Source organism: Ictidomys tridecemlineatus, chromosome 14 (assembly GCF_052094955.1).
Source record: "Ictidomys tridecemlineatus isolate mIctTri1 chromosome 14, mIctTri1.hap1, whole genome shotgun sequence".
In the NCBI taxonomy this organism is placed as follows: domain Eukaryota; kingdom Metazoa; phylum Chordata; class Mammalia; order Rodentia; family Sciuridae; genus Ictidomys; species Ictidomys tridecemlineatus.
This window is the reverse complement of record NC_135490.1, coordinates 12388184-12459021: the sequence shown is the minus strand read 5'-3', so window position 1 is coordinate 12459021 and position 70838 is coordinate 12388184. Positions and strand designations below refer to the sequence as shown.

The window sequence follows — 70838 nt, the reverse complement described above, 5'->3', positions numbered from 1 at the left end:
GGACCCAGGAGGTCAGGCCAGGGTTTGAGGGAGAATAGGAGCCTGAGGACAAGGGACAGGGGCGGGGCCAGGCACCCAGAAGGCTCCCCCGGCCAAAGAAGGGACAGGTCCTGGAGTGGGAGGGAAATGACTAGGAGGCCAGCCTCAGCCTCCTGGTCACACGCTGGATATAATAAGCAGTGCACTCACCTGGTCCCCCACCCCAGCCCCCACAGGCTGGGCTCTGGATCTTAAAACCTGCCTACCTGTGCCTCACATATCCCCTCCCACCGACCTGGCCAGGAAAGAGTGAGCCAGCAGCTGGACCCCAGAGGGCAGACAGTAGGTAAGTCTGTAGCCCCTGGGTCTTTACTCAGGCCCTGGCTGCTCTACCTGTCTTCCCCTTGTCATTTGGGTGCTTGGTATGACTTGAAGCTCTCTGACATCTGTCTCTTCTCAAAGGAGACGTGTGAAAGCAGGACAGGGTGGACTAAGGAGCCAGTTGTCTTACCCATCAAGGGACAGCAGCCCTCTGACTGGCCCAGCAGCCTCCTGTGGCAGGGGGCAGAGGGCTTCCACCTGCCCTGGGAGGGTCTACGGTGGCCACGTACAGGTGCAGGCTTGGGTTCCACTGTCTCCTATGAACCTAATCAGAATAGAAGGAGAAGTGGGCAGGGAGCCAAGAAAATGATTTCCACACACCCCCTCACCCCCCCCCCCACCCCAGGCTGCCCCACAGCACACTGAATTCTCATCCATCTAAAGGGCCTCCTGGCCAGGAAGGAGAACAGCAACAGCTTACAGTGTTGGAGCTGCCTTGGCACCGCACAAGGCCAGTCTATCTCCTGCCTCCCCGCCTGAAGGGCCCCCACCTGCGTCTGACTTGTACAAGGAAGACCCTGCTCTGCTGGTGCCCAGCCTTCCAGATGTTCTATACCCACTTTCCCCCATGCCGAGTGTCCCCTGACTGAATGGCCCTTCCCTTCTGGCAGTAGGATCTATTCATCCGATAGAAACTGAGCAGCGCCCCTGATCCTTTCTCTTCCTCTCCTGCCCCAATCCTGGACTTTGTCCCTCTTCCCAGTCCCACCTGACCAGAAGCTTTCGGGCTTGCACTAGGAAAGAAAGCCTTCTGGGATACCCAGGCCTCCACCCCACCCCACACTCATGTCACTTTACTGCAAAGTCCTGGTTGAGTAGAGGGCTCCTTTATTATTAAAAAGGACCTGGGAGGCTGGCCACCGAGGCTTCTTGGGGCTGTGAGTGTCCCAGCGAGGCAGGGATGGATGACTCAGACAAGGGGTTGAGGTGAGAGTTGAGCCATACTGGTGTGGGCAAAGATGGAGAAGGGCACAGGTCCTGCCCAAGTGTTAGGCTGTCTAAGAAGCGCAGCAGAAGTGAACATTTAAGGGTCTTGCTGCCCAGGTTTACAGTTATCTTGGCCCCAGGCTCAGAGTGAAGGAACTTCCTGTCTTGTCCCTCTTGCCCCACCTGGAGGGCATACTTCCTGATTTGCAGGTGTTAAGACCCCTCAGTTCCTGGGCTGGTCATGCTGGACTAACAGCCCCCTGCCTGGATGCAGGAAGACATGCCCACACTCTTAGCAGCCTGAGGGACAAGGATGGTCCTGGCCACACCTTGAGGTGGTGTTGCCTGGAGGAGGTCCTGAGGCAAGTCTCAGTCTGTCCATTCCTGCTTTTCTGCTTTCTGTCCCCCTCTGGCCATCGGCTTTATGTGGACTCTCCCTGATGACAGAAAATACGATATGATAACATCACACTGTCAGAATTTTTTAAATGTGAGAAATCAATGAAACCTTCAAGGAGTAACTTTCATTTCATGGAGAAAACTGAGAGATAAAATCATGCCTCACACGACTACAAACTAGCTCTTTGACTTTGTACACGTAGTTTCCTGCTTTTGGCCTTTTTAAGGGAAAGAGTCATTCTCACAGAATTAGAAATGTGTTCGGGTCTGAGACTGGAAGGGGCTGGAGCCTGGGAGGCTGGTCTCCTTAGGAGTCTCTTGAACCTGCTGCTTGGTGGGAATCCTCATGCTGCCTGCCTGCTTTGCACCCCTGGGTACCTCTGGAAGCTTCTATTGCTTCATTTGCCAACTGGGGATAATAATATTAATAATACTTTCTCCTTACAAGATTATTTTTGAAGTTTTCATGGGGTGGTAGTTGTAGTAGAATATTGGGCACATAGGGCTGGGGATGTAGCTCAAGTGGTAGCGCACTCGCCTGGCATGCATGCGGCCCCGCTTCGATCCTCAGCACCACATACAAACAAAGATGTTGTGTCCACCGAAAACTAAAAAAAAAATATTGGGCACATAATAAACACTGGATAAATTATAATCATTCATTAATATCATCATCGTCATCAAACTTAAGCTCCTTGATGACACCGATGCACCTGCATCACTTTATGGTCCTCCCCATATCTATTGCGATGCCTGGCCCTAGCTGGAGCTTAACATGCATTTGATAAATGAAGTGAAAGAAAGAGAGAGTACCTACAGGAATCAAATGCCGTATTGTTTTCAAAGAAAAGGGAAGGCCAGGTTAGGCAGTGTGACTTGGTGGCACAGGCTGGTCACCCTGCTTTGGCCTGGCAGGGCTCTTAATGCCTCTATGTTGTCTCTTCCCCAACCTCTGCGGCCTGGGAGGTGGCCTGTGGTCAGGACACCCGGACTCAGCCACTGGCTCTGATTCCTCCTAGCCCCCGGCTCCCTGGTCCTCAGTTCTGCTTCTGTAAAATGGAGTGATCAGAGCCAAGGTCTTGGAGGGGCCCCGCTGGGTTAGGGGCAGCAGTACATTCTCCATTTGGGGCTCTTCTTGGGGCTGCTTCCAGCCCTGGACTCTCACCTACCACTTGGGCTCCCAGAGAGTTCCCTGTGGGTGCACCTAGGAAGGAGGAGGAAGAGCATGGGTTGGGAGGAGGTTTGGGTGACTGGCTGGGAACTCTGCAGGTCAAGTGACAAGCCTCAGACAACTCAGAGGCATGCATTCAGTGGCCTCTGAGGAACCCTGAACTGTGTTTCCAAGGGCCCCCAGCAGCAGCCAGTGCCCTGCCCCTCTGCCCAGGCACCTGCACCCAGGTCATGTGTGGAACGCATCCCACCTGCTCCATGGAAACCTTCCCTTTCAGCACCAGTTCCTCCCCCTCTCCACACCCTGGGTCCCTGGGTCCCTGGGTCCCATACCAGCCCCCCGAGGCTTGCTCCTGCTTTCTCCTCTCACTGCGTACCTTGCCCCCGTGAGTGCGGGCAATATGCGAGGCATGACCGTGCCCTGCCAAGCAACACTCTGGCTGTCACAGGTCAAAGTGGACTCTCAGAATCCCTGCCCCTTCCCCCAGTCTTTCCTCCCTTTTCAGCCACTTAAAATCCATAACCTTGGGAAGGGGCTCTTGGGTGCACACCTCCCCTCTCCACCAAACACCACAGCCACTTGGGAAGGAGTGGGATTTTCCCTGAGTAGCAGAAGAGGGTGGAAATGGCTTCTAACCAGCCAGAGATGGTGCCGATGTTCTGTTGGTTCCTCATCACTGTTACCACCCAGAATCCCCTGCCACATTCATTTGAAGACCATCTAGGGTTGAATAATGCCCATTAGGCTCCCTGGTGTCCTTGAAGGCCAACTAAGCTAGGGTCATGTAGGGCTATTTTATTTTTTTGTTTGTTTGTTTGTTTGTTTGGTGCCAGGGATTGAATTCAGGGGGTCCTAACCACTGAGCCACATCTCCAGCTCTTTTTTTTTTTTTTTTTTTCAGACAGGATCTCACCAAGTTGCTTAGGGCCTTCCTAAATTGCGGAAGCTGGTCTTGAACTTGTGATCCTCTTCAGCTTCCCTAGTCCCTGGAATTACAGATGTTCCAGAGTCACTGGGATTACAAGTGTGCTTGCACCTTTATTTATTTATTTTTATTTCTAGAGAAACTTTAGCCCAGGAAGCAGGGCGAGGGAGAGAAAGGGACAGGGGACAGAAACAAAAAGGAAGAGGAGAGGGAATGAGGGAAGGAGAGGGAAGGAGAGCAGAGCTGACCAAGGTGGGAGAAGTGGGTCTTGGACAAATCTCAGACTTTGTGGAGACAGAGAGCTCTGCAGAGCCAGAAGAGTTCCCTTCTGACTGCTAACGGTCAGGGCCAAAGACCCCTCAGGGGTCACCCAGGCCAGCACCCCATTTTACTGAGTACCGTGCAGGGATGAACACTCGGTTCCCGACTCAGTTCAAGGGCTTCTACACCGTTCTCCTCTTTGCATTTGCTGGAGGTCCAGGTGCAAGAAGGCTCCAGGGAGGAACACGAGAACCCGCTCTCAGGGGGCCACATCGGAAGGTCCTGGTGAGGACCCCTGAACTCTCAGAACTGCTGTGGGAGGGGGAAAGTGGGCCAGAGAGAAGGGACCAGGGGCTTTGGGGGGCACACCTCCCCTCTCCACCAAACACCACAGCCACATGGAAACCCATGGTGAACAGTTGGGGCTTTTTATAATCTTTATTTGTTAACAGTTGAGGCTATTTTTTCCCCCCATGCTGCAAGAGATGCCAATGCTCATAAAAAAAGTTGTGAAAAAAACACATCTATTTTGGGTGATCAGCCTCCTCAAAGCCTCACACTCCCAGCTCCAGAGGGCTCAGGGGACGGGGCCTGGCCTTGCTCAGAAGGTCTGCAGCTTGCTAGAAGCTAAGAATTCTTGGGCCCAGAAGCACCGGCCATGGGTCGTGTTGTTGGCCCCTCTTGTATTTTCTTCTTGGCCTATCAAATGGGGCAGAAGCAACACCAACTGGTTTCTTTCTGCTGCCAGCCCACCTGATGTGGGCCCTGTCTTGAGAAATCCACCCCAGGAGGCGAGGGCCAGATGCGCACCATCGCTGTGTATCCCGCGTTTCCTTGGCATGCTTCTCATGGTGGCATTAGTGGCAGCACTTGTAGCTCTTCAGAGACAAAACCCAACAAGAGCTTGGCTTTCTCTACTGAATGAAGAGCCACTTGAGGCTGCAGAGAATGTTTCCTAGGGTCCTGGGCCAGCCATGGCTTCCTGGGAAGCAAGCCAAGGTAGACAGCACGGAGGGAATGGACAAAGGGTCTGCACTCCCTCTGCCAGGGGGACTGGCCAGACCAGACTGCCAGTGGATTCTGCAGGCCCAGCCGTGGGCAGCTCTGCTCACTGCACAGTGTGGCCAAAGGTCTGTTGCAAGGGTCTGAGTGGACTTGGAGATCCTAGTAAGCACTCCCACTCACGTTCCCTGTCCTGTCTCCCCTGACCTCTCCTTGGTTTTCTCAGGTGGCCCACAGGGTACTAGGGCCAAAGTGGACATGAGATTCTCACACCCTGGTGATTTAGACTGTCAGAATTCCACTGCCTAGTCTCACCCCATGCCCTCTGTGCTATCTGCTTCCACCTTGGGGACCAGTTGGCAGGGACACAAATGGGAGTTGGGTACCCCTACACCTAAAGACAGGATTTGCGAGGGGCAGCAGATTGAAATTCAGGAAGAATTAGAGGGATCCCACCACTGGAAGGGACAGTGAGAAGGTCAGCTAGCCATCTACTGTCTTCAGGGAAGTGGTACTGTTATCTCCAGGGAGAGACCAGAGAGATTAAGCTCCTGGCCCAGAGTCCTGCAGCCTGGTTCAAGGTTGATGTCAACGGAGACAATGGCTCCTCTGCTTTGTTTTGTTCCCACTCCTAGGGGCTTCTTCTTCTATTGATTTTCTCCTATCCTGTCACCACCCTGTCCCTGGGGGAATTGTTATAGGAGTCAATTATCCGCCCCACCCCCCCACCAAATATCAATACCGTGCTAACTGTGCCAGAGGTGTCCAGTGGCCTCTCTAAGCCTTTCTTGATCATTACTGATCTGCTGAAGTTCTAGAATTTCTTTGGCTCATCTGAATCCAAGACAGTGACTCTCCATTTAAGGAAACTCAAGGTGGGGTCCATTGTGGAATTAGCTTTTCTGTGTCTCTTACCATGTGTCTACTCCCACTTTTTCTTCCTCGTATCTCTCTGTGCAGTCTCCACATTAGCAGCTCTCAGCTGATACAGTGCTGAGTTCCACTGTGGGTCAGGATCTGCCCCCATGAAAAGGACCACCAATAAAATCTGGATCTTCCATGCTAGGTACCTGCATTGGAAGTCAGCTCTGGCATGAGCCTTGATGTTTACTGACCCTTTTCTATGAGAAAATGAGCCCCGAGGGGAGAGGGAGTATTTCAGTCATCTTTTTCATTGCTGCGACTAAAAGACATGAACAACTTTCAAAGAAGAAAAGTTTCAGAGGTTTCAGTCCATAGATGGCCAAGTCCATAGTTGTGGGCCCAAGATGAGGCAGACCATCATGGTAGGAGGGTGTGGCAGAGGAAAACAGCTCAGGGAGGAGAGAGGGTGGGAGAGGGAGGGAGAGAGAGTGAGAAAGAAAGAGCACTCTACTCACGGGGACAAAATATACACCCCAGAGGCACCCCCACCCCAGTGACCTACCTCCTCCAGCCACACCTACTTGCCTATAGTCACCACCAGTTAATCCATTCAAGCAGATCAATGTATTGATTAGATTAAGGATCTCATGACCCAAACAATTCACCTCTAAACTTTCTTGCATTGTCTCATGCATGGACTCTTGGGGGACACCACATATCTGTAGCATAAACAGGGACTTGTCCAAGATCACACAGCTCCTTGGGACAGAATCCAAGCCTTCTGATGGACAGCTGGCTGCTCTTTTCCAAATTATCCAACCAGTCCCGAATGTGCAAATGCCTCAAGCCTGGGACTGGCCATGGCCAAGTTCCTGCCTCTTACCTGGCCCCTTGACTCCCTTAGACAGCAGCAGTCATGCTGTTGCCATTTGGGCTGATGGACCCTTCCCTTGGGTCACTCTCAATATGCTCATTCCCTTCCTCTCCTCTGCCTCCCCCTGGTCCTGAACACAGGGAACACAGAGCCATGGAAACCCAGAGAAAAGGCTGCGACAGCTCATGGAAGATCTCTCTGAATACCATGTGAGTAGACACTTTGTGGCATTGTCCCTTCTCACCTCAATTTCCTCTCCCCAATGTTCATCTCCCATCAACCACTTATTGAAAGTCTGTTGTGTGCATGCTGAAGCACTAGGCTACAGGCACCAGAACCGCATGAGAAATAACCTTTCTCTTTTTTATGTGCCGTGCTCGGAATGGAACCCAGGGCCTCATGCATGCTAGGCAAGTGCTCTACCACTGAGCTACCCATCCCTAGCCCTGAGCATCATCTCTTCCCTAAAGAAGCTCTCAGTATTGCTAGGAAGAGAGGCACCCAATCAGAGTGCAGCATGATTGGTCTTATTAGGGGAGCACAGATAGATAAAGAGCAGGAACTCAGATTTGACCTGGGTGTTCCTGGTGAGTTTCCAGGAGGCAGCGGTATGAGGCTGAGATTTGAAAGACAAGGAAGCATTGTCCAGTGAAGAGGGTAGAGAGAAGAACTGTGTTTGCGTTGAGGAGAATGCTTGAGCAAAGGCCCAGAAGGATTCTATCTCCTCATGGGGATCAGATGGCACCCCCTAGCTTCTGGGCAGAGAAGCCGAGAGCCTCAGGCTGACCCAGCTTCGTTCCTTCACTCTGCTCAGGCTCTGCATCTTGAAATGCTCACAATTGGTTTTGAACTTTGTACCCAGAGCAGGCTGGGGATGCCACCTGCCCCAGAGTGCACATTGCTGGGGGTTGGGAGGAGCTCATAGCATAAGGTCTCTGGGGTGGGCTCCAGGAGGCATCGCAGTGCCAGGAGAGGGGTGTGGTGAAAGCAGGGTTAGTAAGTCACCTACAGAATTGATGGGGGCAGGTGCCTGGGATGAGAATGGAATATGCAAGCTGGAGGAGGAGCTGGCAGAGTGGTCCGCACAGGATGGACAGGCCCTAGGAGGGGCTATGAGAGTCCCAGGAAGAGGACAGTTGGTGGGCCTGGCCAAGAACCTGTGGCATGCCTGTTCCTGAGAACCAGGCTGGAGGCTTCCACCCCCAGACTAAGTCTCTGCTTACAGGCAGGCTCTGCCCGGCATCAGATACTTTTAGGGGCTATGTTCAAAGGGTTTATGACACTGGGAGGGGATAAATTATAGATGGCTTTGGTGGGGGCAGGAAGCTCTAGAATCAAACTTGCCTTCCAGCTGCCAGGAATCCCTCAGCTGCAGTAAGGCATGGCCCCCAGAGCAAGTAGGCCAGGCCACCCATGGCCACGCACAGGCTCACCAGTAAGGGCCCAGCTAGCAGGTGGTGTGGCAGAATAAATGGCTCCATGCTGCAACAAATGGGCAGGGAGGGCTGGTGTGTGTGTGTGTGTGTGTGTGTGTGTGTGTGTGTGTGTGTGAGAGAGAGAGAGAGAGAGAGAGAGAGAGAGAGAGAGAGAGAGAGAGAGAGAGAAGAGCAGGAGAGGCAGAGAGATAGAGAGAATATGAATGTCCAGGAACCTTACTTGGGAAAATTCCCACCCAAGCCTGCCTTGAGAAGTAACCTGCAGAAAGAAAAGCAGACTCTCAGGGCTGAGGTGGCAGGCCCAGGTGAGAGGCTGGCTACCTGCGCTATGATGGCTACTGATGAGAGCCGGGGACAGGAAGGGGCATGGAGTGGGCCACTCCTTGCATGCTGGTGAGGAAACCAGCCTTAGGTCGTGGCCCTGTTTCCCAGAGTCTGGCATTGAAGGGATGGGTAAAGACAATGAGAGCATGGTAACAGATCCTTGACCCTGGATCTGCTGTAAGGTTGTCTTGAACAGTAGGAAGGATGGAGTTGAGGGTCCAGGTAGTGCCCAGGTAGCTCTCTGGAGCTGAGAACAGGGAACATAGTAAAAGTGGGAGACCCAGGATGCTGTGGAAACCCTGAGCAATCTCATACTGGGCTTTTCTTTGGGGTGATCACTCTTTGGCACATAGAGAAAGAGGAGAAACTTTTCCATCCCAAATGTGTGGGGAAGAACATAACTGAGCACCATCTAGTTTCTTTCATAGACATGGATTAGAAGTAATATTTTTTGATTTACGGAGGGTGAGTCCTAACCAAAAGTATGAAGTAGTACTCTCAGTCACTGTCAACCTTTTCTTCAGTTCTGAGTAGATTAAGGACGGGGAATTCAGCAAATGAGTACCTGCTGTACAATGAACAGGCTAGAGTAAATATGTCATGAACACCTTCATGGGTACCTTCTGATTATATGCATTAACAGATGAGAAGCAGGCTTCAGACAATACAAACTTCATTTCTTTTTGGCAGTAAATTTCTCTTCCTAACCATAGTTTGTATAAACTAATATTAAAGTAGGTTTGCACTCTCAAGAGCACAAATTGAAGTATGATGGAGGGGGATGAGGCGGGAGGCATGCCAGTCTGGGCTTTAAAAATCTATCCAGAGGCAAATGACAAGAGTTGACTTCTGTAGTTACTTGCAGCAAGATCATCATAACAAAACCAGCCTTGAGTATGGAGGCTTCTTTCTGATGATCAGTCACTCATGATAGATGTTGTTGGAATCACTCTATTTTTACAGAGAAGTAAATCAACCGAAAGTCAACTTAGGCACTATTTCTGGCATTTTTTGGAGGTCGGAAGATACTTGTTTTGCTGGCATTTTTTGGAAGTCAGAAGATACTTGTGATCGCAAAAGGGTCAGATGGAGACTGGTGAAGAAGGACTAGGTGGAGGACTGGTGAAGAGGTACCCAACCCAGAAACTCACTATGGGCCACAGCCATCAGAGGCACAGGCTACAGCAGTGATGGTGGAGAGAGGAAGGCCCTCAAGTGCCGGGAAAGCTCAGCACAGAACTTGTTTGGAAACGAAATTGTCCCCCAGTGGGCAAGTGGTGAAGTCTTGGGTTTAAGGGGAACGACAAGGAAAACGCTCGCATTACACTCTAATTCCCTCAGGGAGATCTAAGACGTTTCCAGGGTGGGGGTGAGGGGGTGGGGTGCGGGGGAAGAAAACCCTGTGGGAGTCCAGTGAGGTGGAGAGACCCAGCCCACATCCAGTGGTGAGCCGAGACCCCCGCGTGGCTACCCTGGGGAGAGGAGAGGGGGCAGGAGGCGAGCCCGGCGCTGAGGGGCGGGGCCAAGGCGGAGCCCCTGAGCGCCCAATCCTTGTCTTTCCACGCCCCTTCCACGCCCACGCCCCCTTTCCACCAACTGTGCGCCGCGGTGGGCGGTCCTTGTCTCAGCAGCCGTTCCTGGGTGCGATTTTTTCCTCCCCCTCTTCTCCCTTTTTTGCTTTTCCCGTTTTTTTTTTTTTTTTCCTTTCCTTTTTTGTGAATGAAAAAAGGAGGTCGCGAGCGGTCCCCGGGACTGCAGCGCTAGGTGTCTCAGCGGCAGCGCCCGAGCCGCGGGCCCCGGCGCGTAGCGGCGGCGGCGGCCTCGCCCAGCTCCCTCCACTCCAGCGCACCGTCAGCAGCCTCCGCAGTCGAGCCCAGGCGGTGGCTGAGCGGCCCGGCCGCCCCAGCTTGGAACGGCCGCGCGCAGCCCGGTTCCGCGCGCCTCCATGACATTGGGCGCCCGGGGCGCAGGGAGATGCTGATCCGGAAGAAGCAGTGGCTGCAGTGCAGCGCGCGCGGCCGCTCGCGGCCCGCGGTCCGGCCTGGGCTGCTCTGTCAGAGTTTCTGATCGAACGCGAGCGGGACCCGGAGCCTGCAGCCCAGCAGCAGCGCGGCGGCTCCGGCGTCGTCCTAACTTGTACGCGCGGAGTGACCCCAGACATTTCACTAAAATGAACGTGCTTAGCAGGAAGAGATGTGTTCCTTACACTAGAAATTACCCCGTCACATGTAGTGGTGTAAGTAAATGATTAATTTCTATTATGGCCGGGTTGCAAGCAGCCTCAGCAAACGCGCCGCCTCGCCCTCCTGCTTCCTCCTGCGCCCTCTCCGGCCCTGCCTGCGCCTTCCTACCTTCCCCTGGGCTCGCTCTTCCCTGGGCTCTTGCTTGGGCTGCTGGGTTCTGAGGGACGAAAAACTAACCTTTTCCGGTGTTTTTAGGGGAAGGAAGATGACTTGTTTTGGCGTGGCGTGTCCCTCCCCTTTCCATATATATATATATATATATATATATATATATATATATATATATATATAAAATTATATTGTGTGTGTGCAGAGTAGCGTGTAAGGGATGGGGGTGGGGAGAAGGAAGCCCAGAGTGGCTGACGTGTTTCTGTTAAAAAAAAAAAAAAGAAAGAAAGAAAAAAGAAAAAAAAAACAGTGAAATTTGGGTATTTGCCTGCGGTTGTGGAGATGCTTGAGCTCTCAACTCCATTGCAGTGTGTGCAACTGAGTTCTGGCAAACTACTGGTGGATAATCTTTAGCGTTGTTAATGTTTCCACATTCTAGGCTTCAGAAGGCTTGCCGTGTGTTTAAGCTTGCATTTTCTGTTAAATGACCATGCAAGATCCCTTGGGGCCTTGCTTTCCATTGGGTCTGCACCGGAGGAATCCAACCTTCAGCCTTCCCCTTATTACAATGTCAGCGACCCCCGTGGGAGTTCCTTTAATCCACCCTCTGCTTGCTCTTCTCCAGATACTCCCTTCCTATCCATCTTCTTTGATTTTTACCTTCATTTTCAGGGTTTTCCTTCTCTTTCACGTTTTGTAAGATGCAGGATGTGGGATATTGGTTGCTAGGAGACAAGCCAGGCTCCCAGGGAGATTCTGTAGTTTCCTTGGCAACCAGACTAGGGCAGCCACAGATGAACAAACCTCCTATCAGCTGTGGGAGGGAAAGGGGGCCTTTTCTGAGCTCTGCAAAGAGTGTGTGTAGGGGTGTGGGGGTGGGAATGGGAGCCCATGAGGTTTGTAGCTAATCTGAGCACACCTTTGGCTCTAGTCTGGGCTGAGTATAAAGGACTGGGAGAACAGCTGGGTAGGAGGCTGTTTTTGGAGAGGGGGGCAGTGATCATGGGACAAAAGTTGGGGGAGCATATATCAGTGACTTTGGGATTGTCATGGGAGAGAAGTAAATGGGGATTTGTGATACACAAGGCAGAGTGGCAAGGGAACCATAGTTAATGGAAGGTAGTCAGGAGGCTCAGGAGGGGATGAGGCAATTATGAAGAAAAGTCTAGAGTCATTGGAGGAGAGTGTGCCAGAGGGAAAGGCAAAGTTGAGAAGCTCACTAGTGGGTTGTATCACCCTGCATCAGCAATGATCCAGAAAACTAGCCATGTTCTAGAGCAAAAATTATATTACCATTAGCACACTATATCCAGAACCAACTCCTTGTGTAAGGCAGGCCTGATTAGACCAAGAGTTCTGCTGGCTTAACTGGGCCAGTCTGTATCTTAAAGATGGATATAATTACATATATAGATATGCAATCTAGCATTATATAATACTATATTACATAAGAAGCCAAATACCTTCTTTCACCCAGGTTCTCTTGGCACAAATTAATCAAAATTTGGGAGACTTTCTTCCCTCACTCTCATACCCATTTTCTGGAGGGAGAGACTGATGTCCACAAAAGTGAAACTACCTTTTCTTTCCTAGATAAGCCCATGAGGTTTGCTGGTCAGGCAGTTGGGACAAGAGCGGCATGATGAGGCTGATAACAATTGGGAGGTAGTGCAAGGACATAGAGGGAAAGGTTGAAGGGGCAGTTGGGAGTGGGTGGGGAAGGAGTGTTCAGCCTGGGTGGCAATCTAGGAAGCATGGTGTCTAAACTCAGGGCCCATTATTTGTCACTCTGCTACTTGTTGGTTGGCTGTCCCCTACTTAACCCTAGAGGTGGCATAAGGTGTGCTTGAGTGTTTTAATCATAAAGTAGCTGAACTTGGATGAACACTGCTTTGCTGGGGTCCTGGTGTCATCCCCACTATCAAGATGTTCATGAATATAAGAACCAGGTGCTCCTGCATGCCTCTTCCCAGCCACTTCTGCCTCGGGACTTCATGCTGCTAGAATCTAAACTTCAGAAAGAAATTCTGTTGGCCAGCAGGTTTTTTATCTTTAGCTTAGGGCAGCTGTACATAATTTGTAGTAGGGATTCTATGTTTTCTGTTATTCACTTGATAAATAGAAACCACACCCAGATGTCTCCTCCTGGTGCCCACACATCCCCTAATTGTCTGACTTGAGACCAGGAACTGTCAAAGTGGGGTTCCCAACCTCAGCTGAAGAGAGAAGAGGGAGGAGGAAGCTGGTGGTTAGAATAATGGGCCTACAGGGGGAGGATGAGGAAGGAGGAGTGATGCAGATAGTTTCCCTGGAGACTGGGAGGGAGCTACATGGAGACCCCTTGTTGATTCAGGGTCCAGATCCTGAAAAATTCCGAGGAGGAGGAGGAGGCTGTCTCATTGAAAAGTCCTTGCTGCACTTTTTGCTTAGGTTGCTGAGCTGCATCCACTCGCGCAAATCCCAGTTGCCATCGTTACTTGGATATTTCGGTTCTGCATTCCTGCATGCTGGCATCCAGTTACAGCCCGGCAGGAATGGAGCTCTCTGCTGCTGCTGGTGGCCTGGCTTGCAGGCTAGATGGCTCAGCGGCGAGGCGCCTGGGCAGCCTCCAGGACTCCTCTGAGCCCGGCCTCTTGTAGCCTAGGGAGGATTATTCCATGTTGTTCTACCCCCCAGATGACTTTTTCTGCCCACAGGGAATGTGAGCCAGGGCCGGCCAATGAGCCCCGAGAAATCAAGCTTCCTCATAGTGCCCACCCTGCCCCTTCTCCGCTCAACCCTTCTAGGAGGGTGGTGCCATCATCGAGGGAGGCTGCCATTCAAAGCCCCTCGTATTCCTGGTAACAGCTTTTAAAGCACTGACATGACATTTTGCGTACAGAAGGGCCTTCTGTTTGTTCATTAGGCCATCCCTCTCAGGCCGGGTCCTGCTTCTTCCTGTCTACCGAACACTGAAGGAAACTGAGGCAGGCATTTCCACAGAGATTCAGACTGAAAGTCTGACCTCTGCTTCCTCCAGCAGCCCCTTCCCCTCATGGACATAAAGTGGGTTTCTCTAGGGGGGCCAGCAGTCTGGGTCTTTCAGCTTGAGAACCTTTTCCTTAGGAATGGGAAGCACTGAGAAGGCAGATCTACCCTGTCTGGGGCAGGATGTGGGATGGTTGGGGGCAGCCCAGAGAGGGGATGGAATGCCCACGGGCCATGGAGTCCATCGTTTGGGGCCATGGTTACTCCCTCTCAAAGCCGGGCCCTCAGCTGAGGGAGACACATGGGCAACATGCTGGACCCCAAGTAGAGGAGCGGAGGCCTACAGGTCTAGGCAGATGCATCCAGAAGCCTTCCTTGCCCAAAGAGGCTGACAGGAAAAAACTCTCGCATCTCCATAAAGGGGCTAGGGTTGGAAGATGTACACGAGCAGGCTGGGGTTAGAAATCCACCACCACAGAAAACCAGGGGAAAGAGGAAAGACCAGGAGAGAGCTGCCTCCCAGCCCTGATAAATCCATTAAATTTTTAAGTGGCCCTGCCCTACGGCATGCTGGGAAGGGGTGGGGACCTGGACCCAACTCTGCTTCTCTCAGCTGTTTGTTCTGTTGCTGCCACAGCCCGGGAGAAGGAGGAGGAGGAGAAGAGAAGGGGAGGAGTGAGCTCCCAGGCAGACGCTCCTCTCTCTGGGGGAGTGGGGACAAGACAGGCCCTGGGTTGGCTCCACCTTGGGATCTCTCACAGGCCTTCTCTATCCAGAAGCCCAGCTAGATGATAGTGGAGACTGGAAGGAGACAGGTGGTCATCTTGGCACTGCCCCTCTCAGCCTGAATGGGTTCCTCTCTCCTCAGGTCCCTGCAGTGCTACCTCCCGGAAGGTTGCCCACTCCCCTCTCCTTCATCAGTGCCAGTGCTCCACACCGGGACAGCTCCAGCTGAGGAGGGCTGTATGCACTGGCCCTGGTCCTCCGAGGACTGCTGTGCCAGACTGTCCTGACTACTCCTCTCCTGCTCCTCAGGTCCCAATTAATGGATTCTGACATGGATTATGAAAGACCAAACGTAGAGACCATCAAGTGCGTGGTGGTGGGGGACAACGCCGTGGGCAAGACCAGGCTCATCTGTGCCCGGGCTTGCAATGCCACCCTCACTCAATACCAGCTGCTTGCCACCCATGTGCCCACAGTGTGGGCCATCGACCAGTATCGTGTTTGCCAGGAGGTAAGGCTACAATGCCATTTGGCTGGGGGTTCACACCATGCATCTTCCTAAGTTGTGGCTTGGTGTCCCTGGAGCTCACAGGAGCCGCCTAGGGGTGGGACAGGGAGGGGGCTGGAGCAGAAGGAGCCCCTGGGGAGGGGGCTGAGGGGAGCCCAGCCTGAGGGAGGGGTCTTTGACCATTTGTGTTCTTAGTGGCTGAGCTGGAGCCTAGGACCCCAGCTTCGGCCGAGTACCATGTCTCGTGCAATCACAGCGCTACATACTGGGGAATCCTAGAACTGAGGCTTGGGAGAGGTGAGAACTGGGTTGGGAAGATCAGGGGCTCATGAATATACAATTGCAAGGAAAGCTGGGAACCAAAGGAGGGTCTCCCTTCTGTATTCATGATTCTGCCCTCTTAGGGTCTCTTTTGCTTCTGTGTGGCTTGGAGGCTGCCATGTATTGAACATGTGCAGTTATTGAGTCTTCAGAGATTTTACTTGGAGGAGCATGTTGTGCAAGGCACATAGTAGGGAGTACCAGCTCTGTCCTTCCACCCCTCGGGATGCCAGAGAATATCAGGATTAGTTGGCACCTACCCTGAGAACTGTCTCCCCTCTCCCCTCCAGGTGCTGGAACGCTCCCGAGATGTGGTAGATGACGTCAGCGTCTCCTTGCGCCTCTGGGACACCTTTGGAGACCACCATAAAGATCGCCGCTTTGCTTATGGGAGGTAGGGGAGTCCTGGGCTGCCTGTAGAGAGCCAAGTGGGAGGATTTTCCTGCTTTCCCAGAGAACTAAGCAACTCTGCTGTTGAAACTGGGAGGAAGGAGCAGAGAAACAGCATGGAAGACACTCCCAGGGGTGGGGACAGCCTGGGCTTGGAGTCCAGAGGCCTGATTTCAGTCCCAGCTCTGCCACCTACTAGCTTTGAAATGATTTTTCTCACTGTGAGATGGTAAAATGGTAATTTCTAACTCAAAAAATAGGTGCGAGGCCAAATGAGTCTTGAAGCTCTAAAATGCTCCATAATTGAAGGTGCTATTATTATGCATTGTGTGGAAGAACATAGGAACAGGTTCATAAGCCAGGTGTGGAGCCACCGGGTAGGGCGTGGAGACGGGCACACGTTTCCCTCACTCTGGGAGCAGGTGACCCCCTGCCAGCTCTCTCTGTCAATAACCTCTCTGTCCCACCCTCAGATCAGATGTGGTGGTTTTGTGCTTCTCCATTGCCAACCCCAATTCCCTCCACCATGTCAAGACCATGTGGTACCCAGAAATTAAGCACTTCTGCCCCCGAGCACCTGTCATCCTGGTGGGTTGCCAGCTGGACCTGCGCTATGCCGACCTGGAGGCTGTCAACAGGGCCAGGAGGCCCTTGGCCAGGTAGGGGTGCTGTTGCCTGAGGAGAGGAAGCGGCACAGAGGGCGCGCACATCACCCTAGCTCCCTGAGGGAATCCTATAGAGCCTTACCTCTCCCTGCATCCAGAGGAAGCGCATGTCAGAGCCACATGTGCGCTTATCCATCCATCTGTTCATCCATCAATCCGAGTGTTTATTGCACACCTTCTGTGTGAACAGCACTACGCTAAGCACTATGAGGAAAGACAGAGAGAAGGGAATATTTTCATGAAAAGAACTTATAATTTTATTGGAGATAATATAGCTGTCCCTCTGTATCCGTGGGTTCCACATGTGTGGATTCAACTAACTGTGAATGGAAAATACCCGCCCACACCACCACCAAATTGCATCTGTATTGAACATGTGCTGTTTATTTCCTTGTCATTATTCCCTCACAAAGCATTATAACAACTATTTACACAGCATTTACATAGTACTAGGTATTATAAGTAATCTAGAGATGACAAGTATAGGGGACGTGTGTGGGTTATATATAACTATCACCACATTTTATGTAAGGGACTTGAGCTTTCATGGATTTTGGTGTCCAAATGGGATCCTAGAACCAATCTCCCTTGGATACTGGGGATGACTATATATAAACAGGTTAATTGACAGGGAGTTGATATTATCACTACTTTGATCTATGGAGGTCTCTGAGGGTTGGCACAGATACAGAAGGCTTCCTAGAAGACCAAGGGATTGAAGGTGGATCTGAAGGACCTAATAGGAATTTGGCCAGACAGAGAAAAAAGAGCAGGGCAGGAGAGGGACCAATGAAATGGACCCTGAGCAGAGTCCCTCCAGCCTGGGGAACAAGAGACAGGCTCCCTCCACCACTAACATGCTTGGTTTCTCCTCTTGAAAATGCCAGGCCCATCAAGCCCAATGAGATCCTTCCTCCGGAGAAAGGCCGGGAGGTGGCTAAGGAGCTGGGTATCCCTTATTATGAGACCAGCGTGGTGGCTCAGTTTGGCATCAAGGACGTCTTTGACAATGCCATTCGTGCTGCGCTCATCTCCCGCCGCCACCTGCAGTTCTGGAAGTCCCACCTCCGCAATGTGCAGCGGCCTCTGCTGCAGGCACCCTTCCTGCCCCCCAAGCCCCCGCCCCCCATCATCGTGGTGCCCGACCCCCCCTCCAGCAGTGAGGAGTGCCCCGCCCACCTCCTGGAGGACCCGCTCTGCGCGGACGTCATCCTGGTGCTGCAGGAGCGGGTGCGCATCTTTGCCCACAAGATCTACCTCTCCACCTCCTCCTCTAAGTTCTACGACCTGTTTCTCATGGACCTGAGCGAGGGGGAGCTGGGGGGCCCCTCGGGGCCAGGGGGGGCTCGCCCAGAGGACCACCGGGGCCACCCTGATCAACACCACCACCATCACCACCACCACCACGGGCGGGACTTTCTGCTTCGGGCAGCCAGCTTTGATGTGTGTGAGAGCGTGGACGAGGCTGGGGGCTCTGGTCCTGCCGGCCTGCGGGCTTCAACCAGTGACGGGATCTTAAGGGGCAATGGAACAGGGTACCTGCCCGGCAGGGGTCGTGTGCTATCTTCCTGGAGCCGAGCTTTTGTGAGCATCCAGGAAGAGATGGCAGAGGATCCTCTGACATACAAATCCCGGCTGATGGTGGTGGTGAAGATGGACAACTCCATCCAGCCAGGGCCCTTCCGAGCAGTTCTCAAGTACCTGTACACTGGGGAGCTGGGTGAGAACGAGCGGGACCTCATGCACATTGCCCACATTGCTGAGCTGCTGGAGGTCTTCGATCTGCGCATGATGGTGGCCAACATCCTCAACAATGAGGCCTTCATGAACCAGGAGATCACCAAGGCCTTCCATGTTCGCCGCACCAACCGAATTAAGGAGTGCTTGGCCAAAGGCACCTTTTCAGGTATGGATCATGCTTAGAAGGCAGGAGCTCTACCTTCTGACAGCTTTCTGAGGGGTGTCTGGGTTGGTTCCTTTAACATTCTGATTTGGTTTCAGAGCCTGATGCCCTGGAGAAGGGGCTACCCTGCTCTTAAAGATGAAAGTTTGGTTGTTAGTTCTCCTGTCTTGTAGCTTCAGAAAGAAGCTGGATAGTTGGGGATCAGTGACTACTGATTGGGGGTTGGTTATCTCACATTCACACTGTTATCTTTTGTGTTGTCTCTTCTCCCCAACAGACGTGACCTTCATCCTGGATGACGGCACCATCAGTGCCCACAAGCCCCTGTTGATTTCCAGCTGTGACTGGATGGCTGCCATGTTTGGGGGGCCGTTTGTGGAGAGTTCCACCAGGGAGGTGAGGCTGAGGATGGGAAAGGGAGGGAAGGAGGGAGACATAGGTGCCATTTGCCTAGGAGGCACCAGGAGTTCATGGTATTTTGTTTAGCATTTACTGTGCTAAGCACAGAGTGATGAGCCCAAGAGAAGTTTTATGAGATGGTTGCTGTAGCCAAGGATTTGCAGTGTTCCAGGAGAGGGATTTACAGTAACATCATAATATCTTGGAAAGCATTTCCATACATTATCTTCACATTGAGCAGCATTCCTGCATCAAATGTGTGGCCCTAGGAAGTGTGTGACTTGCACACACTTGTGAGTAGAAAGGACGGCTCAGGACTGGCTCTTTACACTTCACTCTGTTGCCTCCCTGGGACACATGAAACAAGTAGAAAAAAAAAAATCAATGTGTTCCAAACTGAAGTCACTAGTGTCTTCAAAGCTAGGTTTTATTCTTATTGAGCTCTGGTGAGATCAACAGATCAGGAGAGACTGCCATTGAAGAGCTAATCTGTTACTCACAGATACCAGTGCAGGGAGGACCATGCACACCAGGGGATCAGCCCTGGAAGCACCAGGGTGGTCAGGAAGTGGAGGGTTTCTGTGGGAAGGAATAGTTGAAGCAGGTTAAGCAGATTTAGGTTTGCTAACTTGAACAAGTCCACTGGCTCAGGGGCAGGGGGAAATGTCTTAGCTGTCTAGTGCCTGGTTCTGGGGTGATTTGGACAGAGGAATGAGGCCTGGAGTGTAAGGGCCCTGGGCAGAGAAGGTGGTGGGGTATGGGCTCTGGATTGGGTGGTCTGCGATATAATAAAAAGACACGCTTGCCAGCAACTTCTTTACTGTCTCTAGGAATTGGTTCATCTTGGGAGGCACAGGCTTGTCATCAAAACACCTCTCTACCTGTTCTTTTCGGATTATAGAAAGGCACCTTTCTTTCTTCACCTGTCCTTTTCAGATTCTTCTTCCTTCCCAAGCACTAGACTGGAAGCTGGAGGTAGAAAGGGTCTATGCAGGTGTCCTTAGAGTTGCTCCGAGTCTGCTGACTATTTTTCATCTTCCTGGCCCAGCTGACTGGCCCAGGCCTCAGCCCTTCATGCTCCCCATCACCTCTGAGTCCCGGAACAATAATACCCTCACTTCACCTTGTGGTTAATAAGCTTCCATTTTGTACAGAGGCATTTTTAAAAGACCCTCTCCTTGCAGTTCCCAGCTGGTGTGAAATCGCTTTTGAGTGCAGGGACTAGGTCTTTGACTTCTGCCAGCTACCCTGCCCCCACCCCAGGCCTGTCTCTTAGCAAGTGCTCGCCAAGTACTTGAAGGAAAAACTGAACGAAGAGCAATTCAGCATCACATCCTGCAGTCCAGAATATGAGCTTCCAAAGATTTCCGGGAAACCATGCACTTATGAGGCTAAGTGGAGGGCTGAGATGTGAGCCACTGCGAAGTGGGAGAAGGGTTAGGATGTGCAAAGTGTGGGCCAAGGATTCGCTGAAGCCCCAGGGGCCCACCTGCCCTGGGCACTTCTCAGTACTATAGACACCAGCTTTAAAGCTCTGTCCAATTCCCAGTGTGCCCAGACTCGCATCTGATGAGAAAGCAGTTTTTGTTGCAGTGCTTCTCTGAAGAGATCCCGGAGGCCCAAAGCAGGAGCTTTGAGCAGCCAGAGAAACCAGCTGGTGTTCCCTTTGCTCATTCTGTATCCCACTTGGACAGCTCCCTGCAGGCATGTGGAGGGTGGGGTGTAGTTGACTGAAATGACTCCTTCCAGCATCTTCCAAGCCAGTGTGGTTTCAGAAGGATGCCACTGAGAATCTAAGTCTCTTTAAAAGATGTCCATTCACTGGTGCTCTCAGCAAACTGGGGACCAGCAGTGGGCCCAGACCTTTTGGGACCGTGGTCTCCTAAGCATGTGTAAGTATAGCACAGAGAAGGCTTCCTGCCCCCGGGAGACCAGCCCTGTGGACCAGGGCTTCTTGGCTTCTCAGGACTGAGCTGCTCTTTCCATGCACGAGGCCTCATCGTCCCTGTCCTCCTCCTTCCCCCAGGTGGTGTTCCCTTACACGAGCAAGAGCTGCATGAGGGCGGTGCTGGAGTACCTCTACACGGGCATGTTCACCTCCAGTCCGGACCTGGACGACATGAAGCTCATCATCCTGGCCAACCGCCTCTGCCTGCCGCACCTGGTTGCCCTCACAGGTAACTAACTGGAGCGCTCAGGGACCGCCCTGGGGGGAGGCCAAGAAGACCCCAGGGATGATGTGTCTTCTGTCCTCTCTTTCCCCCTGGGGACAGGCTGAAGTGCCAAGGGAAGAAGCTCCCTGGAATGAGACCTGCGGGTGGTAGAGTTTCGGATGAGGGTGTAGAGGAGAGGAAGTGTGTGAGACACATGTTCCATAGGGTCACCTCAGAGCTCGGCCCAGAGGTCTCCAGCATGTGACAGTGCGTCACATTCTTAGCTTGGCTTCCCTCAAGCAGCCTAAGGTTGATAAAGCATAGAACAGGCTCCACCTGTGCTTTTCCTTCTTATCTGCTTCCTCCTTCCCTTTCTTCTTATTTTCTTTTTTCTCCTCTTCCTTGACCTTCAACTTCACTTTTCCTTCCTTCTTCCAGAAACAGAAAACAAGTGTTGACCTTCCATTCCTAATTCCTTAAAAAGACTGTGAGAGCTGGGTGTGGTGACGCATGCCTATAATCCCAGCAGTTTGGGAGGCTGAGGCAGGAGGATCGTGAGTTCAAAGCCAGCCTCAGCAAATTAGCAAGGCCCTGTGTCTACATAATATATAAAAAAGGGGCTGGGGCTCAGTGGTTAAGTACTCCTGGGTTCAATCTCTGGTACCCAAAATAAAAAGACTGTGAGAGCCAGAGCTCAGCATTTAGAATGGGCCCATCCCAGAGCTGTGTTGAGGAGAGAACTGGGCTTTGGGAGGTTGAGTAGTGGGCAGCCTGGGTCAAGGGTCTGAGGGAGATAAAAGGTGCTACTGGAGTGAAGGGAGTCTGGGGCCAAAGACCCAGGCAGACAGACAGCTTCTGCTGATATTGGAGTTGGTATCTGTGTGTTGTTGGATTGGAGGAATAAATACATAATAGAATAAATACATAATTTTAAAAAATGTTAAACCGCAGTGCTGGCATTGAGGTCAAGTTTAATATTCCTGCGCAGGTCATGAGGGCCAGAGACAATACCTTCAGATATTGAGCTGGGCTTCAGGCAAGAAACGGCCAGTGTCAGAACTGCTGGAACTGTGGGAGGGTGATCAAGATTGGGGCACAGACAGGAGAATAAAAGCAATCCCATGACAAGAAAGGAATGATAATATACAACTTGATCAGAGGAAGAAGGCAGAAATCATGGATCAAAATCAGAGTATTAAGAGCTAATCCTGCAGTGGGGCCCAGGGGCCCCAGCTGGGGGGCAGAAGGGACTTTAGGGTAGGGAGTAAGAAAGGTGTCCCAAGATTACAGCCACAACAGTATGTCATTCACTGCTGCCCATGAAAAACAGCGTGGTCTTCCCAGAGCACCTAAAATTCCAAATTCTTGGGTGTGGTAAAATTCTACTTTTAAAAGATGATCTCCAAAGAAATGACCCCAAGGAAAAATAAACTATAGAAAGATATTTCTATAATTTAATTTCATTAGGGCATTCAATTGAAAGCGAGTCAAAGAAGTACCTACCCTTGGTTAAGCCCACATCGGTGATTTTCCCATGGCAGCCATTGAAAAGGTTAAACTGGTACCACCAGAGACAGGAAAAATTGTGCTCTATGTGTGTAATATGAATTGAATTGTGTTCTGCCGTCAAATATAACAAGTTAGAATAAATACATAATTTAAAAAAATGTTAAACCACGAACTGCCTGGAACCTCACGATGCCATTGAAAAGCTTTTCTCTGGAAATGTTCCATACACACAAGAACACAGATACAAAAATGTATACATCTACCTCGTTAAGGATTATTGGGAGATGCAGGATTCAGAATTTTGTATTATTGGTGATGCTCTAAGTTTTGTGAGATATTCTGTGAAGTTTTTTTTAATATAAAACTTGTTGTCAAATATAAGACAAATATATAAGCTTCATGAAGCATATGTTCATAATATTTTACCACTTCATAACTTTTAAGTCAACTTATGCCCCCTTCTTTTTCATTTATTAAGACATTAGTTACACAAAATTTATCTTATGTTCTTTTTTTTATGTTCATTTTAATGAGTCATTATAAAGCAGAATGTCTTTCTAATCATGATGCCTGTCAGGGGCTGGAACCAGCCACACAAAAAGTGTCCACCTGTCCTGCCCCATCACAGGTGCCCCCCTCCTCCCCAGAAGAACCCACACTGTTTTTTATGGGACTTTTCTATGAACTCACTTCTTTACCCTCCTTTGTAATTTGGTTATTCAAGTACACTTTCTTAGATACTATAGCATGATTTTTAAAAAAATATCTTTTAAGTAGCTTTTAATCAATATGTACCTTGTCCGTTAAAAAAATTCTTTTCCTCTGAAATTTATTTTTTGAAAGAAAACAAACAAACAAACACTGGTTTTTGTTCCTATAGAGTTTTCCAAGATCTATATTTTTGCTGATTGCATTTTTATAGTGTAATTTAACATAGTCCTCTGTCCATCATATTGCCTGTAAACTGCTAATTGAACCTAGAGGCTAGATCAGCCACATAATTTTATTTTTATAAGACTGCTTTATAGCCTTATAAAAATAGGTTGTTTTTCTCCGTGAAGAGGGAAGGATTGTCTCTTCTCTCTTTTTGTCCTCTTAGTAGCCGTTGAGTATCATTGCCTGGATCTATGAAGTTATTGTTGCAATACAGTAATATTCCAATGTGTTCATTCCTTCTTCCCTTATCTTTTGGAAGACTTCTAAATGGAGAGAAACTGTCCCTCACCTACTGTTTGGTTACTTAGTATACAGTTCATATAGGAAAGACAGGCAGGTTCTTGATTCTTCCTTTTTATTTCCTAAATTTTGAGATAATCAGTTTCCTATCCTCCTTGAGAGAATGACCAATTAATTTGAGTGTTTTAAAGTATTCTTATGAAATTTTGGATTTGGATGCACTTGATTGGTTTTAATTCATTGCAATTATCCTTATTGAAGCTTAAATAATGTATTTTTAGCCAGTAGGAGTCTCTTTGAGTTGGCTTCAGAGTCTCTGAGATTTCTTGCTTTCTGGAGTGATAGTGTAGGGGCCTCTTGTATAGTTCATGCCCCAGACCAACCATTTCCTCTTCTTCTTTTTTTTTGGGGGGGGGGGGGTACCAGGGATTAAACCCAGGGCCACTTAACCTTAATCACTGAACCACATCCCCGGTCCTTTTTTGTATTTTGTTTAGAGACAGGGTCTCACTGAGTTGCTTTGAGCCTTGCTGAGTTGCTTAGGCCTCATTAAGTTGCTGAGGCTGGTTTTGAATTCACAACCTTCCTGCCTCAGCCTTCTGAGCCCCTGGGATTACAGGTGTGAGCCACTGCACCTGGACAACCATTTCTTTAAGAAGTTCAGGTTTCTTTTAGTTGGAAATGGAAATGGTGTTTCTGTGCATGAGGATGCTCATTGCTACAGGAGTGGTTATTGTTTCCAGGTCTTTTCCATGAATGGAGTTGGGAAATGTATTTATCTGTGTGTGTGTGTATGTGTGCGCATGTGTGTGTGTGCATGTGTGTGTGTGCATGTGTGTGTGTGTGCATGTGTGTGCGTGCATGTGTATGTTGCTGGGGATCAAACCCAGGGCCTCGCATATAATAAACAGGTGCTGTATCATTGAGTTACATCTCCAGTTCTTTTTAAATTTAATTTGAGACAAGGTCTTGCTAAGTTGCCCAGGCTTTTCGTGAACCTGTGATCCTCCTGCCTCAGCCTCCAAAGTTGTTGGGATTATGGGCATGCACTGAGCCTGGCTAAACCATAGTTCTAAATCAAAGTTCTCAGCCTTTTTCTGTTTTCAACAAACATGATGCTTCCTTTCCTGTCTGTATCAGCGGCTAATTCTATCGGAGAATTTCACCGGGTATACATTAGACTATGTGGTGGGACATATATAGTTTGAAAAATCCTCTTAGTGATTTTAGATCCTCTGTCACCCCACCGAGAAGTCTTGCCCTCATCCCAGTTTCCCCTGCTGGGAGCGGATGTAAGTCACCTGTGGCCTTTCCTGGCCTGTTGGGACTTGCCCTTGGCCCTGATCTCTTTTTGCCCTGCAGTGAGCCCCTATAAGTAGTGCAGGTCCTTACGTGTGGCTCTTTAGCTGATTGCTGACTGTGTGTGTCACAGAGCAGTACACAGTGACGGGGCTGATGGAAGCAACTCAGATGATGGTGGACATCGATGGGGACGTCCTTGTGTTCTTGGAACTGGCTCAGGTATTGTGGCAGGGGAAGAATCCACCACAGTCTCAACTCTGGGACTGGGCGGGTGGTAGGTAGGAAGGGAGCTGTTGTCAGACTGGACTTCTCATTGGGTGGACCTCATTTTATCCTCCATGACAAAAGCTAGAGAACTCCCAGACACCCCCAGAGGAAAGCTGGCCACGGAAAGAAGGGACTAGGCCGCCACAGGGCAGCGAGGGAATCTAGGCTCAGTCATTGAGGACTCTTTCTTTAAAACTAACTGCCCACCTCCTTAATTCCACACAAGCAAGCAAAATCTCCCATGCTAGCCCCCACAATGCCAGAAATTCAGCCACCAAAGTTTATCTTATGAAGTCAGAGCTCAGCTAACGCAAGGTCTGCTCTCAGGGTTGCCCGTCTTGGTGGAGGACTACCCCGGTGCAGACTTTCGCTGCTGATGGGGCAAGGGCCGGGGAGGGCAGATGCAGTAGGAAGCACCCCTAGGGCCATGGATATCTGTAGGGTGGACACCAGGGGCAGGACCATGGCGAGGTGGAATTGGTCAAGTCAAGCATCCTCTTCCTCCAGTCCAGGTGGGCTCTGGAGGTGGGGTCCACACTGCATCAGTGCTGCAGCTCTGAAGGAGACTGTGGCATCTCAGGACAGACCCGCTTGTGTTCCCTCCACAGTTCCACTGTGCGTACCAGTTGGCCGACTGGTGTCTCCACCACATCTGCACCAACTACAACAACGTGTGCCGCAAGTTCCCCCGAGACATGAAGGCTATGTCCCCAGGTGAGCATCCAGAGCCAGCACCAGCAGCACCTGCTGCTCCCTACTTGTGTCGAAGCGCCCTCAGCTTGGGTCCACAGCTCACACTTATCCCCAGGAACCCAAAGGAGGCTGAGATCTTTGGGCCTCACTTGACCTTGGACATGGGAGCAGCCTGCAGAGGTGTCTCTGGCCATGCAGAGAGGACCCTGGGAAAAGCACTGTCCTGGAGTGGGTGGGGAACTCAGGACCTCACTCTACCTCTCTGGGCTTCTGTTTCTCAAAGGTTTGAAGAGGTCATTGGACCAGAGTTGGTAGTTTTCAGACTCTTTTGGATATACACCACAATAAAAATTATGTTTGATATCATGACCAGTATACACATAGAAAAGCATGTAAAAGACAAAAAATGCTGCACACGACCCACTAAGTTGATTTCCCAACTTAGGAACGGGCACGATCCACAGCGTGGACCACCCAGATCTAAATATCCCTTGCAGTCGCCTGCAGTTCTGTTTCTTCTTAATGATTTTCTTAGGTCCAAGAGCCTAACCCAGAATCCACGGGCTCCAGGGAGAGTCTGCCACTCAGCGTTCCTGGGTCTTCACCAGGCTCCGTCCACTAGGCTCTGACCCTCTTCCCACTGCAGGGTTGTCGCTGCACCCGACCAGTCCCCAGCTCTGTTTTCTCCTGTTTTCACATTTGTCACAACCATTCTGGCATTTTCTTTCTCAAGCCTTGCATCACTCCCTTGACCCCACTCCTTTCACACCCTCCAGAATAACCTGTGTCCTGCTGCTGCTCTTCCTCCTGATTCCCCCCAGAACCTTGACTGCAGGGCCCCCTCACCCCTCAACCTTGCAGAGTCCCTTCCTGCTGGAGGCTGTTCTCCTCCCCCTCCTCCCTCATCTTGGTCTTTCCTGTTTTTCTTCCCAACTTACGGGGCCCCTGACTTACTTTTTTTTTTTTTTTTTTTTTGAGTGACCGTGGTGTGAAAGCAATGCACATTGAATAGAAACTCAGCTTTCCATTTTGAATTTGGCTTTTTCCTGCTGCGATGCTGGTCAGTGGCAGCCACTGCAGCTCCCAGTCATCCATGCAACTGGGAAGGGAAATGACCACCATCCTGTGGTGCCCGGGGCTGCTAAGCGTCGTGCTAAGCGTCGTAGGGAAGGGGGATCAAGAACATTTCCGGCTCATGATATTTCCCACTTACTGTGGGCTGATTGGGCTCCTCCCCAGAAGTGCCTTTCCCAGGCCGACTGTGACATCTCCCCTTTTCACCTCCTTCAGCGGCTCTGTGCAGGAGACCATGGGGTCCTGGACCACAGGTCAAGGTGTACTTGGTGCTGGCTTGGAGGCAGGTCAAGGGACGGTGGACCTTCTTGCCCCTGTTCTCCTAACCAAGCCCCATGCATTCTGTTCTAGAGAACCAAGAGTACTTCGAGAAGCACCGGTGGCCCCCGGTGTGGTACCTGAAGGAGGAGGACCACTATCAGAGGGCGCGGAAGGAGCGGGAGAAGGAGGACTATCTGCACCTGAAGCGGCAGCCCAAGCGGCGGTGGCTGTTCTGGAACAGTCCCTCCTCACCGTCCTCCTCTGCAGCCAACTCATCCTCCCCATCGTCATCCTCGGCTGTGGTCTGAGATGCTGCCACCCTCTTCTGACCCTGCTGCTGTTGTCCCCATTTGCCCTTGTCCCTCTGCTCTTCTGCATCACCCCTGCCACCCACCAGGGACAAGGGGACCCACCTCACCAGGACCCTAAGGGCAGAGCTGTTCTCACCAGCCAACATAGCTCAGCCAGAGAGGAGCCAGGCCCTGCTGGCAGGTCCCCAGTTCCAAGGCAAGACAGGAGACACCTTCCGGGAGGCAGGAAGCAGGGGAAGAGCCAAGAGCTCTGGCGTTTTCTCCCTGGGGTCAAGAACCCTAGAGTCAAGGGGAAAGCCTCCCAGCACAAGGGCTTGCCTGCGTGTCTGGGTCTCTGCTCTGGCTGGGGAGGCAGCCCCCTTCCCAGAGAGCAGCCAGGGTCCTGCTCCATGGGCCACATCTTCCCAACAGACTAGATGGTTGCAAATGTTTTGTGGGATTTCCACATGAAGCCTACTCAGATCCTCACTGGAGAAGTCAGGGTAGAAATTAAGCCTTCAGAGCTCAACTCAAGGCTTCTACATCCTGGGCTGCAGCTGCAAGAGGCCACACATGGAAAAGCTGGCATTCTGCATCCCTCCCAGGTTGCAGGCAATGAGGCCTGATTTGTGGGTGGCAGAGGTAGCTCAGAGCTCCAGGCCTGGAGGCAGTGCCCCTTCTGTACTCCTCAGATGGAAACCAAAGGAAACAACTGGATTGGGAGAGGAGGGAGGAGTGGGGTCTGTGTGCAGCAATCCCATGCTCCTCTGGGCCCCTTCCCCTGCCTCTTGGGTAGTACTGCTTTTTATGGGGGTGGGGCAAAATTAGCAAAAAAAACCCACAACAAACCCCAAACAAACAAGAACCAACTCAAAAGGAATTCACCACCAACAAAAAAACACTAGCCTCTATTTCCCCAAAGAATGGAAATGAGAAAAAGACCCTATATAGCTTACATTTTTATAAAGCCAAACAGAGGCCCCATGGCTAGGAGATGGAGGCTCAGTATACCTTCAACTCTGATGCCTTTTGGGAAGGGCTCCTTGCCTGCTGTGGCTGAGATGTCCTGGGTCTGCCCAACAGCCCTCGGGGCAGCCCGGCTCCTGGGCTGCTGCTTGCTGGTGACTGAGGTTGTGAGGATTGAGGGGAGGGCTTTGGCCTCAGGACGTAGCCGTATTGGACCCTGCCTTTGCCCATCTCGAGGATGTAGACTGCCCTCACCTCTGAGGGTGATCCCGCAGGATGCTTATGGATTCTGTGTTTGGCGGACTTAGGACAAGGGTCAATGTCAACAAAAGACACAGTTGGAGAACAACAGTCCCATGTAATGAAGGATCATGGGACATAAAGCCCTACCTAGTGCTGGTTTAGGATGAAGGGAGGATTGAACAGAAGGAAAAGCAAGGTTCATCTAGAAAGGAAGGATGAGACTGGGGATTAAAACAGCTTGTGGCCCCTACACCCTTTTTAATGCTATGAGGTGGGTCCTGATGAGGAATTGCAGAGCCAGGAGGCAGTGAGTTGAGAGCTACGGCGTCCCCTGAGAAAGATGCTTCAGGGAGAGGGACTGGCTAGGTCCCAGGGACCTGGGGTGAGGCAGTTAGGTCTGGGATAGAGCAAACCCAGAAACCCAGGCAATCCTGCAATGATTGTGCGGTGCCAAGACCTAGAGCTCTGAGGTTAGTCCTTGTCGAGACGAGAGGCCCAGGTAGGGGCAGGTCTAGAGTGGGGTGAACCCATGGTGTCTGAGCCTTACCTTCCAAAGTTGTGACTGCCTCCCTCCAGTCCTCCTGGTTAGCTGGCTGGAAGCCAGTCGTGTGCTGCCCTCTGCTGGCTATCCAACCTCCCTGCACCCCAGCTCTGCCCACAGCTTCAAGGGTGAGGCTGAGGTGGGGGAAGGGGGCATCCAGAAGAGGACCTGTGCAGCCTCGGCAGCATCCTTGTGGCAGGGGAACAGAGATGGGGACACATGTCCTGAGATCTAGGTGAGAGGGAGAGCTCAGTTCTAAAGAGGAGGGGGCAATGGGTCTCCCAGGTGCTTGCAGGGCTGAGGAACCTAGAGCCAGAGAGGAAAGGCCATTGGGGAAAGTGAAGGCCGAGAAGGAGTAGAGGGCAGCCCACAGGAGAGTGGCCACAGAATTCCCTCAGCACCCAGGGCCAGCTCACCCCTCAGGGACCCGCCACCCTTGACCCTCAGCTCTCTTAGGGCCGCTCTGCCCCACACAGAGCCCTGCAGCCCAGAGAAACCACCTTGGGAGGCTGTGGGTGCGCCAGATCAGAGCAGATGTCCCTGTCCCCAGAGGGAAGGGCAGGTGGGGGGAAGGAGGAGGTGCTGAATTTCAGCCCCCCAGGAACCGCCCCTCTGGATCCCAGGGAGGCAGTAGAAAACACCCCCCCCCACACACACACACAGGGTGAGCCCAGAGAATAAAGGGGAGAAAGCAGGACACGGGTTACATGGGGGCAAGACATTTCCCCAGACTCGGGTCCCTCAGAGCTGGTTCAGAGACGGAGAGGATGGGGGCAAAAAACAAAAACCACACCTCTTTTTATATAAGGTTTCATATTTAATTTGGTCATGAATTCATAAATACATGAGTATTTTGTACCTGACGGCCTTCCTGTGTCGCTCCGTGTCACCACTCGTTTTCAACCCCTCGCTTCCCAGGAAGCACTTGCTCAAGAGCCTGCCTGCATTTGAACTTGGTGCACACCACACAACCAGCCGCGGGAGGAGCTCACGTCTCCTGCACAGGCCGCTTACATGCAACAATAAGCAGGCCCAACACGGATGAGGCTAACTTCCTGCGGTGGGACCCGGGAAGTCCTCTGAGAAAGGTGCCGGGAGCTGAGCCTCACTGGCTTCCTCTCAGGAGGACAAGAGTCCACCAAAGCAGCAGCAAAGGCTAACGTCCAGAAAGCAGCCGGGGAGCAGCTTGGGGGACCTGAAAGGGGGGAGGAGGGGTATGGGAAGATGAAAGGGTCCCCTCTCCTAAAGATGCACAGAGGCCACGTTCTTTAAAAATATTTTTTATTCTTTTTAGTTATACATATTATTCACACATGGAGTACGACTTCCCATGCTTGTGGTCGTACATGATGTGGGTTACATTGGTTGTGTGTCCATATTTGAATGTAGGAAAGTTGTGTCTCATTGAGCTGTCTTTCCTACTCCCTTCCCTGTACTCCCCTCTGCCTAATCCAGTGAACTCATATTTCCCACCACAACCGCAGAGCTGCTTCTTGTGAGTTACCATCTGCATAATATTTGGTCTTTGGTTTTGGGGGATTGGATTATTTCACTTAACATGGTAGTCTCCAGTTCCATCCATTTACTGGCAAATGCCACAATTTTGTTCTTTTGTGGCTGAGTAATATTCCATTGTGTATACATACATATGTACACTTTCTTTAGCTATTCATCTGTTGAAGGGCAGCTAGGTTGATTCCATAGCTTAGCTATTGTGAATTGAGCTACTTATAAACACTGATGTGGCCATGTCACTGTAGTACACTGATTTAAGTCCTTTGGGTATAAACCAAGGAGTCAGATAACTGGGTCAAATGGTGGTTCCATTTCTAGTGTTTTGAGGACTCAGAGGCCACATCTTTTCCCTTTTTTGGGGTGAAGGTACCTGGGATTGAACTCAGGGGCACTCGACCACTGAGCCACATCCCCAGCCCTATTTCGTATTTTATTTAGAGACAGAGTCTCACTGAGGTGCTTAGCACCTCCCTTTGGCTGAGGCTGGCTTTGGATGTGCAATCCTCTCCCTGAATCCAGAACTCCAAAGTAGCAGGCCAAGGGGGACAGCAGGGGTCTAATATACAATTGAATACACAGCTTAACATAACCATTGTCTCAATGGCTTGCTGGCATCACCTCTCAACCACTCTGTTCTGGCAAAAATGCCATGCGTCATTCCCACTCAGCTATTGCTCTCAGCAAGTCATACCAGCCCTGAAATGAGAAAACATCCAATGCCTTGACCTGAGAACTATCATCTCCATGAAATGTCCTTCTGTGACTGGAATGCTCTGGAGAAGGTTTTGCTGGAAGGTAGTCTCCAATAGTTAATGAGGAATTAAATATAGAGGAGAAAGCCAGGACAAAATGCCCAAAGCCATTTTAGGTCTTTCTATATCAGAACTTAAGAATCTGTGTTTCTAAGTTGAATGTCATATCCAGAAGCCCTCTGTGCATATAGAGGGCTTGGGTTCTCAAGTACAACTCCGTACCCCAAAATGCAGCTCTGGGGCTCAGATTCACAAGTAAGAGGTACCATGTAGTCTAGTAAGCAAATATTTCACATTCACATCCTATTGTTCTTTTCTGAGACCAAGGCAGACATCAAGGACAAAGGTCCCTGCCCAGGTCAGGATCTCAGAAGAATATAGTTATTGCTACATCTTCTGTAAATAAAGAACTATTCACACACTTACAGAAGTGTCATATTTAAAGTTTGGAGATGATCAGTGGTAGAGCTCTTGACTAGCATGTGCAAGGCCCCGAGTTTGATCCCCAACACCAACAGAAAATAAATAAGTTTATAAGTTTAAAAGACTGGGTTAAACACTGAAGAGTCATTAAATCAAAGTGCATATTAGGAAGAAGAATTCTTGTCAAACACTTACATTATAACATACAAAATTACAAAAACACAAAAATAAAGGAAGTTAATGTAAACACGTAAACATAGTTACAAGGAAAAATTAAGATGTATTAGAATAAAAAAGTGCCACCTTAAAAAAAAAAAAAAGAGCCATATATCTTAATGGTACGGCTCTCCCCCAGCTGCCAAGCTATGCAGCCAGCCTACTGGTCCCAGCCGAGGAGCAGATGTGGAGCAACCAAGTGTGTCTGAGCGCGGTTGGCAAGCGCTGCCTGCGGCCCATGGAGTGGCCCCCATAGGCAGGACAGAAAGCCAGTACCCAGGCAAGCCAAGGCACACCGACCTGTCAACCTTCAGAGGCCAGGCCTGGGCACAGAACAGACACCTGCTGCAGCCCCACACTAGGCTGGAAGTGGGGCAGACTTGAAAGAAAGTTGGAACTCAAGAATTAGCAATGGCTTTAGTAGTTTTCAAGTCCTATAGCAGCAAACCAAGTGCTGTGTATAAACCCATAGACTAGCACACTCAGCAGGAGAAAGCCTACTATTAGGGGCCCTCTTATACTGCAGGAGGTCCCTTCCTGTGCTTCAATACATCTTTCTGTTATACACAATCTTGGTCTATGGGTTTCATTCTTCAAATGCACAAGAATTAAGAAAGTGCTCCAGATCTTGTCATGTGGAAGTTTGGTTATTTCCTACTTTCTTGTGTTCAAGTGTTTTTTTTGAGGGGAGAAAAGACAAAGGAGGGAACATTTGCCTTTCTAAAGAAGTGACCTTGCAGGATCTGCTCCATCTTCCTGATAGATAAATTTTCCGGAATTCACCATGTAGTCCTCGATTTTCTCCCTTGCATTTCTCTCGCCAATTGTTTCCAAGGCATCCAGCACGGTGTTGATGGAGGCACTGTGCCCCATTTTGTTGAGCCATTTTACCATCATCTCATACAAGCAATCTTCCGGGTTCCCTATTCTATCTTTGATCATAAGAATTTCATTATCTGTAAGGTCCAGCACCCGCATGAGTTTATCCCAGGATTTATAGGGTACAACATTCTGATGGCAACTGAAGAACTGCCGAATGGCTAGATAGGAGGAACATGAAGGACACGCACATTAGAAGCAGTTCACCAAGGGCAGAGGATCCTAAATCAGGTCCAGAACTCAAGTGTGGAAACTAATGAGCTCTCTAAGCCTAGGAACCTGTTGCTCCCACATCCCTATCTGCTTCCATGAACACTGCCTGGTCCCACCTCACCCAACACACTGGGGGAGAGCAGAGAATACTGCTCTAAGTGGTGCGCAGTTATTATGCAGTAGGAAAGTGACGTGTGATATGGGCCAGAGTAGCCACATCTGCCTCTATGGAAGGAGCAGGGCCTAGCGGTGCAGGGCTTCTGCCTGACTCCCACACTGCCACTGGGCAATGCTGGATGGAGGCAAACAGACTCAAGGAACACGTGAACCTGTAAACCCATCAGCTGCACCCAGCTCACGGGCTGTGAAGGATTAAACGAGACTTGTGTGAAATGCATGGCCCAGCATGGCCTGAGAAACGGAAGGGACAGGAGCTGATATTTTCTAATAGCCTCTTTTAAGAAGTAAAAGGAAATAAATGAAATTCATTTTGATAAGACATTGTACTTAATTCGATATTTATAAAATTGTATCATTCCATCATATAATCGACATTCAGTCTTTGAAATCCAGATTGTAGTTTATACTACAGCCCATCAAACAGGGCCTGGCCACAGGTCAGGTGTGCAATAGCCTTCAGGAGGACCTGGGGGATGATGAACTACAAGCAAGGAGGGAGGATGGTGGGCGGGTATAGAAAGATGCAAATGATGAGAGGGACCGGGTGGGCCCCCATGGGAGAAGCAGAGCCAGAAGGAGATTCGTGGATCCTAAAGCCCAGTGACAGCAGCATAGGACCCCCTGCATCCAGCATCAACAGCCCTGGGGAAGCCCTACCAGCCACAGGGACAGCAGTTAAAACCCTGATCCTATTTCCTGGGCACCTGTTCATCATCTCACATGAAATACTTACTCTTAATGGTGTCAGTTCCCTCTACTGGAACCAGTGGCCTCCTTCTCATCGGAGACCTCTCTGTTTCTGCAGGTCTCTGGAACAAAGGGGAGATGCCCTATCAGAGTCAGGGACCTCTGACAACCAGCCAGTCTGGAGACCTGGGCCACCTCCCTTATCCCTTCCAGGTCTCTGTGGAGATTGGCAATAAACTTGCCACCTGGAGCCACGTACGCACAGGCTGTGTGCATGCTCACCTGAAGTGTTCCATTCCAAGCATCACTCCACCAAGAGGGAATGCTCGCTGCCCCACCCAGAGCTTCCCTTCTGGTCCATTCCCTCCCACCTCCATCAGGAGGAAGTGGCCTTCTCAGAGGCCTTTTATTCTCTTATTTTTGCAGTACTGGGGACTGAACCCAGCATCTCAAGCATCCCCAGCCCATTTTTTTCTTTTAAAGAGAGAGAGAGAGAGAATTTTTTAATCTTCATTTTTTAGTTTTCGGCGGACACAACATCTTTGTTGGTATGTGGTGCTGGGGATCAAACCCGGGCCGCACGCATGCCAGGCGAGCGCGCCACCGCTTGAACCACATCCCCAGCCTCGCATCCCCAGCCCTCTTTAAAAATTTTTTTCTTTTCTTTTGGTACTGAGGATTGAACCCAGGGTCATTCTACCAGTGCACTATGTCCTCAGCCCTTTTTAGTTTTTACTTTGAGACAGGGTCTCACTGCCCAGGTTGGCCTCAAACTTGTGATCCTCCTGTCTCAGCCTTCCGAGTGGTTGGAATGACAGGTGAGCCCCTCCACACGTGGCTCTTACAGAATTTTTATGAGACTCAGTAGAAGCCTGTATATGAAGGCACTGCCATCCAAAGCCGTGGTTGGTTTCGAGAATGTGAAGGTGTTCTGATCAATAACAATGAAGGAAATGAAAGCATGACACAATCACCACAAAGGCTGGCAGGCACTTGGTAAGACTGAACACCAGTTCTGAGGTTTTAAAACAGCTTGGAATCCAAAGATGCATTTCTCTGTGAAATGAGCCACTGTCATTCACAGGGGTGGCACTTGAGATGCAACAGGTGCTTTGCTAAGCAGTTTTCCTCCCTTCCTCCCCCCTGACTATTTTTTCTCACTCTTCTTTGTAATTGTGCTGGGGATGGAACCCAGGGCTTCTAGGCAAGCTCCCTCGCCCTTCCCGGCATTGCTGCCCACTGTGCTCAACAGTTCTGGCTCCACAGCAGGCGGGAAGACAGAAACGCAGAGCAGGAGTCTCGGAATGGAGCAGGAAAATGAATCACTGTTTACGTATGTTTGAATATGTAAAAAACCCTGAAGTTTATAAAGGATTGAAAGAGCAACAGAAGTCAGAATGAATGGCTAAAAATGTAGTGAAACAATACATTAGAAAACGCCACGAAAAGATATCCAATTTATAAAGTTTATAAAACACTTAAGTACGAAGAAAGCAGCACTGTCAAGAAATAGAAATGATTTATTTGTAGAAAAAGACAGATCTTAATTTAGCTGGAAGAAAAACAATTGTCTTGAAATGCTGACTTCTGTGATAAGAAAAATATTGAATACTGACAAAATTTCAATTCGTCCTAGATTAAATTTTCATACATAAAGTAAACTGGAACAGAAATTCCAATTAGGGGCTGAGGATGTAGTTCAGTGGTTAAAAGCCTTTGTCTAGCATGCGTGAGGACCAGAGTTCTATCCTCAGCATCAGTAAAAAAAAAAAAAAATTCAATTATTTTTGAAATAGAGAAGATCTTATGAATGAATTCTAAATTTTATCTGGAACAAATTTTAAGTTTTAAAAAAACGAAGAAAAAGTTCTTTTGTTTATTATTAAAACAAAAAATTTCAATGTGTGAAAGAATATTGCATATAATATGTGATCTTTCAATAAATGTCGATAAACTTCTGCATAAAGACTTGGAGAAAGAATCACAAGGAATTATCTCTCATAGTTATCTTGGGGCCTGGGGGAAATGAAAGAAGCTCTTATTTGTTGAGATCCTTTCCATACTGTTTAAATTTTCTCACTTTGAATATGTATTTATATCTTTCTGAAAATATCAAGGTATTTAATCAAGTTGGAGGGATTATTGACCTTTTTAGGTTGTTTTGTTTTCTTTTGTTTTGGTATGGGGGACTGAACTCAGGGGCACTCGACCACTGAGCCATAGCTATGCCCAGCCCAATTTTGTATTTTATTAGAGACAGGGTCTCACTGAGTTGCTTAGCGCCTCACCATGGCTGAGGTTGGCTTTGAACTCGAGATGCTCCTGCCTCAGCCTCCTGAGCTGCTGGGATTACAGTCGCCTGGTCAATCATTGATCTTTTTAATGAATATTTTTATTTATTGCTTTCTCATTGTTAAAGGGAAACTGGGTATTGATGCAAGAATGAAACAGGAATAGCCTGGGAGAAAGGACATCACTGTCAATATCAACATTTGAGTTGTGATTCAGGGGGTCCCAAGAGCAGAGGGATGTGGGAGACTCGGGGTTTAACTGAGGCCAGAAGAGTTAGATAGTGACTTAGAGCAATCGAGCAGCACCACACTTCTTATGGTACTGCAAGAGAAACTCCACTTGGACTATACTGTAATGTCCAAAAAGGAAATTCTTGAAAAAAAATTTCTTCCCAGGAAATGGGAGGGTTTCTTCTTATGTTGAGCAAGGGGCTGGGGATATAGCTCAGTTGGTAGAGTGCTTGCCTTGCATGCACAAGGCTCTGGGTTCAATCCCCTAAACTTCTTAAGCTGATGAGCAAAAACAAAGTTAATGTATCTAGCAATTTCACTAGTTATAAATGAAAACGTCTACACATGAAAATTTCACACCAAATGAAAGGATAAGAAATTAGGCCTCTATTATCCACATGGGAAAAAATGTACGGGCGGGGGAATACATCTTCTTACAAAGATCCTAGGACAAAACGCTGTTGGTGAATCAAAAATAACCAAAACGAAGGCTGGGGCTGTAGCTCAGCACTTGCCTTGCATGCATGGGGCCCTGGGTTCGATCCTCAGCACCACATAAAGAATAAATAAATAAAGACATTGTATCCATCTACAAGTAAAAAAATAAGTACTTGATGACAAGTACTCAGCCTTGGTTCGATCCTCAACCCATACCACAGTGCTCCATCTGTGCCTGTTGGCTCCAGGCTCTGGGGATGCAGCCTGAGCATGACAGAGATCCAGATGAAGTGTCAGAGTGTTCCAGAGTGGCTCAGTCAACTCGTGAATCAGGTGCAGCCCCACCTAGACAGTCCCTTTCCTCCCTCAGTCTCCACTTCCCCTCAGGATGACACCCACTCTCCCCGTCTACAGCCTGGCACAGCCTGTCCCCACTCACCAGCAGACTTGTTTCCTCCTCTGGGAACTCTTCAGTGACACGGGTCACCAGCTGTTGTCCATTCCTTGGCTGCTCAGAGTCCAGGGTGGATGGTGAGTTCGTGCTGGCTAGGATCTCATTGTGGTCATTGTCCTGAGCTTCACGCTCCCTTGGGACAGAGACCTTGGGAAGACAAAGACACCACTCAGGAGCCCACACCTAGGACTCCCTACCAGGTCCTCACCCCCTCTCAGTGGGGTCACCCCAGGTGGGCACAGGCTCAGACATCCATGATCTGTTGCTGCCACCAAGGTCCTAGGGTTGTGCCAAGGAGAATGACAAAGTCCTAAGTGACCCCACCCCCAGGGGCAAGGTCATGGCAGAGGGTGTCCCAGGCAGCAGGAAGGACAGGGTAGCAGTATGGTCCACGGGCCAAGAGGGAGCTCATAATGGCCGTTTGCCCCTGATAGTTGGCCCAGAGTTCCAGGCCACTTTAGAGAGCAAGGGCAGCATCACAGGACACACAGGGATGGCCCTTCCCAGGCTGTGCTGCTCAGTGACTCCAAGCACAGGGGAGACCACTCACTGTGTCCATGTGCTGAGAGTCTTGTCCATGGCCTGGAAGAGAAAGGGATCCTCTTAGCGCATGGGCAGGGGCCTCACCCACCTCCCTGAGGGCAGTGCTGGGCGGTCTGGGCTGGGGACCTGGACACAGCACAGGGGAGAAATGGGGAGACATGTTCACAGTCTGCCTGGCTCTGCCCTGCCCACAGCTGTCTAGCCCCTGAGCACTTGTCACCCTAACTTGTTCCTAGTCAAAGAGATCACACTTCTGCCTGGTGGGCACTGCCACCTGGACCAGGCTGAGAGATGAGGTGCCGGTCAGCCCCTAGACAGGGACTCGTGGGATCCTGGTGATCACGAGGTGCCATGAGGTGGGAGATGACAGGGTCACAGTTTTGGGATTTGGGGAGGGCATTTCTGTGTGTGGGAACGGAGCAGGATGGGGGGCAGGGTGCTCGGATGCCCACCCCCAGCCAACACTTACTTGGAAAGATGTTCTTTATACAAGTGAATATCTTGTTCCTCCTTAAAAACCTCCACGTAATGCAAAGCAGAAGAATGACGACAGCACCCACAGGCAGAAACACACCCAGCAGGACATATGTGACTGTGCCGTCTGAGGAGGGATGGACATAGGCAGGAGTGCTGCCATTGGCTGTCACTGGCTCTGCAGAAGCCGGGCTTTCCCTGATGGCCTTGGTACCTGATTCTTTGTGGACACATTTGCGGTCACTCCAGGGGACACAGGGACTCTCCTCCACCATCTCACCGTGGCAGCTGGGTGCAGAGAGAGGAAACAACAGGAAGATGTGAGGGAAGGCTGGCCAGACAGCATGAAGGAGGGAGCCACCCTCTCTGCCTAATGTCCCTGAGAAGGTGTTAAAGAAAGGACAGGCTCCTTGTATCTCCAGGGACCCCCAACCCCTAACTCTCCCCTGAGTCTGGGAAAGGACCTGAGCACATCCCTTTCCATCCCTCCGAATCCCAGCTCTGAGTGGAGGTGCAGCCTTAGGGGCCTTCTCTGCAGCGTGCTGCTGCATGGCCTGGCTACTGAGCAAGGTGGGATCTCACTCTGGGGCAATGGCAGGAGCCCAGGCAGCCACAGCTGAGCCTAGCCTCCTGCTAACCTTTAACACAACTAAGCTTCCTCGGACCTTCCTGTCTGACCTTCTTACCAAGCATAGCAAACACCCAGCATGAGAGAAGAGTAAATTAACTATGGGCCCAGAGAGCCCCAAATAGGAACAAGACGTGTTATTGAAGGGCCAGGAGTCTAGGGTGAGGCCGGCAGAAGTGGCTTGGGCCTTCTTGGGAGCCTCAAGGGCACCACACACACCACCGTAACATGCCTCTTCTGGGCTGTGGGAGCTTTTGTCTTCATGGGCTTCTGATGCACAAAAATTGATTGAAAATGACATTTTTGTTACTGACTTGGGATATAAATGAACAGAAGCCTGGCTGAATTCCACCCATTCTTCTGTTTCCAAAAAGAATTCAAGCATATCCTGGGGCCCTCAAAAGGACTATGGGCCCTGAATCATGGCCTCCTGCGGCCAGTGAACAAGTCCTGGGAGAAAAGGATGGGTGGGAAGGGACCACTGCGAGCGCAGGTGGGAGGACGTGCAGAAGGACCAGAAAGGGACACTGAAGGCTCAGGAAACTCCCAAGGGACACCTGAGGGGTTGGGGGGCTCCGAGGGGCCGGAAGAGAAAGGGGTACTAAAATAGTCAGGTCTTCCACGGCTTCCCTTGAGCTGCTGGGAGCTCCCAGCTCCAGTATCTCACCGGTCCGAGCACGTTCGGCAGAACTCAGGGGAGTTTTGATCCTGGAAGGTGCCTGGTTTACACTGGCACTCTGCATCTCTGGTGGTGGTGCACGGACCCTTCTGTTCTTTATCTGGAAATGAAGGAAGAGCTTTGGGGATGAATTTCCCGGGGTACTCCTCCGTCCTTCTCCACATGAGCACCCCCCCGCCCCAGTCAGCCCGGTCCTGCAGCAACAGAGTACCAGGCATAAAGATGCTGTCACCTGTATTTGGAGTCACATAGAAGAATACAGTTTATTATTTAATGCATCAAATTTTAGATCCCAAGGTCAGGTGCAAGGAAGGGGCCTTGGGATGTGGAGGCTAGAGCATCGTGCCCCTGTCAGGAAGTCAGAGCACAGGATGGAGAACCTGGCTCAGGACTAGGACAAAATCCAACCTTTTCCATCAGTCACTTATGTTCTTGGGCTACAGACCTAAACGTTTCAGTAGATCCAAGAAGTGGAGACCAGAATGTGTGTTGGAGTTTATGTGGAAGGTTAACATATGGGAGGCCTGAGGTCAGGAAGGGTCTAACTCATGGGAAGAGAAAGTAATCCACACCGAGAAGAAGTGAAGGAGCCTGAGGGTGGGACAGAACACAGCATGATCCCTCACAGCCGGAGGCTGACTACAGGGCAGAGGGGAGGCTCAGAGAGGCCTCTCTCCACTCCACTCTGTCCTGCATCTCTGACTTCCGTTCCTCCTCTGCCCTCCCCTGTATGTTCAGAAGGATCTTGGTCAAAAACAAAGCAGGTGGTGACCTGAAATCTGTCAGTGGACCCCCAAATCCCGAGCACAGGACAGGAGACTCGGAGCAGACCCAGAACTGAATCAGGCGTTTCTCCTGAATGCATGAGGCTCTCTAGGAGAGATGTTCTCCATCTACCACTTGGAATCCTTGAATCTGTCCTTCAACATCCTTTTCAAATGTGCCCTGGTCTATGGAGTCTAGTGTCCTTATCTTTATTGTAGCTGGAGTCACCTGCTCAGTCCTCTTAGGACACCTCCAGGGAAATGTCCTCTCATAGCCAGCCCCAGTGCACTCTGTACCTGTCCTGTCCCAGGGCAGATGTTCAGCAAGTGTTTGCCACGTTTACAAATCAAGGGACAGTGTCAGCAGTAGCAACTGCCCCAAAATGCTTCTGAGGGGGTGAAGGAGCCCCTCCACAGGGAGCAGATTAATCTCCTACTCCTCCCTCCCTACTGCTGTTTTAAATGACTACCTCCTAAAGCGGCATGCATTATATGTTAAATTTCCATTTTTAAAAAATTGTGTTTCATCGAATCAAAGATGATCGTGGGGCAGGGCAGAAAGAAGACCAAGTTGGGCTGGAATTGAGGTTTCTGAGTCCACGTGGAATCCGAGTCCCAGCCCACCACCCTCCCTGGGCCCGCTTGCTGTGTACCGTTTCTACAGACGCTGCAGGGGATGCAGGAAGAGAGGTTGTTGGAATGGTTGGTGTAGTCCACACCCTCCTGGCACATCTCGCAAGCCCCAGTCTCAGTTCGGTAATAGCCTGGAGAGAAAAGCCCGTGAATGAATTTCCATGCAGCTGGCAGTGGGGAGAGGAATTCCCTCTCCAACAGGAGACTCTAAACAGGGACAGCCACTCTACCTGATCTGGCTCAGCTCATCCTTTCTGTACCTACTATACAACTTAGCCCAGCACCCCACAGAAGCCCAATACAAGGCACACAAGAAATCCTGACTTAGAGTATCCACAGTAAAAAGTAAAGAGTCCAATGAATTATAATCAGTATATAATAGTGAGATAGTTTATTATTTTTTTAAATACCAAGCCTTCAAAATCTAGGGTTGTTTTTTTTGTTTTTTTTTGGTCACATCATAGGATCACCTAGTATTCCACTTTAAGAGACTGAAAAAGGAAGCACAATAAAGGTGAAGAAAGTGAGAAGGCAGGGAAATAATACAGATAGAGCAGAAATGCACTAAATAGAGATGAGAAAAACAATGGAGAACATCAATCAGACCAGGGCTGGGATGCGCTCAGCAGCAGAGCGCCTGCCTAACAGGTGTGCGGCCCTGAGTTCGATCCCCAGCCCACCAGCCAGTAAGGGAAGAAAGAAATTAATGCAATCAAAAGCTGGTTCTCTGAACATAGTTGACTAAGGCACTAACGGGAAGAGACTGAAAATATGAGAATTTGAAAAAAGTATTAAGTATGCTGTAAACCCCGGTACATCCCAAATTGGGTAACTTTGGGACAACTTGTTAGAAAAACAAACTACTGAAACCAACTCAAGGAAGAGGTGGACAACCCAGCGAGTGCTTGGCGGACTTCTGCTACTGCCTGGATCCTTAGGCTCCGCTACGCTGCAGTAGGTGGCCAACTGTGTCTGTGTCCCAGCGACAGGCATCGGCTTGCATTAGCAGGCTGACGGTGCCTGGAGCCAGCAGCATGCAGGGCAGCCGCCCATCCCACACACTGTCCCACACACTGGGGCCAAGGGGGCTGAGGAGGCTGTGGCCATCGCCACAGGAGCCAGGCGGGCACACCTCCTGCAGTGTGAGCGACATGGAGCGTGGCTGTCCTGCGACTGTAGGACAGCGGCTCAGCGATCACTGCCAAGGCGGCGACAAAGGATGAAGATGAGCAGAAAGAATCTGAGGAAAAGGAGGTTGATGACAGCAGACTCAGAGTTCAGGCAGTGCCAACAGGTGAAAGGGAAGACCGTGACCTTGACAAGAGATTCGAATGGTAACCGGGAGGAAGATGCCAGTCGGGGCCAGAGAGGAGAATCTTCAGTCGATGGAATAAAACTGCCCCGGACAAGCACCCGGCTGCTTGGTTACCAAAGTCCGGGAACCAGCAGAGCCTGGTGGTGTGGGTGGCTAACCACAGGACCCTGGAGATTGATAGGCGTGCATCAGATCCCCAGGAAGGGAGGGAAACGGAGAAGACCTTTCAAGCAGCAAGACACAAAAACAGAGGCAGGGAAGAGGTTTCAAAAAGCCAGGCCCTTAGACTTCAGCTAGCAAACCAGTTGGGAAGGCAGCCACACCCCAAAGCTATCTGTTCTTGCTACTTGATTATTCAACACTGTGCTAGTGGTTCTCATCAGGGCAATTAGGCAAGGAAAAGAAATAAATGTCATCCAGATTGAAAAGGAAATAAAAGCCGTGTTTACTAATGACACCATCTTATAGGCAGAAAACCCTAAGGAATGGATGGAAAGAACCTTACACATATGTAAGTTCAGCAAGGTTATAAAATACTAGATCAACACACAAAAAATCAACTGTATTGTTGTATGCTCACAATATGGCCAATCCCAAAATAAGACTAAGAAAAATTCCATTCACAATAGTATCAACAAGTATTAAGTAGTTAGGAATAAATTTAATAAAATAAATGCAAAGTTTATTGTCTAAAAAATTTTTAAAAAATTGCTGAGAAATTAAAGAAGATCTAAAATAAATGGGAAAACATACCATGTTCATGGATTGAAAGACTTAACAACAATGTTAAGATGACAATACTCTCCAAACTGGGCTACAGACTCAGCGCAATCCCTATAGAAAGTCAGCTGACTTCTTTATAGAGATTGTGAAGGTGATTCCAAAATTCATATGGAATCTCAAGGAACCCAGTATAGCCAAAATAATCCTGGAAAAGGAAAGCAGAGTAGGAAGAATCACACTTTGATTTTAAAACATACTACAAGTTGGTACTGGCAAAAGGATAGACACAAACAAATGGAAAAGAACGGAGAATCCAAGAATAAACTCACACATTCACATTGAACTGATTTTCAACAAGGATGCCAAGACTGTTCAATGGGAAAGAACAGTCTTTTAAAAAAAAAATTGTGCTGGGACAACTGCATCTGGAATAGCCACATACAAGAGGAAGAAGTTGAATCCTTACCTGGCACTACATACGGTAATTATCTCAAAGTGAATAAAATACCTAAATGTAAGAGCAAAGCCTACTAAACTAAACAAGCAGAAAACCTGGGGATAAAATCTTCATAACCCTGGATGTTGCAAAGGATCAATAAATACTTAAACAACCTAGCAAGATCCTGTTTCAAAATAAAAGATAAAAAGGGCTGGTGATGCAGCTTAGTGGTTAAGTGCTGCTGGGTTCAGTCCCTGTTACAAAAAAAATAAAAAAATAAAATTACAGTTCAATCTTAGAATGTACCTGCAGGACACCATCCTTCTGAAAGTCTCAACTCCATTTTCCTCAGGTCATCTGGTGAATAGGCTCTAGCACCAGTGGCTGGCTCAAGTAGGACCTATGGGGACAAAGCAGGAACTAGCATGAGTGGCTTCCAGATTTCACCCATCGTAAGATCTATCTCACATTCCTCCCTCCACCCCAGCTTCCAAAACCAAACACAATTTGGATCTTCCTCCCAGTTATAAAACTCTCAGCCATTTGATTATATCTATGCCTCTTAGGGCTAGACAAGTGATACACACTTGAAAAACCCCTTTATTCTTTCACTTATTAAAAAACACTGTTTACTCAGATATGGAAAAGTACAGGAAAGTTTTTACAAGAATAAAATCACATTCCCTCCATCAGAAATTGCAACCTCTACTCTATTGTCTTAATGGGAATATTTTGTCTCCCTCTTGGTCTCTCTCATGGACACAAATACACTTTTTAAAAATTGTAGTCAAATAAACATAAAATTTACCATCTTAATCATTTAAGTGTACAGTTATTCGTGCTAGACACATTCAAACTTTGGTGTAACCAATATCCAGAACTTCTTTCATTCTGATAAATGGAAAGTATGTGTCTATGGAACCACTGCCCATTCCCCATCCCTCCACCCTGGCAACCACCATTCTACTCAGTTTCTGTGAATTTGAGTAATCTAGGTACCTCATATAAGTGGAATCATACTGAATTTATTTTTTCATGACTGGCTTATATCACTTAGCAAACTATCCTCATGGTCCACTCACATTGTACCATACACTAAAATTTCCTTTCTGTGTATATGCATTTTGTTTATCCACCCATCTATTAATGGATAAGTGGGTTGATCCTACCTCTGGCTATTGTGAATAAAACTCATGGACATAACATGTATAAAAACTCCTTAAGACTGTTTTCAATCCTTTTGCTAAGGGCTGGGGATGTGGCTGAATGGTAGAGCATTTGCCTGGCATGTTTGAGGCTCTAGATTTGATTCCTAGCTTTGCAAAAACCAAATCAAACAATTCTTTTGGATCTATACCCAGAAGTGGAATTGCTAATCACATGGCAGTCCTATCTTTAATTATTCAAGAAACTGTCCTCCTGTTTTTCATAGTGTCTGCATCACTTTATACATTCACCAAAAGGGCACAAAAGTTCCAATTTCTCCACATCCTCACCAAAATCTGTTATTCATGTTTTGACAGACCATCTCTTTGTGGTTTCAATTTGTATTTCCCTAACAATTCGTGGTATTAAACATCTATTTTCGTGCTTGTTGGATATTTGTATATCTTCTTTGGATAAATTTCTTATTCATACTCTTTGCTTATTTTTGAATTGTACTGTTTGTTTATTTTATTGCTACGTTACAGGTGTTTTTTATAAAACAAACTCTGGATATTGACCTTTTATCTCATTTCTCCCATTCTGTAGGTTGTTTTTCTCCATCAAATGTGTCCTTTTTCTTTGAGGCAAAGAAGTTTTTTTGTTTTTGTTTTTTGATGTAGTCCAATTTATCAAGTTTTACTTGTTGTCCGTGTTTTTGATGTTATACTTTAAAAAAATCATTGTCAAGTCCAATATAGTGAAGCTTTTCCCTTGTTTTCTTCCAAAAGTTTTATAATCTTAGCTCTTACATTTAGGTCCTTAACCAACTTTGAGTTGACTTTCATCTATGGTGTAAGGTAAAAGGCAATATCTCATGAAAAGACTGTCCTTTCCACCATCTGTTGGTCTTGGCACCCTTGTTGAGAATCACGTGACCAAATGTTGGAGGGTTTATTTCTGAGCTCTCTATTCTATCCCATTGGTCTGTCTCTTCTTTACTTTGGTACTTCAATGTTCTGAGAACTGTAGCTTTGTAAAATTTTTGGAAATCAATTAGTTTGAGGCTTCTAATTTTGTTCTAAAATGAACTGGGAAGGATTTCCTCCTCTCCACAAACTTCTTGGAAGAATCTGAAAAGGATTTATAGTGCTTATTTAAATGTTTGGTAGAATTCACGAGGGAAGCCACCTGGTCCTGAGATTTTCTTTGTTAGAAGGCATTGGCTCCCTGATTGAATCTCCTCGTTAGCTGTAATACTGTTGAAAACCTCTAGTTCTTCACAATTCAGTCTTGGTGTGTTTCCAAGAATTTATCCATTTTTCTCTATGTGATCTAATATGTTGAAGTACACCTACTCAGAGCATTCTCTCTGAGTCCTATTGATTTCTGAAAATTCACCTATATTTCTCATTTTCATTTATGATTTTGGTTATTTAGGTCTTAAAGTTTTGTCCCTTTTGTGAATCTTCTTATTTAATTTAATTTATTTATTATTATTACTAGTATAGTAGTAGATGTTCTGGGGATTGAACCCAGGGGTGCTCTATCACTGAGCCATGTCCCCAGCCTTTTAACTTTTTTATTTTGAGACAGGGCCTCAAACGTGAGATCTTCCTGCCCCAGCCTCCAGAGTCACTGGGATTACAAGAGTGTGCCACCAAGCATCACTTGCAGATCTTTTTAAATAACCAAATTTTGGTTTCACTGATTTTTCTCCACTCTTTTCTACTCTTTATTTTTTTTAAAAAAAAAACTCTGCTCTAAATCTTTACTCCTCACACTTCAGATAGAGCCCTAATATCCAGAGTATACAAAGAACTCAAAAAATTAAACAATAAGAAAACAAATAACCCAATCAACAAATGGGCCAAGGACCTGAACAGACACTTCTCAGAGGAGGACATATAATCAATCAACAAGTACATGAAAAAATGCTCACCATCTCTAGCAGTCAGAGAAATGCAAATCAAAACCACCCTAAGATACCATCTCACTCCAGTAAGATTGGCAGCCATTATGAAGTCAAACAACAACTAGTGCTGGTGAGGATGTGGGGAAAAGGGTACTCTTGTACATTGCTGGTGGGACTGCAAATTGGTGTGGCCAATTTGGAAAGCAGTATGGAGATTTCTTGGAAAGCTGGGAATGGAACCACCATTTGACCCAGCTATTCCCCTTCTTGGTCTATTCCCTAAAGACCTAAAAAGAGCATACTACAGGGACACTGCTACATCGATGTTCATAGCAGCACAATTCACAATAGCAAGAATGTGGAACCAACCTAGATGCCCTTCAATAGACGAATGGATAAAAAAAAAATGTGGCATTTATACACAATGGAGTATTACTCTGCATTAAAAAATAACAAAATCATGGAATTTTCAGGGAAATGGATGGCATCAGAGCAGATTATGCTAAATGAAGCTAGCCAATCCCTAAAACACAAATGCCAAATGTCTTCTTTGATATAAGGAGAGTAACTAAGAACAGAGTAGGGAGGAAGAGCATGAGAAGAAGATTAACATTAAACAGGGACGAGAGGTGGGAGGGAAAGGGAGAGAGAAGGGAAATTGCATGGAAATGGAAGGAGACTCTCAGGGTTATACAAAATTACATACAAGAGGAAGTGAGGGGAAAGGGGAAAAAAAACAAGGGGGAAAAATGAATTACAGTAGATGGGGTAGAGAGAGAAGATGGAGGGGAGGGGAGGGGAGGGGGGATAGTAGAGGATAGGCAGCAGAATACAACAGACACTAGGATGGCAATATGTAACTCAGTGGATGTGTAACCGATGTGATTCTGCAATCTGTATACGGGGTAAAAATGGGAGTTCATAACCCACTTGAATCAAAGAGTGAAATATGATATGTCAAGAACTATGTAATGTTTTGAACAAGAACAATAAAAATTTTAAAAACCCCAGCATACTACAGGGACTCAGCCACATTAATGTTTATTGCAGCACAATTCACAGTAGCTAAACTGTTGGACTAACCTAGATGCCCTTCAGTGGATGAATGGATAAAGAAAATGTGGTGTATATACACAATGGAATATTACTCAGCAATGAAAGAGAATAAAATCATGGCATTTGCAGGTAAAAAAAAAATCTCTGCTCTAATTTTTATTATATACTACCTTTGCTAGCTTTGTGTTTAGTTTTCACAAAAAGATGTAGCTTATTATATGTGCAATACATCAAATTGAGGAAGTTCCCCTTTGTTCTAAATAAAATGAGAATTTTTTATTATGAATGTGTGTTAAGCTTTATCAAACAATTTACATGTTCATACAGGGTTTTTTCCTTCACATTGTTAATATCATGACTAATATTGATTTTCAAATGGTAATCAAACCATATTCTTGAAATAAACCCCATTTGTTCAGAGTACATTATTTTCTTTAAAAGTTTCTAGACTCAATTGTCTGTCTTTTACATCCATATTTATAATGGATGTTGATTAGAGTTTTGTTTTTTTTTGTAATATCCTTGTCAGATATTACAAATATATATGGGCATTATATAAAAATGATGATGTTATATAACAATGATGATAAATTGCCTCCTTCTATCTTTTCTCAATTTGTTTAAGATTAGTGATATTTTTTCCATAATATTTACAGAATTACCAGTGAAGTGATTATCAGCCCCCAATTTTCATTATTTTCGGCTTTTAAATAATTAATTTAAATTCATAAATAGGTATAAGATAATTCAGATTATCTTTACATTTGCGGCTATTTTGTGAAGTGTATTTTTCTAGGAATTTTTCCATATCATCCAACTTGTTGGATTTATTGTCAGTAATTCAGAAGCTCTCTGTTTTTTCCTTTTAATGGTGGCAGAGTTTGTAATATCCCATCGTTAATTCTTAACATTAGTATTTTATGCTCCTTGCTGTTGTTTCTCTTTCTTTCCTTCAGACAGGGTCTTGCTATGTTACCCAGGTGGTCTCAAACTCCTGGGCTCAAGTGATCCTTGTGAGTTAACTTCCCGAGCAGCTGGCATTACAGGCTCTTGACACTAACATGCCTGGCTTGTTTTTTAATTCTGAATTGTATTAATTTTATTTTATTAATTTTTTAAATATATAATTATTTTTTAATATCTTTATTTTTAAAAAATTTTTATGTGGTGTTGAGGATTGAACCCAGCACCCCACACATGCCAGGTGAGTGCCCTACCACTTGAGCCACATCCCCAGCCCATTTTATTAGTTTTTTCATCATCCCAGGGATCCAGCTTCTGGTTTGTCACTACCTTTTATTGTTCATGTTTCATTCCATTAACTTATTTTATATATACATATATATATATATATATATACACACACACACACATATACTATATATATACATACACATATATGTATGTATATATTTACTATATACAAATGTATATATGTGTATTTATTTATTTAGTTGTAGATGGACACAATACATTTATTTTATTTATTTATTTTTATGTGGGGCTGAGGATCAAACCCAGGGCCTCTCATGTGCTAGGTGAGCACTCTGCCACTGAGATCCAGCCCCCATTAATTTCCTCTTATTACTTCCTTATTAGTTCAAAAAAGATATACAGGTATGTCCCAATGAATCCTACAACTATGTGTAATTTTAATGTACCAATAAAAACAAGAAAAAAAGAATGAATTTTCAGTGGATATTTTGTATGCTATATATCAAGTGGTTGATAATGTTCAGATTTGTTGTTATTTACCACATTTTCATCTGCTAATTCTATCAATTCCTGAGAAAGGGCTGATATGATCTGCCTTTAATCATGCAGACCTTTTCCCTTCACATATGTTTACGATCTATTATTAGCACACGTGAATTTACTATTATCATGACTTCAATGAATTGTTCTTTTTTTTCTTGTACTTGGGATTATTGAATCCCTGTGTGCTTAACCGCGGAGCAACATCCCCAGCCCTTTTTATTTTTAATTTTGAGACAGAGTCTGGCTACATGGCTGAGGCTGGCTTTGAACTCGCGGTCCTTCTGCATCAGCCTCCCAAGCCACTGGGATTATAGGCATGTGCTACTGTGCCTGGTTGATGTTCTTAACACCACAAATGGTGCTCCCCGCCCCCCAACTCTGGTAATATCAAGCAAAAACTTGACAACTGCCTCCTGGGGCCCTGGAACCTGGGCCGATTCTCAGCATTCGACTCAGCTGCCTTAGAGCAGGCACCCTGGGGTCCAGGTTATTCATTCATTGAGAGAGAGCCTGGGGACCACACCGTGCAAGAAACTGGAGTGCCAATGACACGAACTGGCACCTCCTTTTCTCAGGACACCTCTGGTTCACAGGGCACTGAGACACAGACCTAATAACCTCAAAGTCAACTAAGGCGAAAGGTGCCTACCAGGACTGCTCCAGTAAGTGACAATACCATCTGAGGGACACTGGGTCATACAAAGAAAAATCAAAGTCATGGAGGAGAGGAGTGAAAAGTAGTACTGTGGCAGCTCTTTGGTTTGTGGCTGCCTCTGATGGTGACACACTGAAAGTGTGGCCAGAGATTTGATTAGGGGGTGGATGAGTCAGTCCATAGACGTGGGTCTTGCGTGTTTATGTCAGGGTGTGAGTCGGGCAGGGTGGGGAGCTTGCTTGTGGTGATGAGTCACCTTAGGCTCCATTTCCTGACTCAGGAACGCCACTTTCCCTCCAAAGCAGCCTGTTTGTCTGAAGCTGAACAGTTCTAACTTCAGCTTAAGACTTCTTGTCAAGGTCTTCCTGTGGTCCAAAGTCTGCTTCCTAAGTTTGTTGGCTTGTTTGGTATTTTGTAGAATAACACCCCTGGATGACGTACTGAGCCATCTGGCTCATAGCCCAGAGCCAGACATGGAATAGCTCCATGGTTCTGGAGAAGCCCCTTCCCTCCTCTAGACATGTTTCTCTTTCTTGAAATAAGAGGGACCCTGTGCAGCTGAGTGTGGGCTTCCTAGATGGCCACCGAATACACCCCTGGGGACTCAATCAATGGTGGGGCTGCAGCTGAGGCTCAGCCACCCCTGCTCTCTCCTCACCAAATGAACTTTGCTGTTTCAAGCTGCTCAGGTGAAATGAGGATGGCAAGGGTTCCCACGCAATCTGGGTTAACATATGTAAAGGTGCTGAGGACAAAGCCTGGCACACGGCAAGTGCGTGTTTACATATTCGGGTTTGTAGTCTTATCACACACAATGTTGATTTTAATTCAGCCACAACCTCAGCCCACGAATACCACAGCAGGTCTCACCAGGCATCCAAGCCTCTTTAGAGGAGGCCAGATGAGGGGGGTTGGGCCTCTTAGGCATTATTAGTCATTTAGGTTTCCAGAATCATATTTTTCAATGGGCTTCCATGAAAAATGACTCCCAAAGAGTCTGATCCCCACCCTGCCCCCATGTCCAGGCTGTCCCAAGAATGGAGCTCACCACCTACTTGCTGGGAGAACTGGACCTCCACCACCACCCAGGACACACCACTGAGTACAGAGATGGTCTCAGCTACCCAAGCACCAGCTCCAGGCTGCAGCACAGGGAGGGGATCTTGCCAGCCCTGCAGCCCCTGCTGAGGAACCACAGATAGGAGGTCCCCATAAATTGTCCACACTGTTGTTCAGAAATTCCTGCCTTGGCTCACAGAGCCAACATCCATGTATCAGTGCGAGCAGGTACAGCCACTGACAGGTGGACAATATGTGCCCTGTGGCGATTCAGCTCCAAAGTGCCGACACTATCTCTGAGGAAGTGACCTGTCCTCCCACACAATTTCATGCAGTGACCCAGGTCACTGCAGCTCACAGACGGCTGTAGTGGACTTGTGTTCTTACCATCTGACACAAGAGAAAGTTGGGACCACACTCAGGTCACAGGCCTGCAGAGGAAGAGCAGCCCACCATCTCTGGCCTTTGACAGCAGGCCTCTAACACTACCCAGTGTGTGGGCCTGTGAGATGCCAAAACTTCCCAATTCCTACTTTGATCAAGAGGGACCTATGTGGAAGGTCCAGGCACAGGCAATGGACAATCCCAGCATTTACAGGGTGAGGACCCAACCTCAGAACCAAGCTCTGTGCCAGACCTCCTCTGATGAAATCCCTCTGGCAGTTCAGGGCAAGGTCTGTGTCCATGTATAGGCAGAAACTAGCCTCGGGCACCAAGGTTTCAAGTACAGGGCTGGAATTCTGGGCTCTCTTGCTGCCTCATCTGGGGTCTCCTGCTCATCTACTACTCTGGAAAATACCCTCAAGCTTTGAAAATCTCTAATAGCGCTGCAGCATCAAAAACACAATGCTGTGGCGTATCACTTTTTACCTTTTAGATTAGCAAAGAGTTAACGTTTCTATATCCATTGTGGCAAGGGTGTAGGGACAGAGGAAAGTTTGTATATTCTAGGTGCGAGTAACAAATTGGTAGAACCTTCTTTTGAAGGGGAATATAGCAATATCTGAACAAATTCTAAAGTTGTTAACCAGTTGGCCCAAGAATTCCATTCCTAAGGAGTTACCCAAGTAGATGGCGCACACGGATATATGTACCTGTGGTACATACCAGGGCATATACTACAATACTGCTCGATTTGGCAAAAACAAAACCAAGATGTAATCTGAACAGCTACCTATAGGATAGAAGATTAAGATAATCCATGGTTCACGTGTAAAATACTGACCTGTTGTTAAAAAAAAAAGGTGCAGGTACGCATATAAAACGTCTCTTGTAATTTAGTATTAGCTTCATAATTGTAAAAACCTCTACCTGATGGAAGAAAGACTGACTTATGGAAGGATGAGAGGGCCGTTTGGGATGCCAGAAGGCCTGTCTCACATTTTCAAAACCATCAAATTCAGACTTTTGGCCCTGATGTCTACATTCAGCTGGATACACACTGACCTGACAAAAATAAGCCAGTCATGGAGAAGCATTAAATGTGGATCCCACAATAAGTGTTGCTTAAAAAACAAAAACCAAAAAATGTGGATCCCACCTAATATAAACTGATATTCAAAAAATGAATCTCCTAATTATTCTGAGATGGTGAAAAAATGCTATTTCCTGGATTAGGAGTGAATTTGTTACATGAAAACATTAAAAACGCCATGATACTTGCAAGGTCATTGCTATGATTCAGACTTGGTTGAGGATGTCCCCGGGATGGTGGTGGTAGGAGTGGGTGGGGCCAGAGGCGGGGCCTAGTGGGATGATATTGGGTCATTACCGGCCTTGGCCAAGAAAGAATCAAGGCAGTTCTTAGTGCCCAGGAGGTGGTTGATATAAACACATGGTCCTGTCTTGTCCGGTCATCTCTCCCTCTCCCGCCCTAAAGCCACCAATCAGTAGGACCTTCACGGGAGCTGGGGCTGGTGCTTGAACTTCCACAAGAGTGAGCTAAATAAACTAACTTCCTTCTATGAACCAGTCCTAAGTAGTATTTGATGAAGCAATGGAAAACGGAATAATACAAGTGGGGTTTTTTTTGTTTGTATGTTTAAGTTTTGAGCTTTTCCCCCCTAACATACAAGTAACCTGGAAAAGTGTAATTAGCGGGAGCTTCCAGCAACCTAGAAAGCATGGCGCCCCACCCTCAACCGCGTCACCCCGTCCCCGCCCGCCTTTCCCTCCTTCACAGGAAATCACGGTCCCCCAATAGGTTCCAGTGGTAACTTTGTAACTTGGTATCCTGCCTTCGGGCGTCCTCCCCCAGTGAGGAGAGGCAGGCCAGGCGCGGAGGGAAGGTAGCGCACGAGGACGGACGTGCGTGAAGGAAAAGCAAAAAAGTCCCTGGCTGCCTTCCAGGTGGAACTCGCCGTGTCCGTTTTGAAATGCCCCCAAAGTGTCCCCAACCCGTGGAGAGGCGCGCGGGGCACCATCTCTCCTCCCCCCCCGTCCCGGATGGGTCCTGTGGGCCCGGGACCGGGACTTTCCCTTTCCCGCCGCCGCCCCGGGCGCGTCCTGCCCGGGCATGCCAGGAGACCAGCGACCGGGGCCTGGCACCCCCGCCACGACCCCCAGGCCTCCTGCCGCCCGGGCGCACGTGTCCTCCGAGAACCGAAGCCGGAACTCACCCACAGCACACAGACGAGAGTCCAGGTCCGGACCCGGAGTCCAGGTGTGGCTTCCAGGGCTCGGCTCGGGCCGGGGGCGCGCACTCGCGGGGCCGCGGGGCCGCCTAGCGCGCTCCCCCCGTGGACCATGGTATTAGAGGGACTCTTGGGCTCCGTCCCGGGGCTACGATTGAGAGTTGGCTGCAGAATCTTCCGCGATTTTCGTCCACATGGAAATGTCGCCCCGTCTGGCTGCGCGCGCTGCCACCTGCCTTCGGTCCCGCGTCCGCGCTCTTCTAGGCGCTTCTGGCAACTGCTGGAAGGCACGTCGCTCGAGTCTCGGGTCGCCTTTCCACGCCCCCAAGCTCCGCCCAGGTAGCCGAGGAGTCAGCCTGTGAAGTCTACCACTGAGCATATCCCCAGTCCTTTTTTAAAAAACTTTTTAAAAAACATATGTTTTATTTTGAGGGCTGGGGTTGTGGCTCAGCAGTAGAGTGCTTGCCTAGCACATGCGGGGCCCTGGGTTCGATCCTCAGCACCATATAAAAATAAATAAGCAAAAGGTATTGTGTCCAATCACAACTAAAAAATAAAATATATATATATTTTTAAAAAAACATATGTTTTATTTTGAGACAGGGTCTCTCTAAGTTGCCCAGGCTACCCTGGAAATTTAGATCCTGCTGCCCCAGCCTCCCAAGTTGCTGGGAATACAGGCATGTGCACTATGCACAGCTGGCAATACTTTAAGAATATATTTTTTTGTCTAAATTCATGATATTGAATCTAGATTTATCATTTTCTCCACTATTTTATATCATCTACATTTTATATCATCGTTCCTATGAATTCACAAAAAAATGTTTTATGTACCGAACTTCCTCTTTACCATGGACTGTAATGTTCCTGGGTAGCATTTTTTTGTTGTTGTTGTTTATCTTTCTTGGGGGAGAGGGAGTTTCCAAGTTTCTCAAATCTGTGAGTTGATGTTTTTCACTGCATTTGAAAAAATACCACTTTTTTTTTTTTTACCCTTCCCCTTTTTTAGCCACTTCTTGGTGTCCATTTCCACATGGAACGCATATTTTTCTGTAGGTCACTGAGATACTTTTCCTTCATTTCTTTCAGTTCTTTTCTCCTTTCGATTTAAAAAAAAAACAACAACAAAACAAAACTCTCTTCCAGCTCACTTTCTTCTGCTATGTTTAATTTCTCTTATGATCATCCAAGTGAATTTTTCATATCAGATAGTGGATTTGGGGGTTCTAAAATGCCCATTTGGTTCCTGTTTTACATCATATATATGTTGAAATAGTCCATTTTGCCTTCATGTTGACTGGGTTTTTTTGTTTGTTTGTTTGTTTGTTTGTTTTGCAGAACCCAACACAACACTGAGTTGCTTAGCACCTTGCTTTTGCCCAACATATATTTTAAAAACTCCTTCCAAGTGATTCTCTTGTGAATCAGCATTAAGAACCACTGGAAGGTAGAGACTTTACATCGAAGGAAGACATATTTGACCAGGAAAAGAGCAGACAGTGTGTATTAGTCCCTTGCTTACAATACTTTTTTTAAGAATTTATTGATCATTGATTATGTACCAATCATAATGTCTACAAAGGTTAAAATAAGTAGAACCTGCTCCAAGAAACTTGCACTTCTGTAGGGAAACAGTAAAAACGGTTATAATAAAATGTAATATTGACTGGGTATATTAAGATGTTCATATCCCTATGAGCTTGTATTTTGCTTCAGTGGAAAAAACATGCTTAGAATAATCAGGAAAAAGGAACTAGAGGAGAAGAGAAAGGAAGAAAATCAGGAGGGGCTAGGGTTGCAGCTCAGTGGTAGAGTGCTTGCCTAGCAGGTGTGAGGCCCTGGGTTCAATTCTCAGCACCACATATAAATGAATAAAATAAAGGTCCATTGACAACTAAAAATATATTTAAAAATTACTCAGGAGAATTTCTCAGACTTTATTTACAAAGACAACAGGAGAGATGACATAGACCACAGTAGAAATTTTACCCTCAACACCTACAGCTACGCAAACAATAAACATACCTTCCAAGCCAGATGAACATAAAACCTCGTGCAAAAGTTCTCCTTAGCTCAGGTCCTTTACCCAGTTCATTTTTTCAACAAAATTATGTAAAAATAGTAAAGACACATGGGCTCTCTCTCATCCAGCTAGGAGGTCCACGGAACAGGGTAGAGGATAGCACAGCGTGGCTGCAGAGTCGCTAATCAAGACTTCCGGAGACCAAGCAGGAAGCAAGTCTGATTTTATTGCGCAGTTACCATGTACATATACTCAGGCAGTAGCTGAGCAGACAACAGGCAGCCACCAATGCAGTTTCTGCTAACGGTCCTTGTATCAAGAAATCGAGGTTCAGGCAGTGGAGCAACCACAGGACTGCAACACATGGCCTCACACCCAGGGCTGTGCCTATGAGTAAGTGGCCTGCTGCTCACATGCTCAAATGGAACCACCATTTGACCCAGGTATCCCATTTTTAGGTTTATACCCAAAGGACTTCAAATCCTTACATATTACAGTGACGAGGCCACATCCATGTTTAAAGCAAAATCAACTCACAATTGCTAAACTGTGGAGCCAAACTTGGTGCCCTGCAACAGATGAATGGATAAAGAAAATGTGGTATACATACAAAATGGAATATTACTCAGTCTTAAAGAAGAATGAAATTATGACATTTTCAGGCAAATGGAGACTATCGTGCTAAGTGAAATAAGCCAATCCCCAAAATCCAAAGGTTAAATGTTTTCTCTGATCTGTGGATGCTAACTCACAATAAGGGTGGTGGTGAGGGAGGCGTGGGAAGAATAGAGTTACTTTAGATTAGGTAGAGGGGAGTGAAGGGAAGGGAAGTATATGGGGGTAGGAACATAGTAGAATGAATCAGACATCATTATCCTATGTACATGTATGACTATACAACCAGTGGAATTCTACATCATGTACAATCAGAAAAATGAGAAATCATACTCCATTTATGTATGATACATCATGGTGCATTCTGCTGTCATGTAAACTAATTAAAACAAAATTTAAAAAAAAAGAACAGTGGAAGGGCTGTGGTTGTGGCTCAGAGGTAAAGTGCTCGACTAGCATGCATGAGGCACTGGGTTTGATCCTCAGCAGCATATAAAATATAATAAAGATATTGTGTCCACCTATAACTAAAAAATAGATATTAAAAAAAGAACAGTGGAACAATTTTAGAAGGAGTAACATGTAATGGATACCTCGGAAGGAAAAAATGGTGTGTGCGTTGGGGGCGTAACAGAAGCAAAATCAATGATCAACAGCAGCTTGCAGATCTATGAAATTGAGCAAATAGCAAACAAGAGGGGAAACCCGCCCCATAAACCACACGTGGACATTCCTCAAGCTGCACATAAACAAAGAAAAAGAAAATCATGAAAGAAGACAGAGGTGTGCAAGGCCCTGAGCTAGATTCCCCTCTCCCCTCTGGGGGGTGGGCGGGGGATGGAAATTGAGAGAAAAACCATCTTGCTGCATAAAGCAAAGAAAAGAAGAACATTGTGCTTCTATTGAGGAAAGTATGCAAGCAGGAGGAAGGCTAAGTGAAAGGATGAAGGTCTAGAAGAAAAAAAAATCTACCAACTTAGAATTCAGTATCCAGGAAAAAGATGAAACAGATGTGAACAAGAAATAAAGACTCTCTTAGGGGGAAAAAAAAGAGAGAGAGAAAGAATTTGTGGCCCGTAGACCTGCCTTGCAAGAAATGTTTTTGAAAATTTCTTCAGAAGAAGGAAAATGGCGTACGTCAAAAACTCAGATCTATAAAGGAAAAATAAGAGCACAGAAGGAATAAGTGAAAGTCAAATAAAGTTCTTTAGTTTATTTATTCTTTGTTTTTTGGGTGAGGGGACTGTGGACTGGGCATTGAACCCAGGGGTGCTTTACCACTGAGCTACATCCCAAGCCCTTTCTATGGTTTTCTTTTGAGATAGGGTCTTGCTGAATCTCTGTGGGGCTTGATAAGTTGTTCAGGCTGGTCTCAGGCTTGGGACCCTCCTGCCTCGGCCTCCTGAGTCACTGGGATTACAGGTGAGCACCACCATGCCTGGCTATTTTATTTATTCTTGCTTGATCTAACAGATAAAGTTTTGTTCGAAGTAATAATAGCAATTATTAATTAATTAATTAGTTAGTAATTACTTAATCTAGTAATCATAACTTGTTGGTAACTGCAACGAATGACAGCAATGTCATAAGGAATAGAGGGAAGAATTGAGACCACACTGTTTTAAGTTACTTCTACTATTCATGAAGATGTGTAGCTGGGGGTATAGCTCGGTTGGTAAAGTGCTTGCCTCAAATGCACAAGGACCTGGGTTCAATCCCCAGCAGCACCACACACACACATACACACACAAAGGCCAAAATAGAAACCCAAAATCAAAAACAAAGATCAAAGGAAACAAACAAGACAGTAAAAATCATGGTAGACAATTAACTGTATCAACAATTATAGTACAACAATGATATAAATCACCTTTTAAAAGATGAATATTCTCAGAGCAAATAAACAAACAAAACTCAACTACATGGTGTTTCAGAAAAAAATCCAATCGATTTAGGCAAACATTGATTAAAAGCAGATGGATTGAGAAAGATACACTATGTTAACCCTAACCCTGCACACAAATAATGATGTCTGGAATAACCATTCTAGACAGGTGGAATAGCTATGTTAATTTCAGACAAAGCAGACTTTAGAGTTGGGAGATTTATCAGAGATGAAAAGGAGCAATATATAACAACAAGAAGGTTAATTTTCCAGAAAGACATCAAAATTCCTTATGTGTATGCACAGCACAAGACTGACAAGATGTAGGAGGCAGAATCTGATAGAACTGCAAAGAGAAATAGAAGAATCCAGTAGAATCCAATATTATAGATGGAGATTTCAACAGCCATCTATTGATAATGAAAAGACCCAGCTTGTAGAAAATCAGTGAGGACACAGTTGAACTCCACACCATCTATTAGCTGGGTCTAATTGACATTCATAGAATATTTCATCCAACAACCAAAGAATACATGTTATTGTGAGGCTCCCTTGGAATATTCATCAAGATAGACCATGTTCTGGGCCAGGAAACACATATGTACATTATGTAAAGGATATAAATCATACCAAGTATACTCTCAGACACCAATGGAATTAAACTACAAATGTACAAAAGAAAGATAAAGGGAAAGCCCTAAAATGCTTGGAGAATAAACAACACACTTCTAAATATCATATAGATCAATGAAGAAAATTGAAAAATTAAAAGAAAAAATTTGAAAACCTACAGCTAACCTAAGCTAGATGCTTTCACACTAAAATCAGGAACAACACAAGAGTGTCCACTCACACCATTCCTAGTCAATTTGATCCTAGAAGTTAATGCATACACACTGAGAAGGCAAAAATAAAAATTTCTGGTTACAGATGACAGGATTGCCTATGTAAAAAAAAGAGCCATAGAATTATCATCATTATTAACAACAAAAATTTCTTAGAACCAATAGTCAATTATAACAAGGTTTCAGAATACAATGTTTATACACAAACTCCAATAATTTTCTTATATATGAGCAATGAACAAGTGGAACTTGAATTAAAAACATACCATTATCATTTTCTGCCAAAAATAAAATATGAATACTTAGGCACAAACTAACAAAATATGCACATGATTTAGAAAGTAAATCTGATCTAAAATCTAATAAAAGTCAAAATAAGTGGAGAGATAGTCCATATACATGGAGATGAAGACTCAATATTATCAAGCTGTGAGTTCTTCCCAATTTCATTTATACATTCCATGCAATTTCACAATGCAGAGAATGAAAAGACAAGTTATAGACTGAGAAACTTGGCTAAATTCTGATCTGATAAGGAACTGGAATCCCAAATATACAAGGGACTCTTAAAATTAAACAATAAAGAAATGAAAAACCCAACTTAAAAATGGGCCAAAGATATGAACAGACACTTCAGGTATTTTGTCAGAGCAATAAAGAGCTCACTGACACAACCTATTATTGCAAAACTTTTCAGCACAATAGTAGTAAACTGCTCCATCAGGATCAAGAGGGATTTATTGCTGGAATGCAGGGATAGTTCGACAGATGAAGATTAATCAGTGTAATGAACACATTACAGAATGAAAGGCAAAACACACATTATCATCCTTGCCTCCATTAATGCAGAAAAATCATTTAACAAAATTCAACAAACTAGGAATAGAAGAAAATGACCTCAATATAATAAAGCCATACGTGAAAATTACAGTTGACATATTTAAGAATAAAATGCTAAAGAATTTTGTTATCTGAGGAACAAGACATGAAGTGATACTATGTCATTTCTATTCAAACTAGTATAGACAGTTTTAGCCAGAGCAATTAGACAGAGAAATAAAGTCATTCAAATTAGAAAGGAAAAATAAAATTATCTCTGCTGTTGATGACTTAATCTTATGTGTAGAAAATTCCAAAGATGCTGCAAAAATAATTAGAATGAATAAACAAATTCAGAGCATTGCAGAAAAATAAGTCAACATATAAAATTGATTTTTCCTGTACACTATCAATAAACAACCCAAAAAGAGAATTAAGAAAGCAATTCTATTTATAATACCAGAAATAAACCACAGCAGGGAGACAAAAGACCTGTACAGGTAAAACTAAAAATAAATGAAAGAAAACGTTAGTGAATGAAAAGGTCTTCCATATTCATGGATTATACGACTCAGTATTGCTAGAATGTCAGGACTACTGATGTGTTTTACTCATCTACTCCACTGATATCTTTATGATTTCTGATCCCTACCTGCTCTCCCTTATTTTGCTCTAGCTTTCACATATGAGAGAAAACACTGAATTTCTGAGTCTGGCTTATGTCCATTTACTAGAAAATGCCATAATTTCATTCTTCTTTATGACTGAGCAAAACTCCACTATGGGATAAGAGACAAAAGGGTTGTGAAATTTGAGAGGAGATTCATTTACCTGTTTCCTCATGTTTTCAGAGATCTTATACAAACACTGAGATGGATTCCCCTTCCTCTTTCATACACAAGTCCTTTCATGTGTAGTTATCTATCTCATCCTGGGTCTTCTCTCTGTTTTTGATGTGTGAGTAGATATCCATAAGGGAACCTGATGTCCCTCTCTGATTATTCCCTCTTGGGTTTTTTCTCTGCCCAAGTCCATGTGTTGAAGTATTGTTAGATTGTGTGTGGCATTAGATTTGTTGTTACTTGGCTGAGTTGAGGATATTTTTCAGTATCAGAGTCTCTACTCTGTGAACTTAAAATGTCCCAGTAACTTTCTAGCCCCTCTTAGGGGAAGCAGAGAGCCAGCGATGGTACTAATGTTGGCAACAGCTGTACAACTTTAAGACAAATGTTCAAAGTCTACTGGGATGTCTATAGCACTAATTGCCACCTATATATAGAAAAGGTGGGGTCAGCATTTAACATCAGCACCAACAGTAAAAACAAACAAACAAAAAAAAAAAACAAACAAACTGTGGACTAGATCAGGCATTAAGCAGCAGGTATCTACTACATCATCCACTGTATTATTAATCACAACAACACGAATTGGTAGGAATTACATAAACTATATTATTCTATTAGTGGGATTATGGTTTCTTTTCTTTTTTTTTAAATTTTAATATTTATTTTTTAGCTTTCGGCAGACACAACATCTTTGTTTGTATGTGGTGCTGAGGATTGAACCCAGGCCCCACGCAAGGCGAGCGCACTATGGCTTGAGGCACATCCCCAGCCCCTTATGGTTTCTTAAGTGAAGAGAAAATAGGGCAGGAAGGCAAGAGAGAGCTTGAAATATTTAGAGATGTGAACAGAGGAGAGGCAGGAGAGAGGTAGAAGGTGATGACTATAAAGAAGGAGAAATAAAAATGTGACTAAAAGTAATTAAAAATGAAAGAGAAGAAGAGAGAATAGGAAAACTTGGTAATTAGTGGTGGAAGAGAGTGAAGAAGAGGCAATAAGGACAAACCTAAGGTACAAACAAGCAGATGTAAGACTTGAACAACTCAAACTCACGCATAATTATACTCCAGCTAAGTCAAACCAAGGCTAAATAATAAACAGATCCCATGGCAGGAGAAAGCAATTGAAGTGAAAGTTAAATTATATGAATATGTATATTTTGCAGAATGAAAAAAAGTGAAAATAAAAAAATTATTTTTGAACAATTTTAAAGGGCACAAATATGAAAAAATAGGGGGAATATGGGGAAAAAAAGAAAAAAACTCTTAATTATGAATAAAGGGCTCGTTTCCACTGAGGTGGTCAGAACTGTTGGCAGAGATGGACTTTCGTTGTTTATATTTATTTTCGGGCTCTGACCCTTGGGTCAAGGACAGCGTTTGCTAAGTTTCGATCTTGTGGATTAGCTCTCAGTAGCTCTCCCAGTGGAGGGTGGATTGACCCTTAAATGCTGGCAAACTGCCTTCTTGGAACGGGAGTGGTGAGGCGTCCCAAACTGGAAGCTCCAGTGGCTGGGGTTTAGTCTTGACTCCTCTTTGGAACTCCGTCGGGGCCTCTCTAGATGTGAGCCTTGACCTCTACTGCTGGAGAGGTGCCTCTCGGCAGGACCTCTGCATTTCAGGGGCCTCCGGTAAAACGCACTTTTAGGGCCCAGGAACTAAACGTCCCGGGTTTCACATTCACACGACGCCTATGAATGGCCGGTGTCAGCCCCGGGGTGCGGACGCTCCGCGCGGCCTTTACGCATCTCCCCATAGCTCTCATGGGGCTCCAGCAGCTGGGAGCTTTCTCCCTGGAATCCAGAGCCCTATGCTCCAGGCACAGTGTTCTTGGGGCCTTCAACCACTCTGGTGCAGGCACACAGGGGACCAGGTCAGGTGACAGCTGGGTTAGGAGTCCTCTCTCTCCGCTGGCCTGGCCGCCCTGTACCGTGCTTATAAGTGGTTCCTGCGCCCACGACTCCAATTCCCGCTCCACTACCTGTCCCTGGTGAGCACTTGGGTCATTTTTTACTCCACCACTTCCTCTACCAACTTCTCACAGCTTCCCCAAGCCCATCGACCCCCATCTGCTGTCCTCTGTCTCTGCCTGAGCTCCCCCTCCCTTCTGCAGAGGCGACTGTCGCCACTGTCAGTCAAGCTGGTGCGTCTGTGATGGATTATTTTCTTATTATGTTCTCAGTTTCTGCCTCTCTCTATCTCTGTGGTTTCTTTTCAGCCAGCGTTGAAGAGTCACCCACCTCAATGAGTCTCCACTTTTGAGGCCGGTGCTAAGGAAGGGCCTCCCCCACTCGAATGGGCCACTTTTTTCTCCCTGAGTTTTACTTTTAAGTCTTCTGAGAAAAAAATATCCTTAAAGCTGTTCTCAAGAGAAAATAATCAAAGCATGAAATCTGTTGCTTTCTAAAAGCACAGAAACGACACCTTTACAGGTGCAGAGGCCTCCTTCCCTGTTTGCGGAGTGTCTGGTCGAGTGCGCATGCTCAGCTTTTCTCATCTCTTCAAGCTTTGAAGCCTCTACAGAAAATCCTGTTTATGGCTTACACCGCAGATCATGAGAGCACTTTTCCTCCTGAAGCTGTGGGTTTCTGGCATTTCAGCTCAGACTAAACTCTGCAAAGCAAAGCAAAGCTAGCTGCCTTCATGCAATATATGAATCAAAAATGTCATGGGGAAATGCTTCTGATCGACTCCAGGGCTGCAGATGCCCACGAGCTTCCTGTTTCCCAATCCAAAAGAAAGAACATGAGGGTTTGGGATGTTTTATTACTCACACACTGTGTTGGTGGCAGCAGGCCAGAATACAATGGAGAGCTGCCCCATATCTCCAAGCAGGAGGAATATATATAGGATAGGCTGCAGGCCCATTGCACAGCTGGAGTTCTTCAGATGGTTTTTGTTTTAAATTTTATTCTTTCTTTTTAGTTACACATGACAGTAGAATGCATTTTGACATATTATACATAGTGGAGTATAACTTCCCATTCTTGTGGTTGTACATGATGCCGAGTGACACTGGCTGTGTATTCATATATGAACATAGGGAATGACCCACGCATTTGACTGTCTTTCCTAATCCCACCCCCCCCCTTTTCTTTCATTGCCCTTTGTCTAATCCAGTGAACTTCTGTTCTTCCCTCCCCCACCTGCTTATTGTGAGTCAGCATCCGCATATGAGAGAACGTTTGGCCTTTGTTTTTTGGGGATTGGCTTTTTTCACTCAGCATGATAGTCTCCAGTTCCATCCATTTACTGGCAAATAGGTAATTTCATTCTTCTGTATGGCTGAGTAGTATTCCATTGTGTACATATGCCACATTTTCTTTATCCACTCATCTGTTGAAGGGCAACTAGATTGTTATTGTGAATTGAGCTGCTATAAACATTGATGTGGCCATGTCACTACAGTATGCTGATTTTTAAGTCCTTTGGGTATATCCTGAGGAGTGGGATAACTGGGTCAAATGGTGGTTCCATTCCAAGTTTTCTGAGGAATTTTCATACTGCATTGCAGAGTGGTTGAACCATTTGCAGTCCCACTAGTGGTGTATGAGTGTACCTTATTTCCTACATCCTCACCAACATTTATTGTCACTTGCGTTCTTGATAATTATTATTCTGAATGGAGTGAGATGGAATCTCAGTGTAGTTTTAACTTGCGTTTTTCCAGTTGTTAGAGATGTTGAACATTTTTTCATGTATTTGTGGACCATTGTATTTCTTCTTCTGTGAAGTGCCTGTTCAGTTACTTTGCCCGAATTTTGATTGGGTTATTTGGTTTTTTGGCATTAAGCTGTTTTAAGTTCTTTATATGTTCTGGAGATGAATGCTTTATCTGAAATGAAGGTAGAAAGATTTTTCTCCCATTCTGTAGGCCCTTTCTTCATTTCTTTATTGATTGTTTCTTTTGCTGTGAAGAAGCTTTTTAGGTTAATACTATCCCATTTGTTGATTCTTGATTTTACTTGTGCTTTAGGAGTCATGTTGAGGAATTTGGTTTCTAAGCCAAGATTTGGGCCTACATTTTTTCCTAGTAGGCACAGGGTCTCTGGTCTAATGCCTAGGTCCTTGATCCACTTTGAGTTGAGTTTGATGCAGGGTGAGAGAGAAGGGTTTAATTTCATTTTGCTACATATGGATTTCCCAGACCCATTTGTTGAAGAGGCTATCACTTCTCCAAGGTATGTTTATGGCGCCTTTGTCTAGTATGAGATAATTGTATTTGTGTGGGTTTGTCTCTGTGTCTTCTATTCTGTACCGTCGGTCTTCATATCTGTTTTGGTGCCAATTCCATGCCGTTTTGTTACTATAGCTCTGTAGTATAATTTAAGGTCTGGTATTGTGATGGTTCACTTTTCTCACTTAGGATTGCTTTGTCTATTCTGGGCCTCTTATTTTTCCAAATGAATTTCATCACTGTCTTTTCAATTTCTATGAAGAATGTCATTGGACTTTTAATAGGAATTGCATTAAATCTGTATAGTGCTTTTGGTAGTATGGCGATTTTGACAATATTAAATCTGCCTATACCAGAACATGGGAGATTTTTCCATCTTCTAAGGTTTTCTTCCGTTTCTTTCTTTATTGACTTCTGTAGTTCTTGTTATAGAAGTCTTCCACCTCTTTTGTTAGATTGGTTCCCAAGTATTTTATTTTTTTCAAGGGTTTTATGAATGGGATAGTTTTCCTAATTTCTCTTTTAGTTGATTTATCACTAATGTATAGGAACATAATTGATTTATGGGTGTTATTTTTATATCCAGCTATTTTTCTGAATTCATCTATGAGTTCTAGAAGTTTCCTGGTGGAGTTTTTAGGGTCTTCTAAATAGACAATCATTTCATGGGCAAAAAGGGATAGTTTGAATTCTTCTTTTCCTGTTCTTATACCTTTAATTTCTTTCTGGTGTCTAATTGCTCTGACTAGAGTTTCAAGGACTAGAATATAGGTGGTGGAGAAGGGCATCCCTCTCTTGTTCCAGTTTTTAGAGGGAATGCTTTCCATTTTCCTCCATTTAGAATGATATTGACCTTGGGTTTAGCATATATAACTTCTACAATGTTGAGGTATATTCCTACCCATCCCTAGGTTTTGCTGGTGTTTTGAACATGAATGATGCTGTATTTTGTCAAATGCTTTTTCTGCATCTATTGAGATAATCATGTGATTCTTGTCTTTAAGTCTGTTGATGTGATAAATTACTTTTATTGATTTTTGGATATTGAACCAACTTTGCATCCCTGGGATGAACCCCACTTGATTGTGGTGCACTATGTCTTTAATATGTTTTTGAATGTGATTTGCCAGTATTTTATTTTTGCATCTATATTCATGTGAGATATTGGTCTGAAGTTGTATTTCCTTGATGTGTCTTTGCCTGGTTTGGTGATACTAGCTTCATAGAATGAGTTTGTGTTCCTGCCTTTTCTGTTTCATGGAATGATTTGAGAAGGATTGGTGTCAGTTCTTTTTTGAGGGTCTAGAAGAACTCAGCTGAGAATCTGTCTGGTCCTGGGCTTTTTCCTTTGTTACAGGGCTTTTGGTGCCATCTTTAATTTCTTTGCTTGAAATTGATCTGTTTGAATTTTCTATGCTCTCCTGATTCAATTTGGGTAGGTCATATGTTTCTACTGGAAATTTGTTGATGTCTTCAAGATTTTCTATTTTATTAACGTATAAATTTTTAAATAGTTTCTGATTATCATCTGTATTTTAGTAGTGTCCATCATGATATTTTCTTTTTCATCATGAATTTTAGTAATTTGAGTTATTTCTCTCTTTCTCTTCATTAGCTTGGCTAAGGGTTTATCAATTTTATTTATTTTTTTTCAAAGAAACCATCTTTTTGTCAATTTGGGGGTTTGTTTTTTTTTGTTTCAGTTTCATTTATTTCAGCTTTTATTTTGATTATTTCTTGTCTTCTACTACTTTTGGTGTTGGTTTGCTTTTCTTTTTCTAGGGCTTTGAAATATAATGTTAGGTTATTTATTTGGTGACTTTCTATTCTTTTAATGAATGAGCTCAATGCAAAGAACTTTCCTCTTAGAACTGTCACAGAGATTTTGATATTTTGTATTGTTATTCTCATTTACCTCTAAGCATTTTTTTAAAAATTTCACCCTGGTTTCTTCCATTATCCATTGGCCATTCATTCATATTATGTAGTCTCCAGGTATTAAAGTAGCTTCTACTTTTAATTTAATCATTGATTTCTAATTTCATTCCATTATGATCTGATTGAATACAAGATATTATCTCTACTTTTAGTATTTCTAAGAGTTGCTTTGGGGCCTAAGACATTATATATTTTGAAGAAGTCTCCATGTGCTGCTGAAAAGAAAGTATTCTCAGTCTTTGTTAGATGAAATATTCTATATGTCTGTTAAGTCTAAATTATTAATTATGCTTTTTAGTTCTATAGCTTCTTTATTTAGTTTTTGTTTGGAGGATCTATCCAGTGGTGACAGAAATGTGTTAAAGTCACCCATTATTATTGTGTTGTGATCTATTTGATTCTTGAAATTGAGAAGGGTTTGTTTGACGTACATAGGTGCTCCACTGTTTGGGGCATTAATATTTTACAATTCTTACGTCTTGTTGATGTATAACTTCCTTTGATAGTTTTCACTTTTATTTTTCATTTCTTCTCCATAAAATATTTTATTGAATACGTTCTGTAGTGCAGGTTTTCTAGTTGTGAATTCTTTTAACTTTTGTTTATCATTGAAGGTTTGTATTTCATCATCGACTCTGAACCCTTATTTTGCTGGGTATAGGATTCTTTGTTCGCATCCATTTTCTTTCAGAGCGTTGTATATGTTATTTCAGACCTCTTAGCTTTCAGGGTCTGAGTTGAGAAATTAGCTGAGATCTGATTACATATAGGTTTTCCCCTATATGTAATCTGATATTTTTATCTCACAGCCTTTAAAATTCCATCCTTATTCTGTATGTTAGGCATTTTCATTATAATGTGCCTTGGTGTGGGTCTGTTGTAATTTTGTATATTTATGGTCCTGTAAGCCTCAGTATCTGTTTTTCCATTTCATTCTTTAGGTTTAGGAAATTTTCTGTTATGATTTCATTGAAAAGACTGTCCATTCTTTGGTTTGTATCTCCAAGCCTTCATCTGTCCCAACAAATCTTAAATTTGATCTTTTTAGGTAATCCCATATTTTTGGGGAGTTCTGTTCATAGTCTTAACATTTTTTTATCCATGGTCATCTTTATTTTCATTATTATAGCTGGGTATGGTGGAGCACACTCCTAATCCCAGCGGCTCAGGAGACTGAGGCAGGAGGATCACGAATTCAAAGCCAGCCTCAGCAAAAGTGAGGGGCTAAGCAACTCAGTGAGACCCTGTCTCTAAATAAAATACAAAATAGGGCTGTGGATGTGGCTCAGTGGTTGAGAGCCCCTGAGTTCAATCCCCAGTAAAAAGATTATATACATTTTGTCCTCATTGCCTAAAACTCTGTATTCCACATGATCTATTCTGTTGGTGATGCTTTCCATTGGATTTCTAATTTGGTTTATTGAGTCTTTCATCTTGAGGATTTCGGTTTGATTTTCTTTTCAGAATCTCTATATCTTTATTGAAGTGTATTTCCTGTATTTTCTCTCTGATTTCACTCCTTACATAGTCCTCTACTCACAGATTAGTTTAACTATGTACATTTTAAACTCCTTATCTGACATTTCTTTGTGGTGTCAATGGATTCTGTTATTGAAGTATCTTGGCTTGTTTGGGGCGATTTGTTCCCTTGCTTTTTCATGTTGTTTGTGTGTCTACCCCATATAAAAATGTGGATATGAGGCAGTAGAGTTTCCACCCTGTAGACTTATAATGTCCCTGAAGGTTTCCAGTTCCTCACCATTCAGGGAGAGACAAATAATAACAATAACCAATGCAGACAATTACAGCATTAAGCCAAATAGTTCCTGTTATGACATCTACAATACCATCACGATAAATAGAAATGATATGATCAGTTATTGCCTACAATAAAAATAGTAATTGCAAAAGTGTTTGCAATTTCAAAAGGTGGACAGAGAAAGAACAGAAATGATGTTGAATGTGATGATTGTGAGGGAGGAGGAGAGAAGAAAAAGTAAAAAATTAAAGGAAGAATGAAACAAAGAGCAAAAGAGATTGACTGTTAGCAGAAGAAAAGGAAAAACAGATAAGTGAGAGAAAAAATATGTAAATATATATGAAGTAAAATTTTAAAAATAAAAATAAAAGTATTCAAAACAAAACTGAAATATAATAATCAAACATCCTGGTCTCAAAAAACTGATGCATGAAAAAGTACTGGTTTCCAAAATGCTAGAAATAAGAAAAAAAAATACAAATAAGTATAAATGTTCATGAACCTTTAAGGTCGCAATTAAACAGAAAAGAAAAACAGGAAAAAAAAATCTCAATGAAAACTTAAAGCATTGTTTATGTTGGAGCTCAAAAGTTTCTCAACTTCCCTTCTCAGTTAGGTGTGGTTTCCTGGAGTGTGGTGCTTGCTCCACCCTCAGGTGTGAGAGAGGCAATCCCATAGGTGGAACTCCTGGATGGGGGGTGGTCAGGCTTTGATGGGCTCCAGGCTCTTTGCTGAATGCCTGATGGTCTGGAGATTTTAAATCAGTGCACCTCCTGAGCCCAGAAATTGCAGGCCCATGCTGGATCTCCCCTGGGTTCCACTCATATAATGGAGGATCCAATCCTTAGTCTACTTCCTCATCTGTGGACCCCACATTTCCTGGTCTTGGGTTTAGTGTCCAAACTCAAACTCTCCCACCCCTGACCTTTTAAGTTCCCAGCCAGGGGGTCTCTCCCAGCTGGCCCGACAAGCAGCCAGATTGGAGGGGGTGGGGTAGAGCCAGGTGGGTTTCCACAACCAGTTTTCCCCTTTGTGAACCTTTCTCCCTGTGAGATTTTCTCCTGGTCGCACAGTCTCTGTCATGCAGCGTGGGTTTGTCAGGCCTGCATTTCAGGCCAGACTCAGGTGTGCCAGGAATCGACTCCCTCAGCTGCTGGTGCCTGCACCACAACTGCAAATTGGTTTCTTCCTCTGTGCCCCGCACACTGCCAGGACAGAGTCACCTTCTTTCCCATACAAGAATATTGAACAGCCCGTATTTCAGTTTAGTTGGGTAAGTGTCATTGAGCTCTAAACTCCCGTTACCCAGACATGCCCGGGCCTCCTAAAAATAAGGGCTCCTTTAATTCCCTTATCCCTTCACTTTGCTCATGTAGGGACCACTCTGGGTGTGGCAGCAGCTGTGGTGCTGGGGATTTCTTCCCTTTTTTGGGGGGCGGGGGGGGGGCAGAGGATCCAACCTCCTGAGTCCCTGATCTGCTTTGAGAGCCCAGTATGAAATTCAGTAAAGTCCCCCTCTCCTTTTGTTTTGTTTTTTTTTTGTTGTTGTTGTTGTTTTTCACCCACCCACCTTGCTGAGACACTGTCTGTTTGCTTTCTTGGTTTCACACCACTGAGCAGCCAGGAAAGTGACCTGCTCTTTTCCACCATCTTGGAAAAAACCCTCTTCAGATGTTCTAGTGAGTACTTTTTTTTTTTTTTTAAACTTTAAAACCAACATCACTCTGTTTTGATCCTCACCTAAAGCTTGGAGATAAGGGAAGTAGAGAGCTTCCTCTGTTTTCTTCCTTCTTAAAGTCTTCAGAAAACTTTTTAATCACAATGCAAGCTTTCCTAGGCATCCATTAGCATTTATCCCAACAGTTTCCCCAAGCAGAATTTGGGTTTTTTTGGGGGGTGGGGTGGTATTGGAGATTGAACCCAAGGGCACTTTACTATCAAGGTAAATCCTCAGCACTTCTTTTTTTTTTTTTTTTTTTTTTTGAGGCA

General features: G+C 46.1%; 2 protein-coding genes across 5 annotated transcripts; one reads left to right on the top strand and one right to left on the bottom strand.

The window, feature by feature from the left end:
* The first annotated feature begins 10165 nt into the window (after nt 1-10165).
* Nucleotides 10166-30111, top strand: Rhobtb2 (Rho related BTB domain containing 2). The gene is made up of 10 exons (XM_005329322.5): nt 10166-10779; nt 14897-15098; nt 15707-15810; nt 16280-16465; nt 17359-18377; nt 18652-18770; nt 20800-20950; nt 25044-25132; nt 25789-25894; nt 27299-30111. The coding sequence occupies exons 2-10, from the start codon at nt 14907-14909 to the stop codon at nt 27514-27516; spliced, it is 2184 nt and encodes a 727-aa protein (XP_005329379.1). The 5' UTR covers nt 10166-10779; nt 14897-14906; the 3' UTR covers nt 27517-30111.
* A 401-nt stretch (nt 30112-30512) lies between these two features.
* On the bottom strand, nt 30513-54225 carry LOC101959922 (tumor necrosis factor receptor superfamily member 10A). Of its 4 annotated transcripts, XM_040292917.2 has the most exons (10): nt 53930-54223; nt 44032-44125; nt 41269-41379; nt 39840-39951; nt 38759-38832; nt 38540-38671; nt 38078-38196; nt 37513-37674; nt 34160-34235; nt 30513-33194 (listed from the first exon to the last, which is right to left on the bottom strand). In XM_040292917.2, the coding sequence occupies exons 1-10, from the start codon at nt 54056-54058 to the stop codon at nt 32875-32877; spliced, it is 1329 nt and encodes a 442-aa protein (XP_040148851.1). In that variant the 5' UTR covers nt 54059-54223; the 3' UTR covers nt 30513-32874. The 4 variants fall into 4 exon arrangements, with proteins under 4 accessions (XP_040148851.1, XP_040148850.1, XP_013215803.1 ...); XM_040292916.2 differs by having other exon boundaries at nt 38540-38832; XM_013360349.4 differs by having other exon boundaries at nt 38078-38109; nt 38540-38832; nt 53930-54221.
* Nucleotides 54226-70838: the final 16613 nt, after the last annotated feature.

Bases quoted from the DNA above. Each gene is read 5' to 3' on its own strand.
- Rhobtb2 (XM_005329322.5), top strand. From the start codon at position 14,907: ATGGATTCTGACATGGATTATGAAAGACCAAACGTAGAGACCATCAAG. The intron at 15,099-15,706 runs GTAAGGCTACAA...TCTCCCCTCCAG, and splicing joins AGTATCGTGTTTGCCAGGAG to GTGCTGGAACGCTCCCGAGA. The intron at 18,378-18,651 runs GTATGGATCATG...TCTCCCCAACAG, and splicing joins GGCCAAAGGCACCTTTTCAG to ACGTGACCTTCATCCTGGAT.
- LOC101959922 (XM_040292916.2), bottom strand. From the start codon at position 54,058: ATGGTCCACGGGGGGAGCGCGCTAGGCGGCCCCGCGGCCCCGCGAGTG. The intron at 38,833-39,839 runs GTGAGATACTGG...CTCTGCACCCAG, and splicing joins TGCCGAACGTGCTCGGACCG to CTGCCACGGTGAGATGGTGG. The intron at 33,195-34,159 runs GTAAGTATTTCA...CCTCCTATCTAG, and splicing joins GGGAACTGACACCATTAAGA to CCATTCGGCAGTTCTTCAGT.